Source organism: Protomyctophum bolini, assembly GCF_963924005.1.
Source record: "Protomyctophum bolini genome assembly, chromosome: 10".
In the NCBI taxonomy this organism is placed as follows: Eukaryota; Metazoa; Chordata; class Actinopteri; order Myctophiformes; family Myctophidae; genus Protomyctophum; species Protomyctophum bolini.
The window spans coordinates 15,630,143-15,686,062 of NC_137871.1; the positions used below are offsets into that span (position 1 = coordinate 15,630,143).

Below are 55,920 nucleotides of genomic sequence, written 5' to 3' on the forward strand. Positions count from 1 at the left end.
AACATGTGACTTTGTCTGTCTGTCTGTCTGTCTGCTCTCTCTCTCTGCTCTCTTTAGTGTAACACCAATGTCTTTCAGTGACTATAATAATAATAATAATTGTAATAATAATAATAATAATAACAAAAAAAAATACATCGCATGGATGCACCTGGGACGTATCCTCAGTGATGTATCCTGAGGTTATCAGGGTTTCGGGTCTTCCAACATCATACCCCTCACTCAGGCGACCCAGCCGGGGTGATCAAGTCCCGACTGATAATAATAATAATAAAGTTATAGTTCCACCCCTCCCTCCAGACGGGTCTGATTTTAGATTAGTAATACTGACAAGCACTACTAACAATCCTTTGCAAACAATAAACTAAAAGAAGAGGTAGATGAGAACATTTCAACAGTTTGATTTATTTTGCAGAATGCACACATGGAAACAAGACAGACCCAAAGTAACATACTCCATCTCCATCAAATCAATGTGTAGGACAATGCAACTGTTTACCTCTAGCATCATCACTGATTTTTGTTAGCAATCATTCTTTATCGATATTACACATATTCAGACTTTATTTTTGTCCTGCCAAACACCACAATGACATGTGTACAAGGAGAGAATAAGGGAGTGAAAAACAAAACATAAGACTATACAAACAACAGAAATTAAACAAGAGTGAGAAATGTAAAATATCAAAATCAAAGGAAATAAAAATAGGTAATTTTGGTAATGTAGTAACATATCGGTGCATTGATGTTTCAAAACAAATTAATGACAACATATTGACAGCAGTTATAGTTGATAGTTTCTAGAAACAATGATTGTCTTTGCAATTATGGTCTTTACAACATTGCCACTCTTGGGAAAATGTTATAAAGGGCCAGCTTTATGTTGAGTAAATATGCTTATGCACTGATTATATAATATCAAAGCTTCAAAACAAAATGAATTAAATCATTTCATTAATAGAAAACAATTAGATGTATTTGTTTATTCATTTTTTCTTTGTCTGACTCTGGGTGTATAAACATAATTTTCTTAGAAATAACTATTGTAACTATATCTCTTTTTGTGCAATAAACCCATACAACTACACCACACCTACTCTTAACTACATTCATTTAAAAGAATGCAATAAAACAATTGGAAACCCCATGTAAGGCACTGTTGGTGAGAATTTGGTGAGATGGTATATGCTAAATAAATTTTGACTATGTACAAAAAAAACATCATTTAATATTACAATACAAATTCATCTTATTTACAAATGGGATTTTAAACAATTTCATGTACCCCTGTGTTGAATACAATATTGAAATCCTACTCTGCTTTAACTCAAATGAGATGCGTGTGAACTCCTCAGAATTTTAACAGGTGGATTGTTGGGGATTTACCATACAGGGAAAAGTATTGGGCATACATGAGAAAGTTTAATTTGCCATATATAATTCATCATTTTTTGGGTGACACAGATAGTTCAACTTTTGGAAACCGGAAACCTCCTTTCGAACCACTGTCACTACTGGAGGATGAAGACATTCTTGATTTTTTGGATGGGAGAGAAACCCCTCCACTTCCCTCTACTCTTGCTTCACTATCTTCTCCTAGTGTCACTTCATATGACCCCTTTGACTTTGAACCAAATCCTCCAAAGGTGCCAAACTTCAACTTGCCTTTCTTTCCTTTAACCTTGGCTCCCCCTAGATCTAAAGCAATATCGCCACCCTCTGCTTCTAAGTGACCTGATGGTGAGTCGATGGCAAGTCCTCCCTCATCACTCAGAGAGGAAGACCGGTGCCTTGATTTTTTGAATAGATCAAGTGAGGCAGATTTTCCTTTTGCTGACAAGCCAACATCACCCTCTCCTTCTAACTTCCCACCACCTAATCCACCGGAACTTAAACTTACATCTTTGGACACCTTCCCACCCTTTGCACTGCCACTAAGTTCTACATCTGGACCGGCAAGGCTCAAATCAACTGCACTTCCACCCTTTGTTTTTGATTTGCCAAAGAATTTTGGCATCTTGACCTTTACTTTTCCTCCGCTGTGCTTCAGTTCTGGACTAGGAACCTCAATATTCGGTGAACTGAACTGACCCTTTAGAGTTGCAGACCCCATGCTTACATTTCCACCAACTGCTGCTCCTGACTCAACTTCTCCTTCAACCTCCCGGCCTTGCATATGAGGCAGAGCAATGCCAAACTTTGGTACCTTTATTTTGGGGAAAGTGACTGTGCCTTCTGGGTACTGAAGTCCACCAGATGCACTGCCCCCTGAAACACTTGTATCAATGTCTGCACTACCTTTCACATCTATTCTTGGACCTTTTACACCAGCTGACAGGTCTGTCTTTCCCTGCCCATTTAGATTTAAATCAATGTCAGGCGATGTTACATTTACATTGGGCATTTTGATATGAGGTGCCTTTAGTTTCACATCTGGCCCCTCCATACTGACATTTGGAAGGTCAATACCTGAACCCTCAACACCAGCACTCAGGCTAGAAGATGAGACATTTATGTTGGGTGTGCTCAATCCAGCAGACAAAGAGGCATCCCCTTTAACTTTTGGTGATTTGATATCAAGTTCCACATTAGGAAAATGAAAATTGCCAAACAAAGACTTCTTCCCCTTTGTTCCTTTAACATGGATATCTGGTGAATCAACATCCAGTTCTACTGCAGGTGTATCAATGTGACCCTCAGGTTTCTTTACTTTGCCTTTCATTTTGGGAAGCTTAAATTTACCTTTCTTTCCCTTTACATGTATGTCAATATCAGGGGCATCAAGACTTGCATCAACATCTGGAAGGCTAACTTCTGCTTTAGGACTTTTGCCTCCCATAGTAAACGTGGGTGTTTTAACATTCACTTCAGGCCCTTCAATTTCTGGGGACTTGATTCCAAATTTAGGCCCTTTGAATTTGGGAAAGGTAACACCTGTTTTTTCAATGTCAATAGAACCACCTTCAAGATCAGGACCTACAACATTAATTTTTGGTCCTTTGACGTTAAATTCAGGTGCATTTATATCAATGTTTGCTTTTGGGAGGTTGACGTCAACATTAGGACCTTGTACATTTGGTCCTTTGAAGCCAAATGAAGGCATCTTCATTTTTGGCATTTTAAATCCTCCCTCAGGGCCTTCAATGTCAATTTCGGGACCTTCAATGTTCACTTTGGGTGCTTTTATGTCTCCCTCGATCTTTGGAACAGAGACATCCAAATCCCCTTTGACTTTTGGACCTTTCAGATTGAAATCAATGTCGGGCATAGAGATGTTGGGTCCAGATATGGATGGCATCTTGAATTTAGGTCCCTTGATTTTGCCATCAGGGCCTTCAATGTCTATCTCTGGTCCTTTGAGGTCTACTTCAGGTGCATTAATGTCAAGGTCTGCTTTGGGGAGGTTTACATTTAAATCAGGGCCCTCCAATTTGGGACCTTTAAAGCCAAATGATGGCATCTTTATTTTTGGCATTTTGAATCCTCCCTCAGGACCTTCAATGTCAACATCAGGGCCCTCAATGTTCACTTTGGGTGCATTTATGTCTCCCTCAATCTTTGGAACAGAGACATCCAAATCCCCTTTGACTTTTGGACCTTTCAGATTGAAATCAACGTCTGGCATTGATATGTTGGGTCCAGATATGGATGGCATCTTGAATTTTGGCCCTTTGATTTTACCATCAGGGCCTTCAATGTCTATCCCTGGTCCTTTGAGGTCTACTTCAGGAGCGTTAATGTCAATGTCTGCTTTGGGAAGGTTTACATCGATATCGGGGCCCTCCAATTTGGGACCTTTAAAGCCAAACGATGGCATCTTGAATTTTGGCATTTTGAATCCTCCCTCAGGACCTTCAATGTCAACTTCAGGACCTTCAATGTCCACTTTAGGTGCTTTAAAGTCTCCTTCAATCTTTGGAACTGAAACGTCCAAATCACCTTTGAGCTTTGGACCTTTCAGATTGAAATCAACATGTGGCATTGAGATGTTGGGTCCAGATATGGATGGCATCTTGAATTTAGGTCCTTTGATTTTACCATCTGGGCCTTCAATGTCTATCTCTGGTCCTTTAAGGTCTATGTTAGGGGCCCTAATGTCAAGGTCTGCTTTGGGGAGGTTTACATTTATATCAGGGCCTTCCAATTTGGGACCTTTAAAGCCAAACGATGGCATCTTCATTTTTGGCATTTTGAACCCTCCGTCAGGACCTTCAATATCAACTTCAGGACCTTCAATGTCCACTTTAGGTGCTTTTATGTCTCCCTCAATCTTTGGAACTGAGACATCCAAATCCCCTTTGAAGTTTGGACCTTTCAGATTCATATCAAAATCAGGCATGGAAATCTTGGGGCCGGATATGGATGGCATCTTGAATTTAGGTCCTTTGATTTTACCATCTGGGCCTTCAACATCAATTGCTGGTCCTTTGATGTCTACTTCAGGTGCGTTAATGTCAATGTCTGCTTTAGGAAGGCTCAAGTCAACATCAGGGCCCTCTAGTTTTGCACCTTTGAAACCAAATGATGGCATCTTGAATTTGTGTCCTTTGATTTTACCATCAGGGCCCTTGACATCAAGTTCTGGTCCTTTGATGTCTATTTCAGGTGACTTAATATCAATGTCTGCTTTAGGGAGGTTTACATCAACATCAGGGACATCCATTTTTGGACCTTTGAAGCCAAACGATGGCATCTTGAATTTTGGCATTTTGAATCCTCCCTCAGGACCTTCAATGTCGACGTCTGGGCCTTCAATGTCCACTTTAGGGGCTTTTAAGTGTCCCTCAATCTTTGGAACTGAAACATCTAAATCCCCTTTGAGCTTTGGACCTTTCAGGTTAAAATCAATATCTGGCATAGAGATGTTGGGTCCCGATATGGATGGCATCTTGAATTTAGGTCCTTTGATTTTACCATCAGGACCTTCAATATCAATTTCTGGTCCTTTCAAGTCTATGTTAGGAGCATTAATGTCAAGGCCTGATTTGGGGAGGTTTACATCGATATCAGGCCCCTCCAATTTGGGGCTTTTGAAGCCAAATGATGGCATCTTCATTTTTGGCATTTTGAATCCTCCTTCTGGACCTCCAATGTCAACTTCAGGACCTTCAATGTCCAGTTTAGGTGTTTTTAAGTCTCCCTCAATTTTCGGAACCGAGACGTCCAAATCTCCTTTGAGCTTTGGACCTTTCAAGTTGAAATCAACATCTGGCATTGAGATCTTGGGTCCTGATATAGATGGCATCTTGAATTTAGGTCCTTTGATTTTAGCATCAGGGCCTTCAACATCAAATTCTGGTCCCTTGATGTCAATATCTGCTTTGGGGAGGTTTACATCAACATCAGGTCCTTCTAACTTTGGACCTTTGAAGCCAAATGACGGCATCTTCATTTTTGGCATTTTGAATCCTCCCTCAGGGCCTTCAATGTCCACTGTAGGTGCTTTTATATCTCCTTCAATCTTTGGAACTGAAACATCTAAATCCCCTTTGAAGTTCGGACCTTTCAGATTCATATCAAAATCAGGCATGGATATCTTGGGGCCGGATATGGATGGCATCTTGAATTTAGGTCCTTTGATTTTACCATCAGGGCCTTCAACATCAATTCCTGGTCCTTTGATGTCTATTTCAGGTGCGTTAATGTCAATGTCTGCTTTGGGCAGGCTTAAGTCAATATCAGGGCCCTCAATTTTTGGACCTTTGAAGCCAAACGATGGCATCTTCATTTTAGGCATTTTGAATCCTCCCTCTGCACCTCCAATGTCAACGTCAGGACCTTCAATGTCCAGTTTAGGTGCTTTTAAGTCTCCCTCAATCTTCGGAACCGAGACGTCCAAATCCCCTTTGAGCTTTGGACCTTTCAAGTTGAAATCAACATCTGGCATTGAGATCTTGGGTCCTGATATAGATGGCATCTTGAATTTATGTCCTTTGATTTTGGCATCAGGGCCTTCAACATCAAATTCTGGTCCCTTGATGTCAATATCTGCTTTGGGGAGGTTGACATCAACATCAGGTCCTTCTAACTTTGGACCTTTGAAGCCAAATGATGGCATCTTCATTTTTGGCATTTTGAATCCTCCCTCAGGGCCTTCAATGTCCACTGTAGGTGCTTTTATATCTCCTTCAATCTTTGGGACTGAAACATCTAAATCCCCTTTGAAGTTCGGACCTTTCAGATTGAAATCAACATGTGGCATTGAGATGTTGGGTCCAGATATGGATGGCATCTTGAATTTTGGTCCTTTGATTTTACCATCAGGGCCTTCAACATCAATTCCTGGTCCTTTGATGTCTATTTCAGGTGCGTTAATGTCAATGTCTGCTTTGGGCAGGCTTAAGTCAATATCAGGGCCCTCAATTTTTGGACCTTTGAAGCCAAACGATGGCATCTTCATTTTAGGCATTTTGAATCCTCCCTCTGCACCTCCAATGTCAACTTCAGGACCTTCAATGTCTAGTTTAGGTGCTTTTAAGTCTCCCTCAATCTTCGGAACCGAGACGTCCAAATCCCCTTTGAGCTTTGGACCTTTCAGATTGAAATCAACATGTGGCATTGAGATGTTGGGTCCAGATATGGATGGCATCTTGAATTTAGGTCCTTTGATTTTACCATCAGGGCCTTCAACATCAATTCCTGGTCCTTTGATGTCTATTTCAGGTGCGTTAATGTCAATGTCTGCTTTGGGCAGGCTTAAGTCAATATCAGGGCCCTCAATTTTTGGACCTTTGAAGCCAAACGATGGCATCTTCATTTTAGGCATTTTGAATCCTCCCTCTGCACCTCCAATGTCAACTTCAGGACCTTCAATGTCTAGTTTAGGTGCTTTTAAGTCTCCCTCAATCTTCGGAACCGAGACGTCCAAATCCCCTTTGAGCTTTGGACCTTTCAGATTGAAATCAACATGTGGCATTGAGATGTTGGGTCCAGATATGGATGGCATCTTGAATTTAGGTCCTTTGATTTTACCATCAGGGCCTTCAACATCAATTCCTGGTCCTTTGATGTCTATTTCAGGTGCGTTAATGTCAATGTCTGCTTTGGGCAGGCTTAAGTCAATATCAGGGCCCTCAATTTTTGGACCTTTGAAGCCAAACGATGGCATCTTCATTTTAGGCATTTTGAATCCTCCCTCTGCACCTCCAATGTCAACTTCAGGACCTTCAATATCCAGTTTAGGTGCTTTTAAGTCTCCCTCAATCTTCGGAACCGAGACGTCCAAATCCCCTTTGAGCTTTGGACCTTTCAGGTTGAAATCAACATCTGGCATTGAGATCTTGGGTCCTGATATAGATGGCATCTTGAATTTAGGTCCTTTGATTTTAGCATCAGGGCCTTCAACATCAAATTCTGGTCCCTTGATGTCAATATCTGCTTTGGGGAGGTTTAAATCAACATCAGTTCCTTCTAACTTTGGACCTTTGAAACCAAATGATGGCATCTTCATCTTTGGCATTTTGAATCCTCCCTCAGGGCCTTCAAAATCAATTCCTGGTCCTTTGATGTCTATTTCAGGTGCGTTAATGTCAATGTCTGCTTTGGGCAGGCTTAAGTCAATATCAGGGCCATCCATTTTGTGACCTTTGAAGCCAAACGATGGCATCTTCATTTTAGGCATTTTGAATCCTCCCTCTGCACCTCCAATGTCAACTTCAGGACCTTCAATATCCACTTTAGGTGCTTTTATGTCTCCCTCAAGCTTTGGACCTTTCAGATTGAAATCAACGTCGGGCATTGAGATGTTGGGTCCTGATATTGATGGCATCTTGAATTTGGGTCCTTTGATTTTTCCATCAGGGCCTTCAATGTCGATTTCTGGTCCTTTGATATCAATGTCTGCTTTGGGGAGGTTTACGTCAACATCAGGGCCTTCCAGCTTTGGACCTTTGAAGCCAAATGACGGCATCTTGAATTTTGGCATTTTAAATCCTCCCTCTGGTCCTTCAATGTCAACTTCTGGACCTTCAATGTCCACCGTAGGTGCTTTTATGTCTCCCTCAAGCTTTGGACCTCTCAAGTTGAAATCAAGATCTGGCATTGAGATGTTGGGTCCTGATATGGATGGCATCTTGAATTTAGGACCTTTAATTTTGCCATCAGGGCCTTCAACATCAATTCCTGGTCCTTTGATGTCAATTTCAGGTGCGTTAATGTCAATGTCTGCTTTGGGCAGGCTTAAGTCAATATCAGGGCCCTCAATTTTTGGACCTTTGAAGCCAAACGATGGCATCTTCATTTTAGGCATTTTGAATCCTCCCTCTGCACCTCCAATGTCAACTTCAGGACCTTCAATGTCCAGTTTAGGTGCTTTTAAGTCTCCCTCAATCTTCGGAACCGAGACATCCAAATCCCCTTTGAGCTTTGGACCTTTCAGGTTGAAATCAACATCTGGCATTGAGAACTTGGGTCCTGATATAGATGGCATCTTGAATTTAGGTCCTTTGATTTTAGCATCAGGGCCTTCAACATCAAATTCTGGTCCCTTGATGTCAATATCTGCTTTGGGGAGGTTTACATCAACATCAGGTCCTTCTAACTTTGGACCTTTGAAGCCAAATGATGGCATCTTCATTTTTGGCATTTTGAATCCTCCCTCAGGGCCTTCAATGTCCACTGTAGGTGCTTTTATATCTCCTTCAATCTTTGGAACTGAAACGTCTAAATCCCCTTTGAAGTTCGGACCTTTCAGATTCATATCAAAATCAGGCATGGATATCTTAGGGCCAGATATGGATGGCATCTTGAATTTAGGTCCTTTGATTTTACCATCAGGGCCTTCAACATCAATTCCTGGTCCCTTGATGTCTATTTCAGGTGCGTTAATGTCAATGTCTGCTTTGGGCAGGCTTAAGTCAATATCAGGGCCCTCCATTTTCGGACCTTTGAAGCCAAACGACGGCATCTTCATTTTAGGCATTTTGAATCCTCCCTCTGCACCTCCAATGTCAACTTCAGGACCTTCAATGTCCAGTTTAGGTGCTTTTAAGTCTCCCTCAATCTTAGGAACCGAGACGTCCAAATCCCCTTTGAGCTTTGGACCTTTCAGGTTGAAATCAACATCTGGCATTGAGATCTTGGGTCCTGATATAGATGGCATCTTGAATTTAGGTCCTTTGATTTTAGCATCAGGGCCTTCAACATCAAATTCTGGTCCCTTGATGTCAATATCTGCTTTGGGGAGGTTTACGTCAACATCAGTGCCTTCCAGCTTTGGACCTTTGAAGCCAAACGATGGCATCTTCATTTTAGGCATTTTGAATCCTCCCTCTGCACCTCCAATGTCAACTTCAGGACCTTCAATATCCACTTTAGGTGCTTTCATGTCTCCCTCAAGCTTTGGACCTCTCAAGTTGAAATCAAGATCTGGCATTGAGATGTTGGGTCCTGATATTGATGGCATCTTGAATTTGGGTCCTTTGATTTTTCCATCAGGGCCTTCAACATCAATCCCTGGTCCTTTGATGTCTATTTCAGGTGCGTTAATGTCAATATCTGCGTTGGAGAGGTTTACGTCAACATCAGGGCCTTCCAGCTTTGGACCTTTGAAGCCAAATGACGGCATCTTGAATTTTGGCATTTTAAATCCTCCCTCGGGTCCTTCAATGTCAACTTCTGGACCTTCAATGTCCACCTTAGGTGCTTTTATGTCTCCCTCAAGCTTTGGACCTCTCAAGTTGAAATCAAGATCTGGCATTGAGATGTTGGGTCCTGATATGGATGGCATCTTGAATTTAGGACCTTTAATTTTGCCATCAGGGCCTTCAACATCAATTCCTGGTCCTTTGATGTCTATTTCAGGTGCGTTAATGTCAATGTCTGCTTTGGGGAGGTTAATGTCAACATCAGGGCCTTCTATCTTTGGACCTTTAAAGCCAAATGATGGCATCTTGATTTTTGGCATTTTAAATCCTCCCTCGGGTCCTTCAATGTCAACGTCTGGGCCTTCAATGTCCACCTTAGGTGCTTTTATGTCTCCCTCAAGCTTTGCACCTCTCAAGTTGAAATCAAGATCTGGCATAGAGATGTTGGGTCCTGATATGGATGGCATCTTGAATTTAGGTCCTTTTATTTTACCATCAGGTCCTTCAATGTCAATTCCGGGTCCTTTGAGGTTGACTTCAGGTGCCTTTATGTCAATGTCTGCTTTGGGGAGGTCTATATCTACACTAGGGCCTGCCAATGTTGGACCTTTGAAGCCAAACGATGGCATCTTCATTTTTGGCATCTTAAATCCTCCCTCGGGACCTTCAATGTCAACATGTGGACCTTCAATGTCCACTTTAGGGGCTTTCAAGTCTCCCTCAATCTTTGGAACAGAAAAATCCAAGTCTCCTTTAAGCTTCGGACCTTTCATATTGAAATCAACATCTGGCATTGATATCTTCGGTCCTGACATGGATGGCATCTTGAATTTTGGGCCTTTGATTTTACCATCAGGTCCTTCAACATCAATTTCTGGACCTTTGATGTCTAATTCAGGTGCTGTGATATCAATGTCTGCTTTGGGAAGGTTAATATCAACTTCTGGCATCTCCACCTTGGAGCCTTTGAACCCAAATTTTGGCATTTTGAATTTTGGCATTCGGAAACCTGTGTCTGATCTCTTCACATCAAGATCCAAAGAACCTCCTTCAAACTTGGGTGACTTTATGTCAATCTCAGGAGTGGAAACATCAACATCAAGGTCACCTTTTGCTTTTGGCCCTTTAACACTAATATCCAGTTCAGGCGTTTTTACCTTTGGACCTTTGAATCCAAATTTAGGCATTTTGAATTTTGACTTCTTTGATCCAAGTTCAGGACTATCAATGGTTAGATCTGGCCCTTCAATTTCAACCTTTGGGAAATGAATGTCCCCCTCCAAATCTCCTTTCAGCTTTGGGCTTTTAGGACTGAACTCTACATTTGGCAACGATATTTTAGGCCCGGTTATTGAGGGCATCTTGAACTTTGATCCTTTAAGATGTGCCTCTGGAGATTGAATATCAATATTTGCACCTTCAACGTCCACTTTTGGTGTCTTTATGTTTCCTTTCAACTTTGGCACTGAAATATCAACATCTCCCTTGAGATTGGGACTCTTAACATTGAAGTCAAAATCTGGCATTGAGATGTTGGGTCCTGATATGGATGGCATCTTGAATTTAGGTCCTTTGATTTTGCCATCAGGGCCTTCAATGTCGATTTCTGGTCCTTTGATGTCAACTTTAGGTGACTTGATGTCAATTTCTGCTTTGGGGAGGTTTAAGTCAACATCAGGGCCATCTATCTTTGGACCTTTGAAGCCAAATGATGGCATTTTCATTTTGGGCATTTTGAATCCTCCCTCAGGTCCTTCAATGTCAATATCTGGACCTTCAATGTTCACTTTTGGTGCTTTTAAGTCTCCCTCAATACTTGGTACTGTCACATCCCCTTTGAGCTTTGGACCTTTCAGGTTGAAATCAACATCTGGCATTGAGATCTTGGGTCCTGATAGAGATGGCATCTTGAATTTAGGCCCTTTGATTTTACCATCAGGTCCTGCAACATCAAATTCTGGTCCCTTGATATCAATGTCTGCTTTGGGGAGGTTTACATCGATGTCAGGGCCTTCTATCTTTGGTCCTTTGAAGCCAAATGATGGCATCTTGATTTTAGGCATTTTGAATCCTCCCTCAGGTCCTTCAATGTCAACTTCTGGACCTTCAATATCCACCTTAGGTGCTTTTATGTCTCCCTCAAGCTTTGGACCTCTCAAGTTGAAATCAAGATCTGGCATAGAGATGTTGGGTCCTGATATGGATGGCATCTTGAATTTAGGTCCTTTGATTTTACCATCAGGACCTTCAATGTCAATTCCGGGTCCCTTGATATCAACTTTGGGCGCCTTAATGTCAATGTCTGCTTTGGGGAGGTTTACATCAACATCTGGGCCTTCTATCTTTGGTCCTTTGAAGCCAAATGATGGCATCTTGATTTTAGGCATTTTGAATCCTCCCTCAGGTCCTTCAATGTCAACTTCTGGACCTTCAATATCCACCTTAGGTGCTTTTATGTCTCTCTCAAGCTTTGGACCTCTCAAGTTGAAATCAAGATCTGGCATAGAGATGTTGGGTCCTGATATGGATGGCATCTTAAATTTAGGTCCTTTGATTTTAGCATCAGGTCCTTCCATGTCAAATTCTGGTCCTTTGATATCAACTTTGGGCGCCTTGATATCAATGTCTGCTTTGGGGAGGTTTACATCGATGTCAGGGCCTTCTATCTTTGGACCTTTGAAGCCAAATGACGGCATCTTCATTTTTGGCATTTTGAATCCTCCATCAATGTCAACTTCTGGACCTTCAATGTCCACCTTAGGTGCTTTTAAGTCTCCCTCAAAACTTGGTACTGTCACATCCACATCCCCTTTGAGCTTCGGACCTTTCAAGTTGAAATCAACATCTGGCATTGAGAACTTGGGTCCTGATAAAGATGGCATCTTGAATTTAGGTCCTTTGATTTTACCATCAGGTCCCTCAATATCAATTTCTGGACCTTTGATGTCAACATTTGGTGCCTTGATGTCAATGTCTGCTTCGGGGAGGTTTAAGTCAACATCAGGGCCTTCTATCTTTGGACCTTTGAAGCCAAATGATGGCATCTTCATTTTAGGCATTTTGAATCCTCCCTCAGGTCCTTCAATGTCAATGTCTGGACCTTCAATGTCCAACTTAGGTGCTTTTATGTCTCCCTCAAGCTTTGGACCTCTCAAGTTGAAATCAAGATCTGGCATTGAGACCTTGGATCCAGATATGGATGGCATCTTAAATTTAGGTCCTTTGATTTTACCACCAGGTCCTTCTACGTCAAATTCTGGTGCCTTGATATCAATTTCTGCTTTGGGGAGGTTTACATCGATGTCAGGGCCTTCTATCTTTGGACCTTTGAAGCCAAATGATGGCATCTTCATTTTTGGCATTTTGAATCCTCCCTCAGGTCCCTCAATGTCAACTTCTGGACCTTCAATGTCCACCTTAGGTGCTTTTAAGTCTCCCTTGATACTTGGTACTGCCACATCGACATCCCCTTTGAGCTTCGGACCTTTCAGGTTGAAATCAACATCTGGCATTGAGATCTTGGGTCCCGATATAGATGGCATCTTGAATTTAGGTCCTTTGATTTTTCCATCAGGTCCTTCAACATCAATTTCTGGTCCCTTAATGTCAACTTTTGGGGCCTTGATGTCAATGTCTGCTTTGGGGAGGTTTATGTCAACATCAGGACCTTCTATGTTTGGACCTTTGAAGCCAAATGATGGCATCTTGATTTTAGGCATTTTGAATCCTCCCTCAGGTCCTTCAATGTCAATTTCTGGACCTTCAATGTCCACCTTAGGTCCTTTTATGTCTCCCTCAAGCTTTGGACCTCTCAAGTTGAAATCAAGATCTGGCATTGAGACCTTGGGTCCAGATATGGATGGCATCTTAAATTTAGGTCCTTTGATTTTACCACCAGGTCCTTCTACGTCAAATTCTGGTGCCTTGATATCAATGTCTGCTTTGGGGAGGTTTACATCGATGTCAGGGCCTTCTATCTTTGGACCTTTGAAGCCAAATGATGGCATCTTCATTTTTGGCATTTTGAATCCTCCCTCAGGTCCCTCAATGTCAACTTCTGGACCTTCAATGTCCACCTTAGGTGCTTTTAAGTCTCCCTTAATACTTGGTACTGCCACATCAACATCCCCTTTGAGCTTCGGACCTTTCAGGTTGAAATCAACATCTGGCATTGAGATCTTGGGTCCTGATATAGATGGCATCTTGAATTTAGGTCCTTTGATTTTTCCATCAGGTCCCTCAATATCAATTTCTGGTCCCTTAATGTCAACTTTTGGGGCCTTGATGTCAATGTCTGCTTTGGGGAGGTTTATGTCAACATCAGGACCTTCTATGTTTGGACCTTTGAAGCCAAATGATGGCATCTTGATTTTAGGCATTTTGAATCCTCCCTCAGGTCCTTCAATGTCAACGTCTGGACCTTCAATGTCCACCTTAGGTGCTTTTATGTCTCCCTCAAACTTTGGACCTTTCAGGTTGAAATCGATATTTGGCATTGAGACCTTTGGTCCAGATATGGATGGCATTTTAAATTTAGGTCCTTTGATTTTACCATCAGGTCCTTCTACGTCAAATTCTGGCACCTTGATATCAATGTCTGCTTTGGGGAGGTTTACATCGATGTCAGGGCCTTCTATCTTTGGACCTTTGAAGCCAAATGACGGCATCTTCATTTTTGGCATTTTGAATCCTCCTTCGATGTCAACTTCTGGACCTTCAATGTCCACCTTAGGTGCTTTTAAGTCTCCCTCAATACTTGGTACTGTCACATCCACATCCCCTTTGAGCTTCGGACCTTTCAAGTTGAAATCAACATCTGGCATTGAGAACTTGGGTCCTGATATAGATGGCATCTTGAATTTAGGTCCTTTGATTTTACCATCAGGTCCCTCAATATCAATTTCTGGACCTTTGATGTCAACATTTGGTGCCTTGATGTCAATGTCTGCTTTGGGGAGGTTTAAGTCAACATCAGGGCCTTCTATGTTTGAACCTTTGAAGCCAAATGATGGCATCTTGATTTTAGGCATTTTGAATCCTCCCTCAGGTCCTTCAATGTCAACTTCTGGACCTTCAATGTCCACCTTAGGTGCTGTCATGTCTCCCTCAAGCTTTGGACCTTTCAGGTTGAAATCGATACCTGGCATTGAGAACTTGGGTCCAGATATGGATGGCATCTTAATTTTAGGTCCTTTGATTTTACCATCAGGTCCTTCTACGTCAAATTCTGGTGCCTTGATATCAATGTCTGCTTTGGGGAGGTTTACATCGATGTCAGGGCCTTCTATCTTTGGACCTTTGAAGCCAAATGATGGCATCTTGATTTTTGGCATTTTGAATCCTCCCTCAGATCCTTCAATGTCAACTTCTGGACCTTCAATGTCCATCTTAGGTGCTTTTATGTCTCCCTCAAGCTTTGGACCTTTCAGGTTGAAATCGAAATCTGGCATTGAGACCTTGGGTCCAGATATGGATGGCATTTTAAATTTAGGTCCTTTGATTTTTCCATCAGGTCCTTCAACATCAATTTCTGGTCCCTTAATGTCAACCTTTGGGGCCTTGATGTCAATGTCTGCTTTGGGGAGGTTTAAGTCAACATCAGGGCCTTCTATGTTTGGACCTTTGAAGCCAAATGATGGCATCTTGATTTTAGGCATTTTGAATCCTCCCTCAGGTCCTTCAATGTCAACTTCTGGACCTTCAATGTCCACCTTAGGTGCTGTCACGTCTCCCTCAAGCTTTGGACCTTTCAGGTTGAAATCGATATCTGGCATTGAGATCTTGGGTCCAGATATGGATGGCATTTTAAATTTAGGTCCTTTGATTTTACCATCAGGTCCTGCTACGTCAAATTCTGGGCCCTTGATATCAACTTTGGGCGCTTTGATATCAATGTCTGCTTTAGGGAGGTTTACATCGATGTCAGGGCCTTCCATCTTTGGACCTTTGAAGCCAAATGTCGGCATCTTCATTTTTGGCATTTTGAATCCTCCCTCAGGACCTTCAATGTCAACTTCTGGACCTTCAATGTCCACCTTCGGTGCTTTTAAGTCTCCCTCAATACTTGGTACTGATACATCCCCTTTGAGCTTCGGACCTTTCAGGTTGAAATCAACATCTGGCATTGAGATCTTGGGTCCTGATAAAGATGGCATCTTGAATTTAGGTCCTTTGATTTTACCATCAGGTCCTTCAACATCAATTTCTGGTCCCTTAATGTCAACCTTTGGGGCCTTGATGTCAATGTCTGCTTTGGGGAGGTTTACATCAACATCCAGGCCTTCTATGTTCGGGCCTTTGAAGCCAAATGATGGCATCTTGATTTTAGGCATCTTGAATCCTCCCTCAGGTCCTTCAATGTCAACTTCGGGACCTTCAATGTCCACCTTAGGTGCTTTTATGTCTCCCTCAAACTTTGGACCTTTCAGGTTTAAATCAAAGCCTGGCATTGACATCTTTGGTCCTGACATTGATGGCATCTTGAATTTAGGTCCTTTGATTTTACCATCAGGTCCTTCAACATCAATTCCTGGTCCTTTGATTTCAACGTTGGGTGCTTTGATGTCAATGTCTGCTTTGGGGAGGTTTACATCGATGTCAGGGCCTTCCATCTTTGGACCTTTGAAGCCAAATGACGGCATCTTCATTTTTGGCATTTTGAATCCTCCCTCAGGTCCTTCAATGTCAACTTCGGGACCTTCAATGTCCACCTTAGGTGCTTTCATGTCTCCCTCAAGCTTTGGACCTTTCAGGTTGAAATCGATATCTGGCATTGAGATCTTGGGTCCTGATAATGATGGCATCTTGAATTTAGGTCCTTTGATTTTACCATCAGGTCCTTCAACATCAATTGCTGGTCCCTCAATGTCAACTTTTGGGGCCTTGATGTCAATGTCTGCTTTGGGGAGGTTTACATCAACATCAGGGCCTTCTATGCTTGGACCTTTGAAGCCAAATGACGGCATCTTGATTTTAGGCATTTTGAATCCTCCTTCAGGTCCTTCAATGTCAACTTCTGGACCTCCAATGTCCACCTTATGTGCCTTTATTTCTCCCTCAAGGTTTGGACCTTTCAGGTTGAAATCGATATCTGGCATTGAGACCTTGGGTCCAGATATGGATGGCATCTTAAATTTAGGCCCCTTGATCTTACCATCTGGTCCTTCTACGTCAAATTCTGGTCCCTTGATATCAACTCTGGGCGCCTTGATATCTATGTCTGCTTTGGGGAGGTTTATGTCAACATCAGGGCCTTCTATGTTTGTTCCTTTGAAGCCAAATGAGGGCATCTTTATTTTTGGCATTTTGAATCCTCCCTCTAGACCTTCAATGTCCACTTTTGGTGTTTTTATGTCTCCTGTAATGTTTGGAACTGACACATCCACGTCCCCCTTGAGCTTTGGACCTTTCAGGTTTAAACCAATGTCTGGCATTGACATCTTTGGTCCTGACATGGATGGCATCTTGAACGTAGGTCCTTTGATTTTACCATCAGGTCCTTCAACATCAATTTCTGGTCCTTTGATGTCAACGTTGGGCGCGTTGATGTCAATGTCTGCTTTAGGGAGGTTTACATCAACGTCAGGGCCTTCTATCTTTGGACCTTTGAAGCCAAATGACGGCATCTTGATTTTGGGCATTTTGAATCCTCCATCAGGACCTTCAATGTCAACTTCTGGACCTTCAATGTCCACCTTAGGTGCCTTTATGTCTCCCTCAAGTGTTGGAACTGAAACATCCACACCCCCTTTGAGCTTTGGACCTTTCAGGTTGAAGTCAATGTCTGTCATAGAGATGTTGGGTCCTGATATGGATGGCATCTTGAATTTAGGTCCTTTGATTTTACCATCAGGGCCTCCAATGTCAATTTCTGGTCCTTTGAGGTCTACATCAGGTGTCTTAATGTCAATGTCTCCCTTGGGGAGGTTTACGTCAATATTAGGGCCCTCTAAGTTTGGACCTTTGAAGCCAAATGAGGGCATCTTAATTTTGGGCATTTTGAATCCTCCCTCAATGTCAACTTCTGGACCTTCAATGTCCACTTTGGGTGCTTTCAAGACTCCCTCAAGACTTGGTACCGACACATCCACACCACCCCCTTTGACCTTTGGACCTTTCAGATTCAAATCCATGTCTGGCATTGAGATCTTAGCTCCTGATATTGATGGAATCTTGAATTTAGGTCCTTTGATCTTACCATCTGGACCTTCAACGTCAATTTCTGGTGCCTTGACATCAATATCTGCCTTTGGGAGTTTTACATCAACATCAAGGCCCTCTATTTTTGGTCCTTTGAAGCCAAATGATGGCATCTTCATTTTTGGCATGTTGAATCCTCCCTCAGGACCTTCAACGTCAACTTTGGGTGCTTTTAAGTCTCCCTCGATACTTGGAACAGACACATTGACATCACCTTTGAGTTTTGGACCTTTCAGGTTCAAATCAATGTCTGGCATTGAGATGTTGGGTCCTGACATGGATGGCATCTTGAATTTTGGACCTTTGATTTTACCATCAGGACCTTTAATGTCAATTTCCGTTGCTTTGATGTCAACTTTAGGTGCATTTATAGCAATGTCAGCTTCTGGAACCTTAATATCCATCTCACCTTTGGGGACGTTGACTTTAATTCCATGTCCCTTCATTTTTGGCCCTTTTACGCCAAACGATGGCATTTTAATTATGCCCTCTTTGCCTTCAAAGTCAGGGCCTCTAATGTCAATGTCTGGGTGTTTGATGTCAGCTTTTGGAACCGTAATATCCATCTCCCCTTTGGGGATGTTGACTTCAATTCCATGTCCCTTAATTTTTGACCCTTTCATGCCAAACGATGGCATCTTAATTATGCCCTCTTTGCCTTCAAAGTCAGGGCCTCTAATGTCAATGTCTGGGTGTTTGATGTCAACTTCAGGTGCCTTTATAGCAATGTCGGATTTTGGAACCTTAATATCCATCTCCCCTTTGGGGACGTTGACTTCAATTCCATGTCCCTTCATTTTTGGCCCTTTTATGCCAAACGATGGCATCTTAATTATGCCCTCTTTGCCTTCAAAGTCAGGGCCTCTAATGTCAATGTCTGGGTGTTTGATGTCAGCTTTTGGAACCGTAATATCCATCTCCCCTTTGGGGATGTTGACTTCAATTCCATGTCCCTTAATTTTTGACCCTTTCATGCCAAACGATGGCATCTTAATTATGCCCTCTTTGCCTTCAAAGTCAGGGCCTCTAATGTCAATGTCTGGGTGTTTGATGTCAACTTCAGGTGCCTTTATAGCAATGTCGGATTTTGGAACCTTAATATCCATCTGCCCTTTGGGGACGTTGACTTCAATTCCATGTCCCTTCATTTTTGGCCCTTTTATGCCAAACGATGGCATCTTAATTATGCCCTCTTTGCCTTCAAAGTCAGGGCCTCTAATGTCAATGTCTGGGTGTTTGATGTCAGCTTTTGGAACCGTAATATCCCCTTTGGGGACGTTGACTTCAATTCCATGTCCCTTCATTTTCGGCCCTTTTATGCCAAACGATGGCATCGTAATTATGCCCTCTTTGCCTTCAAAGTCAGGGCCTCTAATGTCAATGTCTGGGTGTTTGATGTCAATGTCATCTTTATTAAGACTAACCTTTACACCGTTCCCTTTCACATTTGGTAGTTCTGATATTTTCTGTGAGGCAAGATTTGAGGTATCAATGTCTACTGTTGGGGCTTTAAATGCAATATCTGTGTAACCACTTCCAAGTTTGACACCAGGAATATTAATATTACCTGACCCCTTTGTCTGCTGGTGACTGATGCTTATTACAGATCTTTCCATCTTTCCCCTCTCACCCAAAGGCATTTCAATATTTCCTCCTTCTACCTTCCCCACTGATGTAGATGATACATATGTGTTTTTTCCCGACACACTAAACGCCCCACCTTTGGCATCACTTGTGGCCATTTCCACACCTCCCAACCCTCCTATTGTAACATGTTTGCTACCTGTTGTCAAGCTATCTTTTATTGTCACATTTGTGCCTGACACCTGAATGCTTCCATCTCCATGCTCTCCGCTTCCCCTTGAGACCCCAAAACCTCCCAGGCCTTTAAGCCCTGACATTCCAATGTTTGGCCCCTTAAATCTGAGCCCTGCCCCACCTTCACTCTCTATCTCCCTGCTATATGTGGTGGTCTTTACCCCTCCAGTACTCCAGTGTGTTTCCTTAGAGCTATGTTGTGGCCCAGAGACATTACCCAAGTCAAACACCCCCTCTTCCTCTCCCCCTTTACCTGAGGGGCTTTCATGTGAGATTCTGATACGGGGGGAGCCATCCCCTGATTCGTGCTGTAGCCCTTTGAACTCTGGGCTTGATAGTTCAAGCTGCTCACTTATGCCACCTGGCATATCGACAGTGTAGGTAGTGATGCGGCGCGTGATGGTGGTAACGGTGCTGCCATCACTGCTCGTGCTGCTATGTCGCTCAGTGCGCACGTCGACTCCCTCTGCGAGGTCTTCAGACTTAAGTCGCGGTTTAATCTTTTTTGTGTAAATTCTCATGTAGTCCTCATCGTCACCACCCTGTTGATGGGGGGGGGGGGGGGGGTGTTAATATCTGGAGCAATTCATGTTTTGTAAAGCTGTAGTAACTTATGCGCTGTAGATTTCCCTCAAAAGATACAGTGAAAAATAAACTCACAAGGATGATGTCTGGACTGGTGCTTCCCAGCCGGTTCTTCCCTTCCCATGTCAGTGTGCCCATAGGCGAGCGGCATGGCGTGCTCAAGGGCGATCGACACGGCGTGCTCAAGGGTGAACGCCCAGGGGACCTGTCTCCTCTGTTCTGTAGTTTCAACCCCACCTTGTGGCGATTCAGTGTCTTCAGGAGGTCAGTTGTTTCTTCTGAGCTCATGTTGTCAAAGTAGATGGTAGCGCCCACGATTTGGTCACCTGTGAATGGCAGATGAACAACAAAGCGAGTTGAGAACGATGTGGTTCTGTGTGTACTAGGTAAGTGAGACTTGATCAACTAAGACTAAGACTAAACAATTATTAAAAGACTATGGTTTTTGACATTTAGTTGACTAAAACTAGTAAACAATTTCAGATTACTACATATACTGTCACTAAAGCTAAATGGTGTGTTATTCAAAAGACTAAAAGTGCGTTCAGACTTGAATACCGTATGTATATTCGCCTCGTTTCGTCCCGTTTGTGTTTCGCCAGGTCGCGCCACTCCCGTTCGCGCAACTATCGTCTGCATTGACTTTGTATGTAATCGCGCTGCTCTAACCATCCAAGTCTGAGCGCAGCTTAAGACTAAATCAGAATTGGCTGTAAAAATGAACACTGACTGTACCATAGCTTTGATAAGTGATAAAGACCAAAGATTAGATACCTTCATATACTTTTCCAGAGCGTGCTGCAGGTGACTCCCCTTTCACCTCTGTGACGAACATTTCTCCCTCACCGGTCCGCTCAATGGTTAGGCCAGTTTTGTCTGCCCCCTCCCAGTCTTGGAAGAGTACTTCCCTGGTTTCTTCCTCGTCAGCCATCTGAACATTAAGGAAGAGAGAGAGAAGGCACGAGGGAGTGAATGGAGGGAGAAGGAGAAAGGGAAAGAAATGTCAGGACTGCTATATCTATCATTTGAAAACACATTCATAATATGAGAAATGACACCTGGTCAACAAATACCTTGTTGTACTGTTTATGAAATTAATTTCTACCTTGTGTGTTTTGCTTTGCTATCCTTGAGTCCTGGTGTGATTGATAGAAACTGCTTCGGTTTTCCTGCAAAAATAGAGAACAAGATCATGAATTTTAAAGTGTGACAACAAAACAACATGAAGTACACTTGAAATGTGCCATGTGACTCAAACCCTCACCCTAACCCCAAACTCCCACCTAACCTAACCTTAACCCATGTCTAACCAATGACTAGTCTAAACTAAGTATGCCTGTCACAATCACTACATAATCGTCTAATCACAATTTATTTTCGCATAATCGTCATAATCATGAAGAGCAAAGATTTTCGAGTAAAATTTCATAACTGTGACAGTGCTACACGTGACACATTTGCATGTAATATGTAAAGCACCCGGTAATTCTTGCTTGTAGGATTCGATAATGAACACTAGATGGCAGCTGAACCCAGAAGGAGACAAGTCTATGTTCTCTCGCTCCCAGTTACCAAATTGCTACCTCCCTCTCTCCTCCTTAGTCTTTACACTCCATGTTGTGGAAATTTGGTTAGAGTGCATGAGACCACACCCTGCCCTGAGGAAGGCAGCCTGATCCTGCGCCTACACCTCCGCTCCAATGTCAATAGAGAGAACAATGATGGTTGAAACTGCCTTTCTTTCTGGAAGCACACATGCACATACAGACTGGCCGGACACCACACACACACACACACACACACACACGCATCAATGCAAAAACCCTTACACATGCATGCACGCATGCATGCATGCACGCACGCACGCACGCACAAACAAAGTCACACACACACACACACACACACACACACACACACACACACACACACACACACACACACATCATAATGGTCAGATCAGCACTGTCATACACAGACACAAACATGCACAGGCACCAAGCAGCAAGCCTAGTGGTGTACACAGACACTATAGCCTGCAGGCATGTGACAACTATTGGTGAGATATTTTCAATTGTAACCACCATGGCTACATGAAGTAGGTTACCTTTAATGTGTGTGAGCTGGTGAATATTATTCACATTAACATTTAGGAAATATGAATGGGATTATTTGTCTTTGGATTAGACCGTTTTCAACCATGAGAAAACATGTTAATGTTGCCATAACAATGCCGCCTTTTCTTTGACTAACAAAATTAAATGAGCCAGAATGAATAGTTCCTATGTTAGCTTACATTCAAGACACAGCTTTGCACAAACTTCCAGAATTGCTGTATCCACGTGTTGTGCACTGTAACCACAAAACACGATGGAAACATTCACTCGCAACACAGCAACGGCAAAGTTTGTTTACATCTTTTCCCTGTGCCCGAGTGACTCCTGCCTCTTCAAACATGCTGACTACTGTAGTCCTACCCACTCTCCTCTTTGGAACAGACAACCCATTGTTTCATTAATACCAACCTCTCCACAACCCACCCCTGCAATTACACAGGCCTGTCTGAGCCAGTGCTCTACCTAGCCAGATAGTTTGCATGATTTCATACTTTGGTGCACCAGTGTTTCAGCTTCCACACACAGTCAAGTCCAGCGTGTTAATTGAACTCTATGAGTGTGTAAAAACTGACCTTCTGGTCCATTTGGACACCCCTGGAGTTCAATGAACATGCTGGATTTGTGTAGACTTAGATATTTAGGGAAACAGGGACGACATGTGCGCAAATGTGTGTGTGTGTGTGTGTGTGTGTGTGTGTGTGTGTGTGTGTGTGTGTGTGTGTGTGTGTGTGTGTGCGTGTGTGCGTGTGTGTGTGGATATGTTTTATAATGTCCAACGCAGGTTGTGCTTTCAGCATTTAAACATTTCAATTAAAAGGATTGGCGATCAACAGCAGAATCAGTTTGATTCTGGGCGAATCTTCCCCAATCATTTCTGTACAACTATTCAGCATTTTTCACGGCATTGTCCAGTTGACTCTAATCAACCTATATACAGTAAAGTAAATGGAAAAGTTTATCAACAGGATAGAACAAAAGAAACAGGATGTGATGTGAGTCACAGCAATGACTGATTGTCTGTTTTCATGGAGTTACCATGGCAACCAAAGTCCAACCAGAGCTCCATTGCATTACAGGAATTCTGTGAGTTTGGTTGCTCTATACTTCAATAGAATGAAGCAAGAGTGGCCAGTCACAACATGAAGCAATTAATACCAAGGTATATTCCTTGTGTATCTAGAACACACTTGAGTGGCATATTTAAACCCTCTCTAGAACAGTGGTTCCAAACTAGTGAAAATAGCAGATCTACAAGTGCACAACATGGTGCGAAGTCGCGTTGCGTGCTTGTAGATTGTCTATTTACACTACTTCTTAATCTTAAGTAGGCCTATCTTTATTTTATTTTTTATTCATAGAATGTCTTAGATTTGTTTGTTTGTCTGTTTTAAAATGTATGAAATTATTTAAAAAAACAATTGGTCCATGACACCCAAATGGGTCTCAAACCCACTGTTTGGGAAAGACTTTCTAAACTGGACCTAGATGTCTGGGGTTCAAGTGGAAGTGGTTAACATGTTACACTTGAAATTATGTCAAATTAATTTGAAAGTGATGCTTTGACCAGTCTCTGACCTGTGTGTCCTTCCAGTTCAGACTGGAATCTTGTGGTTAAGATGAGCAGCCATGTGATTAGAGGCACTAATTCATTGTGCGTATAATGTCTTCGGAAGAGCAATTACAAAAAAGATCTTTGTGGTGTTGTAACATATTGTGTCTTTGCCTCTGGCATCAACCAAAGATCTTATCTCTGATCATGGCATGCAGCCTTACAGCTTGACTGACAGTTCATAAAAAAGGGGGGAAAAAAGAAGGAAGGTTCGGTTCATAAGAAGGAAGTGTGTTGAGTGTTCAGATGTCACTTTCTGGCATATTCCGCCCAGTTGGTTTTTTCCTCCACTCTATTTGCTCTGTGTAGCAGACATATCCTTCATAGAATGCAGCTCAGGGAAGCGATAATGTCTGAATAGCTCTGCGCCTTTTTCTGTCACTGGAATGTCCCATTTTTCACTCCTATAAATAACATAATTGCCCCAGTAATCCGCCAAAGTGAGGGGTGAAGGTGAGACCCGCCCCCATTCAGATAGTCAAGACATGTGTTGGCTATTGTGGTAACACGCTCTGCCATGCTGCTCAGCCAGATAACAGCACGCTGAGACCAGAGGAAAACGATAAAGAAAAGGGATCTGCGCTACAGTATGTGCCACTAGCCACCAGGCCACCCGACACTCTCGCCACACTCCCATTGCACGTTGTATCATTTTAATCCAACAAGGGAACTGGAGAAAAAGATGACACGAGCATGTGATGTGTTCAATGGAGCCCTGGAAATATGAAACCACACACACACACCGTACATCAGGATTCCAGAGGAGAGATGGCTTTGTGTACTGTGTACGTGTGCACACATTTCAGAAGGAAACAAGCGTTAACTTGGAATGTTTACCAATCTCACAACCTATCTCTGCCCTACAGGCAGTGTGCGTTTTCTGTACAGTTTTAATCTTGTGAGGGTTTTCCATATTCTCAAAGCTATGTCAACATGCCTTACTTCCGTTCTCAGGTTGTTTATCAAACATTTCCTTGGTGGGGTCCTCTACGGTAGCAATTGTTGGATTTACTATAAGCTTCATAATAGAGATAATCGGGAGTTGTGCATTCTTTGGTAGATTTATACACCTATGAGACACACTGATACAGTACCCTGTAGATGTCTAAATGATCAACTGATTATACTGCACTGCTTTCATATTAAACAGAGAAACAAAATACACCAAATTACAGAATATATTTTCATTTCAATGCAGCAAATCCCTGTGTCAAGAACAGGGAACTGCGTCATTTGACGCAGATCAGTCATGGTGAAAATGATGTGAGACAGGCATAAACCGGTATGGGTTCCATCATACGGATAAGTTAGGGTGCTAAGGACACATCAATAAGCAGCTACTTTGTAATGTCATGTAGATAGCAAACTGCTATTCCCACTAGCTGTTCGAGCCACATCCAAGGGCACATTACAAGGCACAAGCCAATTAACACAAGTCAATAAATAGACCATGGTCATGCGTGATTGGGAATATTGCAAAATGCATGCAATGCCTTGAGGTAATATGAAGCTGGTCTCACAAATAGCCTGTGGGCAGCTTCCAGGGCTGAATGGCATGGTCTAGGACCATTGGTTACAAATTGCATAGCACACAGACAGCAGACAACAACACGCAAGATATGGATGGTGTTTATGCCAAAGATGACACCATCAACTGGCTGAACGCACACACTGACACAGACATCTCACAGACATGTCAGAGTGTCTAATATAACGTGTATTCATGCAACGTTGTGCAAAAGAACCCCTTGGATGATATTAGCAACCCAATCAGCAGCGGTGAAGACATGGATTTATCTGATTAGCTCATGAAGATTGGGATGGGGAAACTGCCAGTAGCAATATGGCCTCCTTTTGGATTGAGGCCTGGACACAGACAACAGGTGGCACATTATTCTTATGTTAATTTCCCCATTCTTCATTTTCAATCTACTGGCCCTAGTTTGGGCATGTCATTATAGGCAGACATTTTCAAAATAATTTCCCCCCCACCAAATGTTTTCAAAGAATAAAAATAAATACTGAACGAGTGAACGTAGTCGATCTACAAGCTCACAAAGCACCGCAATGCGAAACATTGTGAGCTAGCTTTGTAGAAGGGCTATTTTTGGCATATTCGCCTTGTTGTGCTACACTGTCTTACAAAGTATAAAATGTGGCTTATGTGGTCAAGGCCGATTTATGCTTAGGTGACAATGTGTCATGCATGTCACGTTGCCAACCTGTTGTCAATGAAGCATAAATGAAGCTTTAAGAGTGTCTTGGATGTTCCACCATTCCCTCTGATTCTGCAGCATATCGCTGCTCCCTAGACATCTACCACTATGAGGGCCATGGCGAAAATGAACCGTTAACTCTCAAACAAGGAGCGTTGTTATTGTTGGCGCCAACGGGTATTTACAAAAGCCCAGGCTCACAGGGGGAGGGCAAATCCAGCAGTTGTGTGTTCTCATCAACTCCCTGTGAGCAAGGGAGGAAAAACCACTTTGTTATTCTACTCTCCATCCTGAACATGAAGTGACCTCTGCTGAGGCCACACCCAGTAGGCCTACTCTCTCTATCTGTCTTTGTTTCTTCTTCTCTATATCGATCTCCCTAATGTCCCTAAGTCTCTCAAACCACCTAACTTTCCATAGATTATGATTTGCACACACACACACACACACACACACACACACACACACACACACACACACACACACAATTACAATTACAATTACAATTACAATTTAGATCTATTCTAGACTCTAGTCTAGATCATAAATCAGCCTAATCAGCCCCATAACAGATCTAGAGTGAACTGGGCAGTTCTCATACTGTACATTTGACTTGTTCCTGGCAGCGAGTAGAGCAGAGGCTGGAGAGCACCGGGTGAGAGGGAAGGAAGGAAATCAAAGGGATGGAAAGAGGCAGAGGTGGGAAGCACATGGGATGAAGAAGAGGTGGGTACATGGAAATGGTAATAAAAAGAAAACAAAAGAAAAGAAAAACGATCTGAGGGAAAGGGAAAGTGGGAAAGTGAGACGGAGAGGGACAGTTCCTGAATATAATATACTGTACACACCTTTTGGGTGTACAATATATTAGTATAAGATATCCTTTTAACTTGTGTCACATTAAGGGGTTTCTCACCCCAATGTGTATTCACGGCTACAGTAACTATCAATGGCGGAAAGATCACAAGACGTGAGAAGAATGACAAATGGGCTCTGAAGAGAAACCTGTCAACAGTACAATTAGTAAATTACCAAGCTTGCCATACATGCATTGTACCAAAACATCATATTTATCAGGGAAGAGAGAGCTGGAAAACTGTAACACCCCAAAGCAAAATCATATGATCAGATATGGATGGCTACTGTAAATAAGGCGGTTTGTTCAGAGGATCATAAGACATACAGGCAGTCTGTGAAAACAATCCTCTCTTCTTCTCTCTTTCTCATTAATTTTGCCATAGAGAGAGAGAGAGAGATAGAGAGAGCCATTCCTTAGGACACACGCCCATAATCAGATGCACATCAAAATCTGAGTTGGAGAGCCATGCAAAACTAGATTTGGACACAGAAGCCTAAGGAAGGAAGGGAGTACGATGGAAGGAATGAGAGATGATCTCCTCTATCTGTCATCTTATATTGTGGTCTGGTATGTGGTGAGAGAGAGAAAAACTGCCGGGGGCAGTGGGGTAGTGGTAGTGGTGGTGGTGATGTTGGTGGTGACGGTGGGGTGGGGGCATGAGGACAGCCAGACAGACAAAAGATTCTCTTAACTAGCCTGCAACCACAGATCATTTCTGGATACGCCTCCCCACTTTTGGTCTGTCAGTGGCCTACAAAGGCTGCATACGGTTTGGTTTGGGGTGTCTGTTGTCCTACTGTAGATATTCCCTCCCCTCTCTCTCTCTCTCTCTCTCTCTCTCTCTCTTTTTCTTTCTCTCTCTCAAAAAAATAAGAAATAAATCTTCTGCAGCTGCCAGCAACAAACAGTTAAACAGTGTGAGTTTTGGCGGGCTTCTGACATGGGGGGTGAGGGGGCGGGGGGTGTTGGAGTGGAACAGGTGGCTGAGCCGTAGTGGGATGGGGGTGGAGGTGAGCTGAAGCAGCCAAGTGTCAAGTTTCCACAAGGCAACCCTTTCACAGCTGAATAGTGGCATGACCTTCCAGGTTCAAAAGAGGCTTCGCAACAAACATTCCTAAAGCGTTTTGGAGTCTGGCATCGGAGAAGCTTGGGTTCCGTTTGAAAGCCATACAAGAGATAGTTGTTCTGAGGTGACCCTGTCTAGATAGCCTGGAAGAATCTATGTTTTACCTCCCTTAAGAGAAGTGCCCTTTGTTGTGATGCCATTATCACTGAGGGATGTTTTTGCAATTAGACACTTACTGCAGATTGCTCAAGCAAGGCCAATGGCTCTCAGTCTTTGGTTCTTGTCTTCTTTATTTCTGTTGATGAAGAGGGAAAAAAGAAATTGGGAATTAGTTACGGAGTTTGACAATTCATTTTAATGAAAATAAACATGATGAGACTTGAAAATTTCTAGAATTCATCTGGTTCTTATTATCTTATGTAAAATTAAACTAAATCAAATGTATTTCATTCTTATCCAGCTCCTGCTGACGCAAGGCACATCCACTGTGTCAGTCACTTGTCAAAGAGATAAAGAGACACATTCCTTTGATAAGAGCCAAGCTTGCACTGAGAGGAATGACCGCAAATCACACGTACAAATTTCACTTTGGTTTTATGTTTACATGCCTCTTGGTGGAACCTCACCTTCAAGGGAATACATTGATCAGTCAAATTCCTCAGATGGTTTAATGATTACCCTATGAGTATGAAGTATGTACGGTGCGGGCTGGTAATTATGCAAAACTCTCCCTAAAAGTAAATACATTAAGCTAGTGGTGGAAGTATGCCCCAACAGAGTGTCTTTCAGCTCAACTGAATAAGACATGTCTTAGTTGACATAAACTTGATGGGAGGCAGTGTACGGTAGTCCAAGGGAATTCAAGATTCTCAGTTGAAACTCTGGAGGTTTCTTTTAAAGAGACACAACCCATTTTCATTTTCTGGTGGTTTAGACAGGAATGCAAAACAAGGCAACAATCTAAACAGGGCAGCAGACTGAAATGTAGCCTAGTTTCATTTACGGGGTGAGTGATGATCGACAGGCTAGATGTGGAATATGGAGCCACCATGGCATTACAATCATACCACTGGAACTATTCACACGCAGACCATTGCACACAACAAAGATGCAGGGCACAGGTCACCTCCTTGCCTCTACTGTGGCCAAACCAAGACAGCCGCAAACTCGAAAATATCAGATCTGGTTTATTTGAAATTATGGGTTAGGGACTTCCAGGAGAGAACAACAACACATGGCAATGTTACTAAAATATTGCTCTTCTTCTATACACAAAGCTCAGCTAGAGACGGAAACAAAGGGTTCACCTTGCTTTACAGAACAATGTTCTGTGTAATTACACAGAGTAGTGTCCCTCCGAGTGATGTAGATTTATAGGTCTGCTAATGTTGAGGCTAACCTCAGCAAGTGCCACATGTCAAGCGGGGACCAAATTAATTGAGATAAATGCTTGGAAACCAACATGTCCAAAATGATGTAACTATTTAAGGCATGGTTATAGCATCAGCCACACGTCATACTCGTATATATTATAACTGATTTGAGGTATCTTGCACCTCGAGACGTTTGGATGGTCATTTATCTTCAAATGAGTACGGTAGCTTTATAGCACTGATAAATGCAAGTCATAAAAGTATATATAAACTTGTGTTTGAATGACTACTACTCTGACTTCACATCAGTGCTTATGACTATATATTTTTGTATTCATACTTTTTTTAGTTTTTCAATATTGGCATAATTTGGAATTTAACACCCTTAAAACCGAGTGTAATTTTATATTTTTGTGTTGGCTATTCAAAAATAGCAGATACAAGCAATACAAGCTCACAGCACATCATTTTGTGGAACCCTGTGAACTTGTCTGGTCTGCTATTTGTGAACATGTTTTACATTTCTTAAGTGTGCGAACTACTGATTTATTAGGCATGTGTAGAATCTGCCTCAAGTCTTAAACGGTTAAAAGTGGAGGTTATAGGTTGTATGCCAAGTTAATCTACCGGTAGTCTCACTTCTACTCATCCAAAAACCTTAGGGTGATTAGGGGCACATCATGAAACAAAGACGAGGAGTCTTCCAAAGTCCCAAGAGCAACAAAACCAGACTTTAGGTATGTATCCACAGGCATCTACCAGTGGGAACATGTCTAATGTATAAATACTTCTTTGACAGGTTTTCAAACCTAGTCATTACCCCCCTGCCTCAGTTGTCCAATAACTTACACTTCTCATTACTCGAAGGAAAATGAGGCCAAATAACTATGTTTGTGGTACTCAATAATTTCCCACTTCGCCTCTAAACAGCAAACACATAAACAAGTGTGTTATTTTAGAGCGAAAGTATGTAAATGGCTGAGGCGAAAGTGAGAGTTTGTCCAACTATGCATCGTTTGCGTTAATTAGTTTGTGCTTACCTGCTGAAGCAGTGGTGCACAAACCAAGCATTTCGTTTCACCCATACATGTTGTAAGTGTTTATTAACCGATGGTGAGTATCATTTCACACTGCGATCAGTTATTTCAAACCACCATTCAAGCCTGTCATCGCAACCCTCCCCCTATCTTACCGTTGCATTGTGTGGCTAATTTCACATTGGAACAGGGCCCTTACTGAAATAGATGGGACACAGCGATGATACATGCCAGCCAATGTGTAGCCGTCTCTGTGTTTGTGTAGGGGGACTCGTACGATAGCAGCTGTGCACACTTTTTAGACAATACAGTCTTGGTTTATGTATGTAATGTAACTACACATTGTCACGCGGGTGTGTGTGGGGGGGGGGGGGGGGGGGGAGTGAATGATATGCAGACTTTTGGAAGAAATGGTGAGAATTCAGTTTGCATCATTGGCTGATGTGTATTTACATGTCATGAGGTGATGCTCATGACATGTTTTCGCAAGATAAAGTGAATGATACGAATAATTTTGTGAGTTTCTGAGAAGTGAGAATTGACTTTGCATCATTGGCTGATGTGTACTTGCATGTCATGAGGTGATGCTCATGACATGTTTTTGCAAGATGTGTTGAAGCATGACAGACTGAAGGGATACACTGCATGATTGGTGGGCCACTCCCATCCCTATTGACTAAGACTGCTGTCTTGTTTACATAATGACTCATATAATATCATATTTGTAACTGAGAATCAAACAGGGATCTGTTGAAACGGTGAGGATTAGCATTGCGGTGGCCAATAATTGTCCCATAATACTGAATTACTGCAGATGAAATGCACATATCTGGGCAAAGACGATTAAGGCAAAATCAAAAGGTAAACAACATGCCTCTCACGATTGTCGGTTCTATTTTCAATGTCGTTATTGGACCTATAAAACAGTTCCAGAGTGACACACAATTTCACAGTAAACTGTGCCATCAGGTCATGGCATCAGGTTTATCAGGGAAGCCCACAAAGCACATAATGCGATGTTGAATGGCGGAGACGCCGCACCACATAGTCCACAAGGTAAACCATATCGCTCTCTCCCCGTGCTCTGCTTGCTGAGGGAGCAGCTCTCCGTAGAGCCCCACCCAGGCCTCCAGTCACACACATTCCTTGATAGAGCCGTCAGGCCAGCTGGAAGGGAGCCCGGCCTCTCCCCACGGTGACTAACTAAAAAAAAATGTCCTCTCTCTGGCTCTCTGAGGCTGACTTCTGCTCCGGCCTGTACCGACCACCCCACGCTTTGCCCCTCTGCCCACCGCCCGTCACCAGACCACTCTATACTCTCAACCCCAGAACTCTGCTCAAACAAACACGCATACCGAATTCAGCTATGGGTAGACACTCATAATAACATATACACTGACACGCACACACGAGCATGTCGACACAGGGTCTAGCCAAACAGGATCCCCTTTCATGCCCAAGGCTTTAGCAATCATCATCATCATAGTCATAGGGATAGCTCCATCTTTGAATCTGGGCGATAAATTTACAACGTCCCACCCAAGTCTACTACGTACATCACAATTTCACTATACTACTCCAGTCCATACCCCACCTCTGATGCATTGTATCACAGATTGTGCTTTGGTACATAGTAATATCTTCATTTTTAACGAGGTCTCTTGCTCATAAAGGAGATATTTGATCTTAAGTCACTACCTACTACCTACTAGTCAAATGAAAGTCAAATCTACGAGTTGAACTTGAACCCAAATGGATTTGGGAAATTGGGCGTGTAGGTAGGTCAATCAGAAATTGGGATTAAATGAACCGTAAACAATCAATCCATCTGGTTGATTGGTTCAAACTGAACTGAGTGCATTTGTGATGATGATTAACCCATTAAGACCTGAGGCCAATTCTACAAATGCCTTATAAATCAGTAGTTGTCACATTTTCAAGATTTTTCAAAAATAGCAGATGCCCAAGCTCACAGTGCGGCACCAAGTGCCGCATCTGTGTCATATAAATGACACAGATGCTTTCCTGGTTTTAATGGGTTAAATCAAACCCGTTAGTAACAAGGGCATTGTAGTGGTACTGGTGAGTGATAAGATTTGATTATGAGCAAATAAAGAGGCTTGTTCTGCAGGGAGAGAAGAAGAGGGGAAGTGAGAGAGGGCAAAAGTAAGCAATGAATTGAGACCAAATCAGATTTGTTATGAAAACAGAATAGCCTCTCTGTTCCTCTCCTCATTGTGTGTGTGTGTGTGTGTGTGTGTGTGTGTGTGTGTGTGTGTGTGTGTGTGTGTGTGTGTGCAACATACACAAGACTCAAGACTCAGGATACCAAGAGAGAACAGCAGTGGGCCTCTGGTATAGGGCTCACGCCTGCCTGAGAAACGTAGATAGGACATGCATGCGTGACACATATGAAAGGAATGAGCGTCAAAATAAATGGTTCCGTTCTATGCTCTGTAGTCCACAGAGCCCTAACCAAACCACAAGTCCTGCTCAAGACCAAAGCCTGCCCACTGACGCCAACTCAGCCTGCTGCTGATTAAACCATCGTGACTTTGGCAGGAGCCAGCCAGCGTGCACAAAATGGAAAAGAACGGAAGAAAAGTAATTTAAAAGCTTCTTCTCTCAGTTTGAACAAGATCACAAACAAGAGGGCTGTATCAACAATGTACAATCACTCTCACTCAGTCTCACTTTTCAACATGCATTGCCCTCATGCTCGTCAAGGCTCATTAGTAAAAATAAATCTTGTCATTGTATTTGGAATGGATACATAAAAAAGAAGACATTCTCATAAGGGAACAAGAACTTTAGGTATGGCTGGGATTTTGAAATGACGCAGGCCTGACGGCTTGTGCCTTGGGACAATTTTAGAGCCAGGAACATTGAGCAACTAAGTATGGGGTAAATCGGGATGAAGGGAGGTGAGACTGCTTTTTGGCTGCAAAGTGGTGGACAGGACACAACAGAGATGAGGATGCAGATTTTCGCGCACGCACGCACACGCACACGCACACACACACACACACACACACACACACACACACACACACACACACACACACACACACACACACAACTTTAAAACCACTGTCAACTTTTGCTAAACCCTACATTTGGCCAAATTTGAACCACATAATCTTAAACAAGAAGATCCATTAATCAAGACAGTCGCATTGAACCATAGCATAGCACAAAGCGTGAGAGCATTAACGTGCGCCTTGAAGAAAAGTTCAGCCATGTATTGTGATGGAATGACGAGTCAAATGAAAGAGAGTAGAGCAGACCAGACATTTGTGAGAAGAGCCTTCCTGGACTATCTGTTGTCAGATAAAGGGAACCTAAACAACGCAAAATGTCTTTCCAAATTTACATTCCAAGTCTTTTGCCCTTCTAGCACCCCATTCCAAACAGGATTCTTTAGATTTTCTTTCCTTTTTTCTTCTTTGTTTTATGGATGCCACATGTGATTCGTTACTCAGAGAAACTCAAAAAAGGTTAGGAGCACTGGGAGCGTTGGTTTGACAGTTAAGTGGGGGATGGGTGGCCCATGTAGTACACCTACAGTTATGCAACGGTTATGAATATGGTATAGTTAGTACCATTCCCATAGGGGAGGAAAACACCTGGAGGCAAAACAGAAAGAATATCAAAGGTTTGATGGTTCTCTGGGTGTGGTGATCTTGTCTGATAAGAAAAATACAAAAAGTAAGTCTCAATAACACGTGCACACACGCAGGGTGTAACAATCAACATGTCTCCATGTTAATATGTGACTTGCTGACTGTTGCACCATGGCCATATGAAAGACATAAGGCTCTTGGAGAGAGGTGGAAAATTTAAACAGACTGGATTGCGTGCACATGTGAGGCTAAGACCCAATAGGGATGTTGGCCATGAGTTGCACTTGCCGTCTGAAGCACATGTCTCAAATCTGTATTTCTAACTGACTAAGCTAGTGATGCTAATGATAGGCCCATATGGGGAATAGTCCAAACTAACTGAAACATTCCAAACTAGATGTATGCGCAGGGAGTGGTTGTTTGGGTGTACTCCCCAGAGAGACTTATAATCACAAACTACGTTTAGAACATTTTTATTCCACGATGGAGAATGGGGGATTTTATTCCAGAGTAGGCCGTAATCAATGCATATATACTGCAAGGTCATTGTCACTGCTGTGCTTGCGTCTGTAGTGTTGTACATCTGAAAGTGCAATTGTTTGAGCACAGCGATCTCCAGGGAGGCTCTGCTTGATCTACAGGATGTCCGAGGGACCAATAAGGCCCCTAAATTAAACATAAAGTGAGAAAAGACAACAAACGCTAATTTGATCGCAATCAGCTGGCTCCCACTTTCAGCTCATTCTCTTCAACCCAACTCCCTCTTCCCCTATGTCCCTCCCTCCTCCGCTTCACTCCCTTCCTCCTTCCATCCACCCCCTCAACAAGCCCATGAGGAAATGGCAGAGGAAGTGTGCTCGAGTCCGGGTTCTTTCCGTTTCACACTGGCGCGCCTGAGTAACACCACTGCTCTCCTCCTCTCTGTTGCAAGTCAGCAGGGAAAGCTTATATGACAGCTCCAGGGACGTGATGTGATAAATATCTTAGCATGGAACAGCTAACACGCTACTCATGAGGCACGTGCAAGTCGTTGAAGAAGAAGCAGTTGAGATGTTGTTTACCATATGGATAGGCCATGAGGGGCCAAACCCATTGTCCCTGACATTTTGTGTAGTCAGGAAACTGGTTCACTCTGATCTAATGCAAGTTAACAAGAATTAACGTTGCTTCATAGATAGTCAGTAGGCTTAAGCAATTCTATTATGAACAGAGAAAGAGAATGTATCTTTACTTTGTATGAACATCACTGATCATGTGCTGCCTTAATATATCGTAGTTTGCCTGAAGCCAAGGTATGTACCGTCAGCTGACAAGTCAAGCTTTTAGCTTTAGGTAGTATATAGAACCGGTTCTGAGGTTTACTGTCCTACATAATGTATTTGTCTGTTATATTAAGTTCCTGCCCAAGCCTGTGGCAAAAATAACTACACATAACAGTCTTCCCAACACATTACAAGTAGGTGTTACATGAAAGTTTTAGAGCACCAAGCATACTCGCAGACAATCAACATCCACAGGGTGACAGACCATATGTCTCTACAAACAAGCAGCTTGTGTCACAATCAATCGCCTTGACAAGAGCAATTCGAGAAATGCCTGACTTTTACAGCTTTGAGGCACTCAACGTATGCTTGTTGTGTGTTTCTGACAGCCTGTGGAGAGTACTCTCCTCTGAGAAGCAGCCTCCTCCTCACCACTCGGCAGAAATTACTTCAGGGTGTGGCAGGACAGAGTTGTGGAGGACAGGCAACAAAGCACAGTGAACATTTTTATTTCAGTCGAGCTATATGGAGCCTGTCTGTCCTGCACACTCTCTTCCTTATGCCGTCCTTTTCTGTAACTTTAACAAATACACTGAATTGACTGTGTGGGTTACGTTACACAATGATATAACCTATAGCTGCACCTGGAAACATAACACTACTAATTTAGATATAACGTAAGATGCAAAAAATAATCTCCTTCTACATTTAGGCAGATAAAAATGATTCATTTTCTCCGAATGTGCTGCTGAGAAGTTCTGCTTTCCCCCTCTACGCCTCAAACCTGGTTTCAATTAGCTTGTCTTTCCAAACCACTACATTCCATTACTCCCCCTCTGCCCCAGCCCATCCCCCTCCTCTGCTCTCATACCCTCCCTCTTGCTCATTTTCTCCTCCCCTCCACAACCTGGCCAGAAGCCCAGGTTAAGAAAACCAAGGTAAACTTTTTGGAGAAAAAGAGAAGAAATCTCCGAAAGTCTACCCATGTAGACTTGACACAACCACAGACAATTTATCGCCTGACCGGTATTTTAACATAATAAAGACGATATAAGTCTTGATAAAAATGTGAGCATAGCCTAAGTTTGTTTCTTCTCCCTTGGGTGCGCTTCGCTGGGAGAATACGCAGAAGCAAAGAAGGGAGGGGAACGGGAGAGGAGACGAGGAGGAGAAGAGAGGAGGGGTGGAATCCACACCCAAGTCTGTGGTTGCTTACATTTTACTTAGGGAAGTAGGCTACCTTTAATTTTTAAAAACGTCTTCGTTTCAGACCCAATTGAAATGACCAATAATGAAGATAGCATCGTAATTAACACGAAAAAAGTATTTATCTTGTGGCGTTTTCATAGAGAATCCATGTCTTCTCTCTAGCTACGTGTAGCCTACGTGTATCCACGTTGCAGTGAAGTCAAATTACAGCACGAGTGTAGAACTTTCGGACATGATTATACCCGGTTGATAATGTAATAAATAATAGGAACACAAAACCCCCTTGAAGATTTGGATACTGCTCACATGCACCTCAGGAAACCGTTTATGTGCGCATTAAAATAAATGCCATGTGTGTCCATTCATGTGAGTGGGTACACACCCACTTCTCATCTCAAACTCAAGAGAACAACTTGAAACAATAAGCACACTGATAATAGCCATCTAAGAATCATTGTGAAGTAAGTCAAATTGTTGCCACAATGATGTAGGCCTGTGTGCATTTATTTTGCTTAAGTAACATTAAGATGCTCAACTTCGCCGCAAGCATAGCCTACTGCACACACTTTGGCAAAGTTATTAAAATATCATTAGGCCTACTATGCTTGAAACAAAGGCAAAGCTGTCTACTGTTAAAAACAATACAAATTATACAAAACAGTAGTAGCAGTTTAGCTCAGGAATTCAACAGCAGAAACCACCATAAACATACGTTTAAAAGTTTAAAGGTTTAAAAAAAAAGTTTAGCCTATATTTACCTTTGCGCAGTCTGGGCGCTAAGTCTCACACCAGCTTGAGCATCCTTAGCAGTTCTTCTGCCCCTGTCCCAGCCCAAGAAAAAGCACTTCTTCCCAGTCTCAACTTGCAGCCCAAAAGACTCTCTCACTCCTTTAGTATTTCTCTATCAACAGAGTTTCCAGGGCGTTTTTCCCCCTCCCTCCCTCTTTTTTTCTCTCTCTCTCTCTCCCCTCTTCTTGAGTGCTTTTCACTTTTTTTGTGCGTGGCTGCTCGCTCTGCCTCTGGGCTGAGCAGAATGGTTGGTCTTGGACAGAGCAATGGGTAGGGCTCCTGGTTGCAGAGGGAGGGGAGGGCAACGGTGTAAGGGAGTGGTCCTTCACTTCTCTGGGTCGGCCCACCCACTGTTTGTCATAAAGGGCTCCAATGACATACACCAGAAGTCATTTGTTCTTTTAGTTTACCAAGTGGGCAGTCCTTTGCTGCCTAGATAGCATAAATGATGAACACAATACAATCTAAGGAGGCCCTGTAATCAGTGGTGTAAAGTAACATAAAGTACATTTACTCGAGTACTGTATTTAAGTACAATTTTGAGGTACTTTTACTTTACTGGAGTAAGTATTTCCAACTACATTTCAGAAGCAAATATTGTACTCCACTACAATTATTTTAAACTGATTTAGATTATTATTACAAAACATATAGACTCTATGTCTATTTCATAGACTAGAGTAACCACTTCAGCCCTATATACATTTTGGCCATTTGAAAATAGCCGAAAAAGAGTTTATACATTTAAAAACTTTAGAAATAGGACATTCTGCATAATGATTAGCCTACTTTCTACTTTTGGTACTTTATGTACTTGTAACAGAGTATTTCGACATTTCAGTAGGCCTATTGATACTTTTACGTAAAAAACGTGAGTACTTTTTCCACCACTGCCTGCAATGAAACCGTACAAACCCCATGCATTGTATGAACAATTTGCTTTAATGATTCAAAAAGAAGAAGAAAAAAGTAGTTAATTACATGTTTAATCCTACATATAAATAATTATTTTTACTTTATTTTGGATTATTTTAGCGCAGTTCATATAGTAAAACAATAAAGACGAGGACGTGCTGACATCACCAGCCCACCCACAAATAAGCATCCAAGGGATGGACAATCCTATAAACATGTTATTACAGTGTATGCATCACAGCACACAAACCAACTCACACTTGTGATTAACAAGACGACTCAGCAGTAGGTGCTCGACTATACAGATGGTTTCAGCTGAGAACTCATCAAAAAGCAAGGCAAAGTCTGTATTTACATGGTAGGTTATTCTACAACAATGATCTAAAAGGCTCTCTCAAAGCTTATGGAATTGGAATGTTTGAATGGGGTTCTTATTTTGAGGCTAAACCTTTTTTCACAGCACTACAGACACAATTCACCTCATGGTGTGTAACGCTTGTAACGATTTTAAGGGCGACCATCTCTAAGGCATCTAGAAGTCTCCATATAATCCCTTTGGGTGGTGGATGAGGATCCATTGTGCATGAGTCGCAGGCGCGGAGAACACATGCCAACACAACAGTGATATGTTACCATGCATTCTGAAGTTTATTGCACACACAGAGGAATACATACAGTAGGACAGTGAATCTATGACATCCCTAGTAGATTATAGAAACCAAGATAAGAACAGAATAAGCAGGAACACGCTTGCCTCTCATCTCATATTGTATGTACAGTCAGTCCCTCTGATACAGTGGTAGACATGGTTATCAATATGCTTATGCAGCTATTATGTGTCGTCTGAGTCAGGCAGCTGAGGCCATATTACAACAACGCTGTTTGTAAAATAATAAGAATAATACATCGGCAAACCGTATCATGGACTATGGAATATCACAAAGCTCTCTAACACATTGTTACATCACATCACTCCCAAGATCATGTGTAGCCCTTCCTAATTTGGTGAAACGAACGGTGATTTTTGTCACATTTGTGGCTCTCCTAATTGGTTCCATCTGAAGTCGCTTTGGGCTTGTAGAGGCCCCTCATTAAAATTGGACCCTAAATCAGATTTCGGCATTTTTGGTCGACTCAAAAGGGCAAACTTTATGGCAATCCAAAAATCTGTATACCAAAGATAGTAGGGTGAATGAGCAAGAGAAGCAATGACAATGACAATATCGAAGAGGAAGGATGGATGGAATGTCAGAACAGGTCAGCTCCATATGAGATCTAAGGGTTTGAGGTTTGAGGTCAGATGTAGAGTTGCTGACATCAGTCAATAACATCTGTTATTAGACGTGTGCGGACCTTCTCCTTTTTTATACAGTTAATCTGTTTTGATCCAGCGTCCGTCCGTCCATCCGTCCGTCCGTCTGTCCTTTTTAGATAGATATAATTTGGGATGGAGTACATTCCTTGACTGGCCATTAGACTGGCTGCATGCAGACTGGCTGCATGCACAAAATGTCAGACCAGCGCTTTGCAAGACACACACACACACACACACACACACACACAAGCGCTCACGCACACATGCACAGCACACACACTGACACATTGGCAAAAACTATGTTAAAAACTATTCAGTGTCAGAGTGACATTTTTCGATGAGATTATCTTCAAAGCGTATGAATAACAAGAAAGAGGTGCACTGTAGTGGAGTATCTCCTCCAGGCCGCGTGACGTGTGATATTGCGTCAACTAATATTGAAGCATAAAGGTGTCTGCCTATGATTGTTAGGGTGAAGGCAAGAGTGGCGGAACTCACAGAGAAAAGCCATTGTACTGTAAAGTATTGTTATCCGTACAACATAATGTATTTCATCCTAGTCTACACCCCCCAAAAGATACATATTGGACTCATATATCGTTGTTGTTCATACCATCAGACTGCATCCAGACGTTATCATTGTCTGCACAAGTCGTAAGACAAGGGTGAGTCAAGCCTACCTGCAATCATTTCAAGTGGGGCGTTGTCTAACAGTTCCTGATATTAATAAGAGTTCATAGTATTTCCTCTTTGTAAACCATTTCAAAAATGAATTACACAAACGCACAGATTCACTAGATAGAAATGTTTAATTTGTGGATTTAACTCAATGTGCTACGCCTATGTGCTGTGTTGGAAAAACGGAGTAGATGAACGACAGAGACTGACTCATGCAGGGTGGTGTCTCAGACAGGTTCAGCCTGAGATTACCTTTAATCTGAGGATCAGGAAACCAAACCATACAGTTTTAGAAGAGAGGGAACAGAAAGTAGTTGACTGAATATGATTTCTACACAGTGACATCCGGAATGTTCATTTAATGTCAGGGCAGGGCAGAACACTAGATATTTTTTGACTCTGGAAATTCAAATAATGTGGAAAAAACTGTTATTGTGTTGTAATTTGGCATTCTCGTAAACAACAAACAATACACATTTTAGAAATCGCCCCCACATTTCCCATACTCAAGGATGTGTGCTGTCAAGAGTGGAAGAAGGTCCACCCTGCAAATCAGCCAAGCTCTGTATAAGTACAACAATAGGCTACTTATATCATCAATATACAATATAGAACCATTTTTGAATGTCTGACATTTACAATGTAAATGTATATGCCAACAATGTACCACGCACAGTCAATACAGTATGTACAACTCCGAACTTACTCCACTGATGATGCCACGATTCTCTACTACCTGTACAGCCACCTTTTCAGAACTTTTCATTTTAATATAATTATCTAAAAAAGACATGATATTGTTGTCCAGATATGTCGTAGTATGTAAATATCTGATCCTTATCTGTTGCCCTTCCTATAATGAACACATTGGATTATGGAACCATAAAGCATTACACTTGTTTACAATAGGGCCCACCATATATGTGTAGGCTATGTTTTTTATTTAGGCAAATTATTTATTTACCCCGCCTTGGTAAATAAAGTTTTTGGGGAGCTTTCAAAACGGTGTGCAGACTTATTCTTCCTTTTGCAGTCTGTTCTTTTTTGTTCGAGCACCCGTTAAATTAACCCGGGATGTGCGTGCACCTCCTGTCCACTTTAGGCTATGTGTCTAACATGTACGTACAGTGTATTTGTATGTTGTGTGTATATGCTCGAAACTGTGCTTGAAAGTACATGCAATAGATTGTACGCAAGGGCTTCTAAATGTATTTGGCCGCACAACACCATCTGAGAAGACTTAGTCATTCGATTCTTTTTTTTTTCTTTTTTTCTTTTATCCCACGATTTTGTAACCCATTTTTCCACCCCTCTGTCAATTATCTAATGTGATCCTGGGCTCTACACACCCTCCGCCAACCTGGGGAGAGCAACGGACTTGAACTCATGCTTCCTTCATGCATGAGTGTCCAAGTCGCTCCTTTACATCTGACAGGAGGAGTTTCCCTGGTTGGACGTAGAGCGTGGAAGGAACATGTTATTCCAAACAGTTCCTTTCCCCTCCAGTCATTTGATTCTTAATACTCCTCCCCCCCCCCACCCCCCAGACCCCCACCAACCCACACAGACCCCCACCGGCCCCAATAGACTTCCCCAGAAAACGAAACAAAATGTACACAGGCTGAAAAGATCTGAACATATTTTTTTGGAGACCCCCAGATGAGAATAAAATGCTAAATTACTCAAATAAATTCAAATTTCTTTTAAAGATTTTTCACAATTTTGTCATAATGTGATGCGTTGTGATCCAGTACATCTGATATTTTTGAATAGCTGAAGTATAATACAGGGTTATAGTGGTTTAACTTGATGCTATATAACTATAACTAGCTAGCTAGACCCCACTTTGAGAACCACTGGTTGTCTGGTACACACTATACAATTCAGTATGTGCGTCAGTGTGTGTGTGTGTGTGTGTGTGTTTGTGCACGGGATGTGTATGAGGGATGTAGTTTGTTTTTTGTGTGCATGCGTGTTAGTTATAAGTTAGTGCTTGCATGCCTGGTACACCAATGCTCAATTTAAGGCTTGTCCTTGAAACACCCCTATTTTCCTGTCCACATGTCACACCCATACTTGGCGAGGTAAAACAACAGAAGACAGAGGAGAGCAAACACAGAGGAAGCTGCTGCATGCGTAGCTTTGTAGGGAGAAGGGAACAGGGAGTGGCACATACACACACAAACACACACATGTGTGCGCACACATACACATACAGTACGGCGCTACCATGATTCAAGAGCATTCAAAATTTTCCTCCTAAAAAACAGGGCGCAGCCCAAAAGACAGTAGAGTGTATCTTTCTCTCACTGACTCTCTCTGTCTTGCTCTCTCTGTGGATGAATGCAAACAGACATGTGTGTGTGTGTGTGTGTGTGTGTGTGTGTGTGTGTGTGTGTGTGTGTGTGTGTGTGTGTGTGTGTGTGTGCATGCACGCACGCGTGCAATGCATGCAATGATGCACATGCATGTGTGGGCACTTTCATGGCAAGATAAAAGTAAAAGAAATGTATGCCTCTGCCAGACAGTTGCTGTCTGGCAGAGTATACCGTAGTTAGTATACAGTATGTAGTGAATGAAGACTGAGGGAATGTAAGGAACGTGATTTGTGAAGTTACAGTGACCTCGACCTTCGACCACCTACTACACCAACTTCATCATTGTGTCCACGTGAGCATTTGTGCCAATTTGTGCACGGAATTCCTCTAAGTCATATTCCTGAGATATCATTCACAATGCTGGGACAGACATGAGGTCACATTGACCTTTGACCCCTGACTTCTAGCCAGATCATCATTAAGTCCAAGTGGAGGTTTGTATCTAATGTCTTCAAATTCCCTCAAGACCTCCCTGAGATATCACAAGGTTGGGACAGTCATGACATCACAGTGACCTTATGACCTTTGACAACCTATTTCTAATCAGTTCATGGAGTTTAAGTGGACATTTGTGCCAAATCATGAAATTACCTCTATGCGTCTCTGAGAAATCACATTCACACGGTTATGTACATACGTACATACAGGCGGATGTACAGTACTTACATATGGCAGGTATGGATGTATGGACAGACAACCTAAAAACATAACACTGATAGCCACTGATGCCCACCGGCGGAAGCATAAGAAGCAATCCAAAGTCCAAACCATCCAAAAGATCAGTAGGAATGCTAAATGCACTTGTATGAACTATGAAGCAGGGAGTTATTACACCATACATAGCAACACTGCCAACAAATCTACAAAGGCAACGATGACAAAGAAAAACATACTTTACTTTGCGATACTTTACTTTGTTATCTATACCAACACAATGTGTAGTGTCTGACCCGAGTTGTGTTCACCCCTCTGCCTGACACAGGTGTTTTGCTACCATACCTGTTTACTGGCTTGCAGGCTTATTTGACTTTTTGCCAGTTAGGTGTGGCTGCTTTTAACTTTAACGATAAGAGCCTTTTTTCATTCCATAGAATCTATGGAATGAAAAAGGCTCTTATCGTTAAAGGTTATCTATGGCATAGATAACCTATGACGCTACCGTACATGCAACTGGCATGACGTGTACCCGTGCATAGTGTGCATATATTATAAAGCTACTATCCATACATGTAACTGAACTGTTATGACATGGTCCTGTGCATACACCACGTACACCAGGTGAACGGCATGCACCTGAAGCCTGGCATGGTTTCACCCGAGTTGGTTTTAACCATGTGAAATATGTGTTTCTTTTACCTATCCATGTTGCACAACCTGGTCTTTTCAACAGCACTGTCATGCTGTACCTTATAGCTTATTTTCTTTTGTTATGCACACACACCTGCATATGATTGTTTATTGTTTATTGTTTATTGAATCGGGGCTGTCATGGCAACAACTGGAGCGGAGGGCACAAGACCGAAGGGGTTGGAGGAGTCTCATCAATTCCTCAGGGAATTTAAAGGCCCAAGTAAGTAAGTTTATTGAATGGATCCCCATTAGCTGACGCCGGGGCGACAGCTAATCTTCCTGGGTGCTGGATGCTAATGTTTCACTGATGTTGAGCGCACACAAAATATATATATACATGCAACTGTTATGACATGTGAACCATGTTGTACATACATTATGAAGCTACTATACAGTACATGCAAAATGATGCAACTGTTATGACATGTGGACCTGTGCATACACTGTCTATGAAGCTACCTGCAACTGTTATGATTGACTGGCCCTGTGCATACTCTGTATGCATATTACTGTATGGCACTACTGTACATGCAACTGCTATGACATGTGGTCCTGTGCAGTGACTATGGTGCCATTCCATTCAATATGTTGTTACATGTATAATGTAACAATGCAGAATGTCAGAGGCAAGGAAGCAACCAAGGTGCTCAGGAGGTGTGCAGGTATAAAATTTGTAAAAAGGTGCTCCTGGGATCAATCGGGATAACACATCGATATAGAACAAAGCGGAGATCCGGGCACACTTGATGTTAAAAGGAGGAAACTTTATTGAACCGACATGTTTCGACCTATACGGTCTTCATCAGCGCCGCAGACTGCAGAATGCCATTTTGCCTCAGATGACTCTGACATGCCTTCACAAAGTGTACGTATCTCATATGCCTTGTGCAACGATGTGGAAAGTCACTGTTGTTGAAAAGGAGGATATGTGGGAATGGGCGTGTTTCCTGCTATGCTCTGTTCTAGGTGTGTCATACAGTGTGAAGCAGTGCAAATAGCTTGGCTTAATTTCACAGTGACTCACAGTCCATGACTACAATACAAACAGTGCGGCTCGGACTGCAGAGGAGAGGAAAATCAGAGGATTAGAAGGGCCTGGACGGTTGTATATGCCTGGTGGGTGTGTGCTTGTGTGACTGTGCATGCCTGTGCGTGTGTGCGGCCGCACGTGCTCGCGCGTGCGTGTGTGTGTGTGTGTGTGTGTGTGTGTGTGTGTGTGTGTGTGTGTGTGTGTCACTCCCACATGATAAGGGGGGAAGTCACATTGCAGTGGCACTGGTCAGAATAATACTGTACTGTAGATTGTGGTCCCATTATCTGAATATTGACACCACACACACCTGGTCATTTAAATATTATCATTTATATGGAACATTGCTTTGGCTCTGCCCAAAGGCATGTGTGCCAGATGGGAGGGAGTCACATTTGTAGGAGCATTCAATTGTGCAACACAAGTTTAATAAAACACAGAATAAGAGCGGATCAGATTTCTATGGAATTTTTAATGTAGGCCTCACAAGATTATAAAAGCTGATGGTAAGAATCTGATTGTTGCAGCGATTTCTTTGTTCAATTTGTAAAATGTCAAATGTCAATGCAAAAATGTTTTGCAACATTCTTTCCACATTTCTAACAATACCAGCAGTGTTTTTGGCAAATGTCCGGACTCTGTGAGTCATCAACATCATTTACTAGATCATGAGATGTAACGAAAGGGTTTCAAAAGTTCCTTCATCTGTTCATGCTTGGTTAAAAACAAAACAAAGAACAAAAGTCTCTTACATTAACTAAAATAAAAATGTATTAGATTTAAGATTGGTAATACAGTATGTACAATAATATTAAATGGTGCTTCAATAAAAGCAATTCCTTTGTCACATTGTGTCCCTCTGCAAATATGTGCTCTTTTAGGAATTGGTGATTTATTTTTCCCTATAAAAATGAATAGCATTTTCAGCCTCAGAAGAATTTCACGGGGCACTAAGAAAAAGCACAATTCTGCAATACTCCACTCCAAACAGCCACAAGATTTTTCACAAACATCTTGCCATCAATGCAACTGCTCTAACTGTCTGGTTTTGTGGTCGCCTGCAAATAAATGTTTTTCTTTGAGTCCGGCTCATGTCTGGAGTGAGACATCTTTCTAGTGTTTACAACAGGCTTCATTGCAAATCATAGATTATCAATTAGGTTGATAGATTATTTAACCGTAGAATTGTAACAATAGCAAATACTGCCAGGATTGTATCCAGGTTTTCATCAACCTATGTGTAAGACTTTCAGATATTCCATTATGACTACACCCACTGCTCTCCATATAATTATGGCCACCTTTGTGGATGAGTCAAAAGTGCCATAAGAAGTAAGCTATTCGATGTTCAAAATGAAATCATACTGTTGTTCTTAGAGGTGTATTGCTGGTAACATTCATTGTACATGTACAATGAATGTACATTGTATTGCTCTCACAATAATTATGGAGATGCTGTTTCAAAGCTTTACTTCCAGGCAAAATATCTAAATAACTTCTTCTGAATTCTTCTGATTGTGCTATTCTTTATCTTGGTGTAGTATGTGCTACTATGAGAGACTGGACAACCCGATTACTAATCTCCTTGTTTCATACAGGTAAACCTAAATAAATAAATAGATGTTGTTTCAATGTGAGAATTTCATTATTATTTAAAAACCACCAACAACAACAACAACAACAACAACAACAACAACAACAACAAACAGTAAACACAGAAACATAGAATCCATATTATAATTTTAGGAATTAATGACTTTAGTCATAACTGCTTTTCCATTAGGCAGTCAATCATAATCTATACACGCTTTGCACAAAATAATGTTTTCAGAAGGTTCAAACCTTTTGGGTTTGCATGTGTTTACAATGCTTAGATCTAAGTGTTCATCAATCAGTTTTATACCACAGGTTGGGTTGGAATTCTTCTTATAATTTCATTTTAATGTATATGTTTGGGCTATATCATCGTTTGAATAAACAATGATGTAGCACAAAGTCACAAACAGACATTGGTCTTTGACAATCTCAGAGTTGCATGAGTCATCATCATCATCATTCGAGTTCCCTCGAGATCTGCGACACAAGCTGCTTCCACTGATATCCGTCGCTCATTGCCAAAATTATATTCACAGTCAGTCCTTTATCCCTATTCAGAACATCTATTAGCTTTGAAACCTAACCTACTTTTCATTAGATTAGCTTTATCTTCACTTGCCAAGGTTGCTCGGCTATACCACCTATCTCGCATGACAATGCAGTAGTGATAACATTCCCACTCACGTTGTCAACAAGTCACTAATGATGTTGTTTATTTTACATAAAATCTCTGTCAATTATGTAATAAAAACAACTGTTGCGTGTAATGTCCTTAGCTTTTGACAATGCCAACGTTAATCTAAAGTGGTTCTCAACCTTTTCTGGATCAGGGGACCCATTTGAAAATCTCAAAAGCGTTCGCAGACCACCCATCTGACCAGCTAACATGGCAGCCTTTCAGCTGCCATGTTAAGTGGTCAGATGGTGGGTGGGCCGCATGCATTTTCAGAGCATGTTTATTTTAATGATCAATCGATCGCCTGACAGCGCGTCGCAGGTCTGACTTCCCATCCCAACGGCCTTTGCTGCGTGTCACTGACTCACTCCCTGGCCATCTCTCTTTCCCCATTTCCTGTCTGACTTAAGTCACTAAATAAATATATTATATATATGTGTGTGTGTGTGTGTGTGTGTGTGTGTGTGTGACTGTGTGCGCGTGTGTTTGTATAAATGTGTGTGTGTGTGTGTGTGTGTGTGTGTGTGTGTGTGTGTGTGTGTGTGTGTGTGGTGGGGGGTGCATACTGTGTGTTTTTTGCCAATTATTTGGGGGCAAAAATACCGTCACGACCCACCAGTGGTCCCTAACCCACATGTTGAGAATCACTGATCTAAATCTGAGCTGCATCAGTGTGCCAGTAGTAACAGGCCATGATGAGAAACCTTCCATAACATGGACCCGTAGTAGACTCTATACTGAAACAACAATGAATCTGAGGGTATAAGACAATAAAACTAAGAAATTACAGTCAAGTACAGCGCACAGTACTCAGGATATAGTATTTTATCTTTCAACAATAAAGTTATCAAACCTGAAATATGCTATCACCATGGTAACTCATCATTTGTTAATCTTCTCGGAATTCCCCACAACACACATGCACATGCGTGTGTGTGCGCACACGCAGGCACGCACGCACGCACGCACGCACGCACACAATATGTGTAAGTGAATCATATCATGATTCAGAAGGGCAGGCAGTGCCTCTGGTAGAGCAAAGAATTCAAGGGAAAAAAAGGGGAATGAGAGACAGATTGAATTGTGGTTTCCAGTGCGAGTTGTGAGTCACTAACACGAGGGAGGGACAGAGAGAGAGAGAGAGAGAGAGAGAGAGAGAGAGAGAAACTATTCTGGGATGGCTGCCATAGCAACAAAATAAGCAAGGGGGGCAGGTTATTGCAGGGATGTTTCCATAGCGATGCCCCGTATGTGTATGGATAAATATCACATGTCACAAAGCAGTTTGTAAAGTAGCAACAAAGCAAATAAAATAGCTTTTACAGATTTTTCTAAGACTTCATTTTGAAGCCGGTTTCTTTTTTTTGTTAATGAACAAACGTGTTGTGCTTTTGCACATCAAAGTATTTGAATACAGGTAACACATTTGACTAGTTTGGTCTTGTCGATCATCACCCCTGCCACTCTATGCAGTCAACAGGTAAGCCTACTTGAGTAACTGACTGAACACATATTGCAATAGAGATGCCCAACCTAGAATTTCAATATGCCAATGTTGTTTGATAAAATTTTCCTTTGCAGGCTCATAGAAAGCATCTGCGTGATGCTACTCACGTTTGGATATGTGGTTAGCCTTCAATCGCACACTGAGTGATCAATGTCTGAGAAGTAGCCTGGAGCAATCAGAAGGTATAATGATTTGCCTCCTGTTTGCTCCAAGCTACTTGGCATACTTTTTGCTGATGACACCAATTTGATTATAACACACCAACATTCCCACACCAACATTCCCTCATATCTGAGGCCAACAAAAGGCATGGAACAAATTTAACAAGCAAATAAGTCATAGCTTAAATGTACCAAAGTCAAATTATATGGGCTTTGGTGTAAAAAACTAAAACTATTGTACAGACGATGGTAAAATTATTATTAATGATATTGTGATATCACAAGTTACCTCTGTTAACTCAGTTTTAGTAGAGGAGAAACTCAGCTGGAAAGAACACATCAATCTCACTTCCAACAAAGTTTCTAGATCGCTTGGTGTCATCAGGAGAATTAGTGGTCTGGACAATCAGAACTGTCTGCCTACATTATATTATAGTTTGATTTATCCACACTTAACATACTGCAATATAGTCTGGGCCAGTACATCATACCCCCACAGTATATATCTACTTCAGAAGACATTTGTTAGAACTGTTACTTTTTTTAAACGACCACTCTGCTCCACTTTTCAAAAAGCTAAAATTACTGTCTTCCAGATCAACACATTTGTATTTATTATAAGCTTATACATAATATATCCCCAACTCTATTCCCCAATCTTTTAGTAATTACTTCCAAACAAATTCTCAAATACACAAATACAACACTAGACAGGCTACAAACCTTCACCCCCCTGGTTTATTTTTTCTCTATTCTCTATTTGCTTGGTTGCTCTATGGTTTTTACTTCATGACAATATTGTAGATTGTTATGTTTTATACTGCAATCATGTTATTTGTCAATTCTGTATATTTATATTGTTGTTGTTCTTCTACAATTTTTGTAACTTATTGTAAGGTCCTTGAGGCACGTCCCACTGTGGCAGACCAAGGCGCAGTTGGAGGAAATAAATCGACTCACTGGCCTTGGAACGTCTTGGGACCCCCCAGGAGCAAGTCACTAATGTTGCTCTGGAGAGGGAAGTCTGGAGCACACAGCTGGAGCTGTTGCCCCCGCGACCCGACTACGAATAAGCGGTTGAAGATGGATGGATTTTTTTAACTATAGCTGTAATCCTGGGCGCTATACTCTCCCGCCAATCTGGGGAAAGTCCCGAACAGAGGCTATGCTTCGTTCAATACATGAGGAGTATATGCAGGCTGCTTCTTATTACCTGGCAGGGTGGAGTTTCCCTGGTAGGACATAGCGTGTGGAAGGAACACGTTATTCCAACCAGTATAGAGACCAGGATTACGGCATGTTTTTGTGAGGGTACCTACTACCTACCCTAGGGGACACCCCACCTAGGGTATGGACACTGATGACATGGAGGAGAGGCGGGAATCAAACCCAGGACCTTCTAGCTGTACGGTGACATCGCTACCAACTGTGCCACCATGCCCCTACAAATCATGTTTTATTGTGTTATAAATAAGTAGAGGCCTCGTATAAGCCATCTGAGCTTCATACATACTGGGGCTCTTTTTAAATGTTTGTCCATGTTTTGTTTTAGTTTTTAGCTTGTGTTTTTTAAATAGGCTCTATGTTTTATGTTGCACTGCCAATAACTGATGGGAAACAATATTTCATGTTCTTTTGTATGCAAGTACATAGGGAAGTGATTCTGATTCTGCCTCCTCCTGGCACTTTTCTTTTGTATTGATTTTATATTGTGCTCGAATCAAGTCAAATGTCATATATACCTTGATGATGCATTAATTTGTCATGGGGTGCAGTACATCCCAGAGTGACTACAGATACAGAAGAGAGATAAGGAATTTTGCAACAATGTCTCCTCCCTCCTCTTCCCCACCTCTCATCTGTTCTGTTTCAACACAAGCACTGCTACCTTCCTGAGCTCCACATTCCAATCATACTGTTAATGTTCCAACAGTCGAACCCTTTCTCCTCGTGGAATGGAAACCACTAGCAAGTCAATACATGAAACAGCAATCAATTCATTTCAAATTTGTGGCTGCGGTCATTTCCTGGCTGTTAACCGGGTTAAACTGGGTTACGATGAGTGGCCCATTTTCCGTGTTGAAATGATGCCACCCAGGGTTTAAACAACCTGGCTAACTCATAATTGTGGACTTCCGCTAAGTCACTGCACTAGACACTGTGGGAAGTAATTGGTAACAACCTGGGGCCCGCTGGCAAACAGTGATGCTCATTACCCATCCAGACAATAAAATAATAATTGCAACATAATTGGTGGTATGTGTGTGCATATATGGAATCCTGTGTGTGTGCGCGTGTGTGTATATATAGTTAGAATTGTATTAAGTAAATTACTCTTAAAATATATTTATTAATTTTGTCTTGATTAGTTTATCTGTGGATTTCCCTTCACAATTTTTCCTGACCTTGGTAATGTGTATTGTACTTTTGCTGTTTGACAACATCAGCTCCAAAGCCCCACCTCCAAACTCTGGTAATATGAGACAAGAGAAACTATGGGGTCTCATGTCCAAAAGTGCAGGGGCTGTCTGTTTTCCCTCTCACGTACCTCTCCTCTCCCTATAACACTCTTCTCTCTTCTCTCTCCCTTGCAATGTCGGTTGCAAGGCAACATAAACTAAGCAAGCAATAACTAATAAATAAGCACGGAACTAAACAAGGACCCTCTCCACTAACGTAAAAGGAGGTTATTTGCGGGCATTGTTACATGGCTGTCTGCCTGGTAACGGGTCCATATCATCTTGTCTTCCCCTGCCCTCTTCAGCTATTTCCCTTCAGCAAGCTCACCTCTGACCTCCCTCATTCCATTCTAGTGCTGAATTACTACGCTTCGTTTTTAGTGCAATGGCAAAAAGCACAGGACACACCCTTTTAAGAGCACAGAGGGGGTGAAACACCACACACCCAGGAAAAGATAGCAAGAGTTACGACCCAAAGGTTGCATTCCTGCCTAATGGACTCAGATGTACTTGGACTCGAGATATATATATGCATTCCCCACAGTTGTAAAGAACAGCTCCTTTTGTAAGCCTTCATACTTGATGCTTTTAACATCATTACTTTGTTTCCCCTCAGTTCTTACAGTAGTTGTTTCGCTACTGTAAGAACTCTCTTTAGTGAGAGTACAGGTTTTCCTTTCAACTAACACAGGCTATATCGTTAAAAGACAAATAGGGACGTTTTGAGGTTGAGCTTGAAGTTGCCTTTAAGTGCTGACTAAGGATCAGCCTCCCCGGCGTCCCCGCCTCCATTCCTAACCCTCAAAATGAGTGTGTACAGTATCTGTGTGTGTTTAGCGGAAATCTCCCAAGGCCAGCATCTAGGGGGGATTCCACATAGCTCCAAGAGGTCCGTGTCTGTGTCTTTGTGGTGACACCAGTGTTATGTCTGTCAGAAACATCCCTCTGAGTAATTAACAACATTGACACAGTCTTGTGCTGGCCATTAAAGTTGGGCCTCCTGAGTCATAAACATGTCAAGCAAAGGAAAATTGGCTATTTAAGGACTTAGCAGCCACAACTCTGTCCTAAAGCAACCTACTGTGTAACTAATGTGTTGTATTAATGTATATCTAGAAAGAAAATGGAGGCACTCCTGTAATTTTTTTGATGGATTAATATGATCAAGGGTTTGAAAGGCCCTGCACTCCAAGTGTTAGTTCATTTCCCCATTCCAAACACTCCACCATCTCACTCTTTTTTTCCAGATGTGTGGCTTGTACGTAGGCTACCAGATGCTCTACACATGCATACCATGCATAAAGCTGGGGGGGGGGGGGGGGGGGGGGGGTTGACAGTCACACAGGGACATTATAGTTTAGTCAAACAATACAGCCTGTCTCTGTGTGCATGGCTCCCTCAGACAGCGTTGAGCACTGCAACTGCTTTTGAGTAAAATTCCCCCATTGCACATGAACAAAAAAGTCCAGGGAGCGACAGAGAGAGAGGAAGGAAAAGGAAATGGTGTGTGTGTGTGTGTGTGTGTGTGTGTGCGCGTGTGCGTGTGTGTGTCCGTGTCCAAGAAACAAATAAAGCAGGGGAGGACTGGGAGAGTGTTGCTGTTGGCATGGAACAGTGTATTGTTCTTGTGGCTAGCATTGGTTTGAGCTTTTAACTCTGAAGTTACTTAAACTTCAGGAACCGAGGATAGTTATGAATTTGCTATGGATGTTGGAAAACTGTGGCAAGGGTGTCGAGCCAAATAAGTGCATGTGTATGCGTGTTTGTGTGCTTGCGCATGTGCGTGTTGTGCATGTGGCTATTATTCTCACAGTAATTTCACCTAACCCTGACAGCAACATGAAGATTATTTTATAACACCACCCCTGCAACTGAAGGGTTAGCCATCAGCACTGTTATAATTGCTGCGATGATGTGGGTAAATTAAGTCACTTGGTCAAGTTTACAGACCTCTTTCACCATGGTCCACAGGATGGGTGAGTCATGTATTCAAGGACTTGGGCACTTCACTGTTGTGGGAACATTTCCATTTTCTGATTTCCATGAGACCACAGAACAAACTAAAATGGCCGCTTAGTTTCAGAAAGACTATCCGTGTGCCGTGACTATCATGAATCACATGCAGTCTACTGTCGTTGGAAATATCTGATGAGCTCTTGGATCAAATTCCTTACTTACTTTGTGCAATTTCTCTTCCTTTTCCTCAGCATGTGTCCAAGAGCTCAAAGACCCCCCCCCCCCCCCCCCACTGACCTTAGAACTTTAATCCCTGACTACACTCAAGAGTTCAAATAAACATGAACACTCATCCTATCTTCAATCATCTGATCTTTTCATTTACTGAACATTCTGAGACAGCAATTAAAAAACAATTTCATTAATCTGCAATAATAGAGTGGTCAATGTGCTCTCTCTCTCACACACACACACACACACACACACACACACACACACACACACACACACACACACACACACACACAGGGTATAGCAGAGAGTAGAGCATAACAACTGGCCTTGTAAGGTGTGTGAGAAGGTAGAGAGTGAACATGGTCACAAACAACAATGATAAAAACAGTGACACCATCTTTGATGAATGGGTATGCTCATTTTTAAATGTTGTAATCTGACTCAATATGTATTCACATAGACAAGAGTCATACAGCCTCAGTGTAATTCCCTCCGATACTTATTGGTTTTCAAACTAAATAAGGACATCATCATCAGACTTCTACCAAGGCATTCACTTTAAAACAGCTGATGTGGTGGTTGTTGGGGTGGGTGGAAGAGGGTAAGCAAGCTATTTGTGTATAAATTATGTATCTGTATATTATGTGTATTGTACCTGTGTACTGTAAGTTGTAAGTATTTTGTTCATGTTTCCCCCTTGAAAATGATGCATCTCAAGCGGCTAGAAATCTGAAACCTAAAACACCAAAGGAGTCCTCTGTCGTTGATACGAATTCAACCCCATCAATGTATTCTTTGTATGACTGCAATCCTAATTTATACTTCTTAATGCGACTGTGCAGAGTAGAGACTATAGATGTACCAATAATTATTCCCATCATTTGCGTATCTTCGATTTAGAGTACCGATTCAATACATGCGTGTACCGGTAATTAAAATAACAAATCTAGGACAATGGTTCTCAAAGTGTGGTACAGGCACCCTAAGGGGACCTTGATGGTCTAACACTATGATAGTCCTTGAATTTTTTGTTTTTGTTTAAGAACTGATGATCTAGGAATAAATCAAAATTCAATTAATAATGGTTAGTGTAGCTACAATTTGTAAAATAATGTAAAAGGTACAATACGAGTATAAAACAGTCGTGCAACATCAACTGAAACATTCAAAACATGACTGTAGTGTAAATGAAATGTGATCAATGACGTGGCATCGTAATGGCATACTGGCATACTCGCAGATACAAGAGTAACTATTAGTACTGCCAAGTTAGGCAGCCTAGTAGACTAGTGGGGCAGCGGTGGATCAGGGGTAGAGTGGCTGGATGGTAACGGCAAGGTTGCCAGTTCAAACCCAGGCTCCCCCAGAGTTGGTGTCGAAGTGTCCTTGAGCAAGACTCTGAACCAATTGCTCCTGATGTGCTGGTTGGTGCCTTGCATGGTTTCTGCCGCCATCGGTGTGTGAATGTAATGCACAATTTATGCCTTGGATAAAGGCGCTATGTAAATGCACCATTTAGACTCCATTATCCAAACTATAAATGGTCTCTATAGTATGTTGAGATCTAACCTTTGTAGTTGCATTATAGACCTCGTCAATGCGGATATTGCTGGGTTTCCGAGTTTGTACTGGGTGTGCTCCAAACAAAAGATTTGATCTGTCCAAAGGGCCTGTTGGATCATGATGAAATCATTTATCCTCTAATCTTGTCGGCTGAAAGGTATTCACATCCCTTTGTTCATTAAAAAAAAAAACATTCAGTTGCACACAAAACTGTTAAGCAATGGCAGATTTTCTTGTCTTAAAATATGATCCAACAATACTAATCATTCCATTTCATTGTCCAGTTTGTCTACTTCAGATCTAAAAGTATCCGATAGTTAGATATTAGCATTATCGCAAATATGAAATTTGAGAAAAACATTTTATAAACTAGTTTCCAATCCCAGTGGGTAAGGAAATCAAAATCAACTATTTGCTATATAGCCCATTCCAACTTTTCTTTCACATGCTACAAGTCACATGGAAAAAAAAAACAGGATTAAAGCTTAAAGTAAAACTAAAGCTAGACCTGGCAGCAGTTTGGGGAAATGTATAAACCCGTCCGGATAAGAGCATAATCATGCCTAGATTTAAAGACATTTAAAACATGCTAGTAAAGCTACACACAAAGGTGAACACATCAGCTGCTCTATACCCTGAGCTGAAGTGTTAGTACGCCCTCTAGTGGTAAAAAACAACATTACGTTTGCATTCACCCATCGGCTACATACACTGCAGTTGCCATTTTGTTGCCAATTTAATGAAAGGATTTCGAACACA

At 42.0% G+C, this 55,920-nt stretch overlaps 1 protein-coding gene across 2 annotated transcripts; it reads right to left on the reverse strand.

Moving 5' to 3' along the window:
• Positions 1-385: 385 nt before the first annotated feature.
• ahnak (AHNAK nucleoprotein) lies at positions 386-37,571 on the reverse strand. 2 transcript variants are annotated; one of them, XM_080774725.1, is made up of 7 exons: positions 37,313-37,571; positions 28,287-28,345; positions 21,292-21,355; positions 20,961-21,117; positions 20,262-20,512; positions 14,299-20,143; positions 386-14,004 (listed from the first exon to the last, which is right to left on the reverse strand). In XM_080774725.1, exons 4-7 carry the CDS (start codon positions 21,115-21,117, stop codon positions 1,445-1,447), a joined length of 18,813 nt encoding a protein of 6,270 aa, XP_080630851.1. In that variant the 5' UTR covers positions 21,292-21,355; positions 28,287-28,345; positions 37,313-37,571; the 3' UTR covers positions 386-1,444. The 2 variants fall into 2 exon arrangements, with proteins under 2 accessions (XP_080630851.1, XP_080630850.1); XM_080774724.1 differs by having other exon boundaries at positions 386-20,143.
• Between the last annotated feature and the right edge of the window lie 18,349 nt (positions 37,572-55,920).

Bases quoted from the DNA above. Each gene is read 5' to 3' on its own strand.
- ahnak (XM_080774724.1), bottom strand. From the start codon at position 21,117: ATGGCTGACGAGGAAGAAACCAGGGAAGTACTCTTCCAAGACTGGGAG. The intron at 20,513-20,960 runs GTATCTAATCTT...TGCCATTCACAG, and splicing joins CTCTGGAAAAGTATATGAAG to GTGACCAAATCGTGGGCGCT. The intron at 20,144-20,261 runs GTGAGTTTATTT...CCCCATCAACAG, and splicing joins CCAGTCCAGACATCATCCTT to GGTGGTGACGATGAGGACTA.